This window comes from Phaethon aethereus (assembly GCF_964289735.1).
Source record: "Phaethon aethereus genome assembly, chromosome: 12".
Taxonomy (NCBI): Eukaryota; Metazoa; Chordata; class Aves; order Phaethontiformes; family Phaethontidae; genus Phaethon; species Phaethon aethereus.
The window spans coordinates 11752828-11824916 of record NC_138588.1 but is presented as its reverse complement, the minus strand read 5'-3'; the positions used below and the strand labels follow the sequence as shown (position 1 = coordinate 11824916).

The following is a 72089-nucleotide window of genomic DNA, read 5'->3' as shown; positions in this document are numbered from 1 at the left end:
CAGTGCTCAGCCACCCTCACACTAAAGAAGTGTTTCCTTGGTGCCCACTGCCTCTTGTCCTATCACTGGGCACCATTGGAAAGAGCCTGGCTAAGTCCTCTTTGCACCCTCCCTTCAGGTATTTATATACATTGATAAGATCGCCCCCGAGCCTTCTCTTCTCTAGGCTAAACAGTCCCAGCTTTCTCAGCCTTTCCTCATGGGAGAGATGCACCAGTCCTTTAATCATCTTCGTGGCCCTTCATTAGACTCTCTCCAGCATGTCCACATCTCTCTTGTACTAAGTAGCCCAGAACTGAACACAGTACTCCAGGTGTGGTGTCACCAGTGCTGAGTAGAGGGGATGAATCACCCCCGCTATTCTTCCAACTAAATCAGTAATATCTTTGTTACCACTAGAAATGTTTTTATAATAATAATGTTATCTGGTATAATTTTAGTCAGAATTCAGGACCAACTCCCCTTACAATTACAACCGGCCGTCTAAGCATAAACACAATTTACTATTACCTTGGACAGCACCAGATTTGATGGACAAGAATCAAGCCACCAGCTAGTGACTGCTGAGTTTTCATGGTTCATCTACTGGCCTTTGAAACCTGGTTCTGCTACAGATTTCTTATATAACTTTAAGCAAGCCACTTTCAAGGTCCTATTGGATAAGTAAGAAAAAGAAGTTCAAATCTGGTAGATGCTGCTAAAATACTACATATGCACCCACACTAGCTTTAAATTACCAGACTAATCACAACTGGGCACAGGTCAGCAGAGGACATGTAGCTGTTTCTACCTAGGACACCATACTGTCATAGTTAGTTATCTCTGTTCAAGCTAACTAACAAGGTCAGCTTGTCTATGTTTATATGAGTTACTGTGATATTATTGCACAGTACAGGAACACTGGATGAGACTTTTAGAGGAAACGGAACATTTGGAAACCATGGACACTTAATTCTCGTGTAAGACACAACACATTAATATGGCAGCTAACTTGCCTATATACCCTATTCCTATTGATTTCACCAAAAACTAGGCACCAAAGTGGAACATCAAGGTATCAATAGCTTCAGTGACTTCAGAAAGTACTGTCATTAAAACAGACTCACTTAGGTCCGCAGTGTTATTATAATCACAGCTGAGGTGATTTACTGAACCTGCTTCACAAATAATCACTTTCTACTCTGTTTCATATTCTTGTTTTCATATACTAGTAAAGTACTACAATGACCAAGATCCAAAGGGAAATATGATTATACTAGAACAAAACCATTGGAATTTACAAAAATCATGCAAATGTTTCCACTGGTTTTAGGTTTTGTAAAAGCATATTATTTTTTAAACCCAAATGTTCCTCTGTTCAAAAACATAGATACATTTCTGTTGCTAAAAACTGTACTGCAAACTGAGCAACACACATAAAACTTCTGTATTCTGTAAACAAGAATTTCCTTTCAAGACTGTAATTTGATGAGAGTAACACTGACTTTCAACTTTAAAGCAACCACATTTCTTTTTTTTTTTTTTAATTGTACTTGAGAAGAAATACTAAAGTAAAAAAGGAAAATTATTCAGGAAAGCTAACAGGCAATACATAATGACAGTACCATAGTTCACTTTATTAAGCGACAGATGTGCATAGCCAATCCATATAAAATTCTACAAAGCTGTATTCATTTGTAGAGACCAAATCCTTCAGCTAGGTCTCAAGAGTAACTATCCTCTTTGCTGAGATAGCCTGTTCCACTGGGAAAAACCCACGCAGTTCTCTTACACATACGTTACAAGAGAAAGCTTTGTGGGAATCATGGCACATGCCAGAACATTTCCCTTCCTCTGACATGTCTGCAGTACTTCACTAATTCAGGATTTCCTGAGTACAGTATGTTCCAGACCTTCTCTCCTTAACATTAACAGATAAAAGAGACAACCCTCTATTTTTTCCTAAGCATTTAACATAATGTAGAGAAAACTTGTCAGTGATATCACTGAAAATGGTAGGGGCTGGGGAGTGGGAAGACTGTTATCAACAGAGCAGCGTGAGTAGCCTTGAAAAGTTGAACAGAGATATCTTTTCCCATTCAGGTAGATTTGATCACTAAAGAATTTCTAGAATTATTCTTCAGCATATCTTTAAGACGGGCAATGAAATATCCCTATCTTTTATTGCAATCATACACTAGAGAATGGAAAATCAAAGAATCACAGACTTCACTGCCTTAACTGATACCTGTGATGCAAATTTATGAGTTTTCTCCCAGATATTTTCTTCTGAATTATTTTGCAACAAAAATAAGGTTTTCCTAACTTGGTGACTGGAGAATGATCTAAATCCAGAAAAAGCATATGAGTCCATGGAAAAAAGGATGGATGGATGGAAAAAAGGTGAGGGTGGGAAAAGTTGTTTGGTTATTGTTGGGGCACAAGGAATATAAAAAGGAGTAAGAAAAGATTGGTGGCATAAAATGATGGCTGTAGCTGTTAGAAGAACAGTAATTTCAGGCAGAGGGAAGACAGCAGCAGGCTAGCTGGAAGAAGCAAAATATTGGGTAACATTCTAGAAAGCTGGAAGCAACATCGGCACAAAAAGCTTCATAAAAGATGTTAAAATAGCAAAGAGAAAGAACAGCAGGCTAATATGAAAGAAAGAAAGTCAAAGATCTGATTCATCAGGACAGGGAAGAGAAAGGGGTAGAAGTTAGAGGCTAGAATGCAAGACATACTGAAAATGGGAGCCAGGTGACAGAGAAAGAAGTAGAAAAATGCGTAGCTGTCACTAGTAGAGGAATTGACAAATTGAAAGCATCAGATTTTACTAGATGGAGTATCAGCAGCTTCTTTAAATACACTGTGATATTGTTTACAGCTTAATCAAATGGAAGTACCAGTATATTGGGAGGATACATGTTTAGAGTTGATTAAAATCCACAAATCATTTTTAATTGCTATAACATTTTGATTTTGTGCAAAACAAACTGAAAACATTACTAATAATTTATGTTGACAATTAGATTTCGAAATGCACTCTATGTTTCATTCCCAAATGCATAAAGTAATGTGCATTATGTGTTTAAAAATATTTACAAGACTTACTGGCTGCTGTAGGTCTTGCAGACGTACTAGTTTGTATGTTAGCAGTAGCATCTTTACTAGTATGATTTACTGTGGCAGCCTTAAAGCTTTCAAGATTCCATTTCTTCCATACACATTTCTTTGGTTTTGTACCTGAAAATAAAAAAAAAAAATTAGAAAAATGTTTATTTTAATTTTTAAAATCACCTTATGAATCTTCCCAAATGAAATTATAATTGCTTTCTTTCCTGTCTCCAATGTGCAAATTTTTATGCCCATGGTCAACTTTAAGATTGGTATCCAAATGTATTAACTAAAGTAATTATATTCATACACCTAAAGTCAACCAGGGTAGTTTTTGCTATCTCCCTTCTGCTTCTGCTTGGTTTTGCACATGGGTGAATATCCTTACTTTGTGGTTGTTACAATTCTGGTAATGTAATATATTTGCATATTTTTTGCGGAATTTGTGAATTATTCTGGCAGCAATACACAGTTTACTTTATTCAGTGGTTTTCAATATTCATTCCAGCAGAATTTTGCACAGCTCCCACACCATAAGTTTCATGCAGATACGGAATCTATGCCATAGCAGTGGTCTCTTAGTTTCTCGGGATTTTTTTCTGGTCTGACTAAATTTCGGTTAATTCTATCCGTTATCTATTTAGAGTGGTTACACATTACAGAGTATACTGTGGGTTTACCCAGCTCTTTCAAGTTAAAGGACCGTTTGGAGTTTGGTGCATATATAACTTTAAAGTATGTATACCTTCTCTAGATTAAATTTTTCAGGGTGATCTTTTTCTACATAAAATTTTCTCTGTCTGTAACCAAAAAGAAAATTCTGCCCAACAAACAGTGACTGACATAGAGAAAGATTTTGAGAAAATATTTCTATGGTTTATATCTACTTCAAAAACATATTTCTATTGCATTTGTCAATCAGCTTCAACATACAAGATAATGAAATCCACATTGTCATGAAACCTAAATAAATGAGCACTAAAGATAGAAATCTGCTCTAAAGCTAAGTTTTGGAATGGATATTAAATGACATATACAATCTAAAAATCATAAACTGTTACTGCTGTTACTGTTAACACATGCAGATATTTAATGGTATACTACTACTACCAAAAGGAACTTCTAGGATAGGTACAGTCTGAATCCTGTAAGAATATTTATACGAAGTGATCATTTTTTATAGAGAGATACCTTCAAGGCCACCTACAAATAGTTACTGGGAAGATCTCCTAATCTTCTGTTTTAACAAAAAAAACCCAACTCACTATGTTCAGCAGCTTTTCCAGGAATTAGTATGGTTTTGCTTAGGGCTTGAATTTTAAGGCTTCCTTCCTGATTGCATTTATGTGCTCACGATAGCTTCCTCCAGAATATTTCTCCTACACAGTATCACAAAGAAAGCAGTGAAATGTAATCTGCATTCATCAGTTCAATTTTAAGTTACATCTCTGGGTATGATGTTATCCTTGCTGGCTCATTCTGCAATAGTTAAGTACTTTCACAGCTAAAAGAGCTTCTCCAGAGCAGAGTCACTGCAGTAAGGCAATGATTGGACTGGATTAGAGCCTATGTATAACCTGAAAAATACTCCTCCTTCAGTATCACCCTGATACCAACTCTAAAGAGATTATTAGTTCCCATCCATTCAAATTGCGAGGCATATAAGCTTTTAAACCTTTTAAACCAAGTGCCATCAGAGCTTAATTTAATGGGGAAAAATATGTAATTAAATCCAACTGAAAAATGACAGTCTAGCTTCATCCTCAGTCATCTTACATAGGAACAGTTCCAAAATTGTATATAACACGTATCATGACAGAAAGAGCAGCTTGTCAGAAATGTCTCATATTTCAAGTAAGCCTTTATCATTATTGAACGCTGGGAGGTCCAGTCCAGATAATCTTGCTACACAAATAAATAATTAGATTGCAGTATGTTTCCACTGTGTCAGCTGTAGGATACTGAACAGGTTTGTCAGGACAGATTTATACAGCATAGTTTAACAATTAAAGCAGGTTACACTCTTCATTTAACATGCTTTTGCCAAAAACATTTCGAAATGTTAGATCGTTTTATTTTCCTTAAAAAGAAACAATGACATGGATAGTCAGCTCAGATTCTGTCTCTCCTTTCCAGGTAAATATTTTGAACTATTTATCCATATTTATATATCAACAATCAGAACGGGTAATTCTATTTAATGGATAATTCTATTACTATTATTACACTTGAGCAGAGAAAGCCAACTTTGACAATAGTATGCCTAGTACTGAATTTTCTATGTATTTATATGTGTATATATATGTATATAATTACCCGGGGAAAACAATAGATTCTCACTGAAATGCAGACCTGGTGGTCTGCACAAAATATGCCTCAAGGAGAAGGAAAAAACCTACCAGTACCTGATATCCACCAAAAAATTAAGTCTGCTCCTCCATCCTTAAAATGGATTCAGGAAATGCTTCATAGAAAGCGACATAAATGACTTGCGACAATCAGGATATACCTACCAAAATAAGAAAAACACTATATCTAAAGAGGCTACAAAAGAGATTTCATATTACAATTTTATTATTTAATGTAAAAATATTCAAGTGAACTGTAGTAATTAGAAAAACATTCTGCTAAAAATAAATAGTACACCCTTTTATTATTTGTGTGAAACATTAGGCAACTGTATGAACAATAGGGGAATTCACTCCTCAAAAATTTGCTTAATGAATGTGTAAGTCAAAGTTCCTGGTTAAGCTTAAACTGGAAGATCTGCATTTGCTGGATACCTGTGACTCTCTCAACTTCTTACTGGTTTTTTTACTAAAAGTCTATATACATAAAGTTTAAAACACAAAAATGAAGGTATACAAAATTAGTAAGACAGCAAGTCACGCTTGTTACATTAAATTTATTACACAACTAAAAATAAGTAGGAACAGAAATATTGTAAATAACCACAACAACAAAGCAGATTAAGACGCTGGATTAATTTATTTTCTTTCCCATTAGGAGGCAACCATTGATTCTAAACTGTGCCAGAACTGTCTGCAGAAGTGCTAACAGCATTTCCATATTCCTTGCGTCTTGCTTATCTGGGTACATTTGCACATATTTAAGCACAGATAAACAACATTAAAAAAAAAAAAATTGGAGGACCGATTTTTTAAAACACAGATGTGGCATTTCAGAAAGCTCTATCAGGATCTGGCAATTTATTACAAGCACCTCTTATAGGAATGGCTGTAGCTTATAAACTCACATAAGATTTTTACCCCGTGCAAGCAGTAAGGTCTGCAGTCATTCTCTGAGTGCCAAGACATTAGATTTTATGCCAAAAAAAAGAAGAGATTTTATAATTTATAGGACTAGTGATTAGTTTTGTATATAGATATTGTACTGTGAATTTCAACAAGCATATTTCTGTTTGTATTTAAACACATTTTTCAAAAATGTTACATTTGTGCACACATATGTTTTGCAGCAAGTACTATCAACAGGTCACTATTCAGTCATGGAGTTTATCAAGGCTGCCCAACAATCTGAATTTTAAATCCATCCTCCACTCCGCACAACTTGTTTTTATCACCTTGACAGTATTTGGACTTGGACAAATGACAGGAATTAACAGTTTCCTTAATTTATAAACCTGAAGCAGTCAAAAGTCATTCAGAAAAATGCAGTATGTAAGTGACATAACATTTACAATATTCTTCAGTCTAATCAGTTACTAACTATTTCAATATAGATTGTGAAATTCAGTCTGTGTAATACTATTTAATGATAGGTTAATTTGCAAAAAAGTCCTAAAAATAATTTTTATTTTGATTAGTAATAACAACTTAAGAGGCAAAATGGAACAAAAGTTGGGATTTCAGAGTATCTGATACCAGTAACGAATTAATGATTGTTTTATGTTGGTGATAACTATGTTCACATGACTGTTAGGAATATGTTCCTCTTGCTTGTATATATTTCTGTACCAATGCAATCCTACTGATCCTACAGCATAAAGGAAGTAATTTTGGATAGCTACTTACCAAAATTTTAAGATGTTTCTATAGTGAGAATACAAATTTGTTTGTAATATAAATTACTTTTTTCTTTCTAGTCTATACTATGTATAAGTATGTATACTTATCTAATGTGTATCTTATTACATTAAGCATTTACTTTTTAAAGATAAATATTAATGAAAGCTTACACATTTCCACTTCGAGTGGAAGTTATAAAAAAGTCTAACATACTGTATCTTGGTCTTTCACCGTGCCATGAATTCTGACTCTGCTCCAAACTGACTTTCCCAGGGAGGAAGCTACCTTGACCCACCAGTCAACTAACTGGCCACAGGAACAGGGATCACTGCCTGAAGCAGATCACAAAGACAGGAGAGACATAGCTCTAAATCACCCCTGTTTTTAAAACTGTTACTTAAAACACTGAATTCACGAGGAAAGAATACAACCTCTCATTTGTCTGCTAGTGAAGTAACTAAAGTGTTTAAAGCCATAGCTAATTCTCACTGAAACAAGTAAAAAAAACAAAAGAGAAATAATAGTCTTGCAATTATACTCTTAATTGTCATTTACAATTTTTGTGGCTAATTCCGTCAAGGGGCAGGTGCAAAATCTTTGTCTTTACATATAATTAGTACCTCACATCAGTCACATAAAAGATGGGTGCATGCACACTGGGGGAATTAGCATATCATCAAATAAATCTTGCCTTGGCTGGAAAAAAAGAGCTGTTAACTAGCACTAATTAACACTGCACACAGAAGCAGCTGGACACTGTAAGGGCTTAATTTTGCCGCTGTTGATCATATGAAAGAAATAAGGAACGTCTTCACTTTTTACGCCCTCAGGTGGGAGGCATGAGTATGCACTTTATGCACATACTGCTGCTGACACTGCTGCTACAAGATGTTTCACAACTCTGATGTTCATGCCCACCAGCTGTGGAGTAAAAGTGAGTGATCACCCACAGAAGAAATTAATTTGAAATTCATTTGCATAATGGCATTCAAGTGTTTTACATACTTGCTGCAAACTCCTACTTTCCTGATCCTACAATTCCTGCAACAAATCAGATGTAGGTGTTACAGACAATCATCTCACTGCATAATCTTAAATCACTCCCTGAGCATTGTTAGATGTGTACTCAATGATACATTAAAAAAAAACTGATCATGTACTTTAAGATGATGTGTAACATGTATGCCAAAGGTGACTGCAATAAAATTACATATTCTACATTCTAATTCTGGGTTTACCTTACTTTTGAAATTCTTCTCAAGTTTAATACTAGTTTAACATTATTTATTTCAGTACTTTAATTATTGGTCAACTCTGGGACATAAGGACAGGGAGCAAGAAGAAACCTTCAACAATACTGGCTCCTAGTAATAAATGACTACTAGATTTCTCAATTTTGTAGCTTCACAAAGTGCTAATAATGATACTAAAAGGAGTATGAAAATGGAATGCAAAGACAAATGTGTCAAAATACTTGCAATACTCCACCTTAGCAACTTCTGTTTAGGATACTGGAAGAAAGAGTATGTACTTGGAAATGCTGAGCTTTCATAATTAAGTCCCTAAGTTTCAGAGCTTCCAAATGTCTTGCTAATTCAGAAAGTTGTTTTAGACTGAAACCAGGGTTATAGCTCTAAAAGGAAAAGAAAAACATTAGCAACTAAAGCTAATTATTATGTCCCCTTTGTACTAAATAGCTGCTCCAATGAAAAAATACTATTTTAAACATATAACCATTTTTTTTCTAACGTCAAATTTTAAAAATATTCTACAATACAGGTGTTCGCTTGCTCGTGACCCCATTTTATAAAAATACTTTCTTTAGTGGTTGCTTTTTTTTATTACCCTTAAGAGTCTGTCAAAGTACACGAACTGACCACTTCAATCTTTGATGAGGTGTGTTGGGTTTGTGTGGCAAGGTTTTGGTTGCAGGGAGGTTGCAGGGGTGGCTTCTGTGAGAAGCTGCTAGAAGCTTCCCCCAGCTCCAAGATGGACCTCCTGTGGGCCAAGGCTGGGCCCATCCCCGACAGTGGTAGCACCTCTGGCATAACATAGTTAAGAAAGGGGAAAAAAACGGCGCAACTGCAGCCAGAGAGAGGAGTGAGAATATGTGAGAGGAACAGCCCTGCAGACACCAAGGTCAATGAAGCAGGAAGGGCAGGAGGTGCTCCAGGCACCAAAGGAGAGGTTCCCCTGCAGCCCGTGGGGAAGCCCGTGGTGAGGCAGGCTGTCCCTCTGTAGCCAATGGAGCCCCACCATGGAGCAGATATCCACCTCGAGCAGATATCCACCTCCAGCCCGTGGAAGACCCCACATCAGAGTAGGTAGATGCCTGAAGGAGGCTGCGACCCCATAGGAAGCCTGTGCTGGAGCAGGCTCCTGGCAGGACCTGCAGACCCGTGGAGAGAGGAGTCTCTCTGGAGTCTATGCTGGAGCAGGCTTGCTGGCCGGACTTGTGACCCTGTGGGGGACCCACGCTGGAGCAGCCTGTTCCTGAAGGACAGGAACAGACCCATGGAAGGGACCCAGGCTGGAGCAGTTTGTGAAGAACTGCAGCCCGTGGGGAAGGACTCATGTTGGAGAAGTTCATGGCGAACTGTCTCCTGTGGGAGGGACCCCATGCTGGAGCAGGGCAGAGTGTGAGGAGTCCTGCCCCTGAGGAGGAAGGAGCGGTAGAGCCAATGTGTGATGAACTGACAACAACCCCCACTCCCCGTCCCCCTGTGCCACTTTGGGGGAGGACAGAGAGAAATCAGGAGTGAAGTAGAGCCCGGGAAGAAAGGAGAGGTGGGGGGAAGGTGTTTTAAGATTTAGGTCTTATTTTCTCATTATCCTACTCTGATTTGATTGGTAATAAATTAATTTTTTTTCCCCAAGTCGAGTCTGTTTTGCCCGTGGCAGTAATTGCTGAGTGATCTCCCTGTCCTTACCTCGACCCACGAGCCTTTCGGTTATTTTCTGTCCCCTGTCCAGCTGAGGAGGGGAACCTCCAGCTTTGGTGGGCACCTGGCATCCAGCCAGGGTCAACTCACCACATGCAGCTTGTTTCTTATGAGTTTCTTCTTTCTCAAATATTTCTTTTCTATCAGAAAATTACTAAACCTATGTCAAATTTCCAAGATGTCACAGAAAAATCTAACAAAGGATTTGTTGTTTTTACATATCTCAGTATTTTCTTGAATAGAAACTTGAATTGACCTCTAATAAGCCAAATTACAAATATGAAATGACCTTATGTTAAAAATTTTGAATCACTAAACATATTAACTCGATGGGTTAATAATAATTTAGGGCCCAGTTTTGTCAGTATTCACATTAATATTCCAAAAAAAACTGTTCATGCTTGGTTATGTCTGAAGTCTAACCAACATCCGAGAAATACCAGGATCGAGACATTCCAAACTACCAGAGACACGTTTGTTCTCATTCAAGTCCCTCATCTAACACATTGGAAAGTCCCAGGCACTAGGCTCTAAAGATTTTACCATAATATACCAAATTATATTTAGACTGTATTTGGGAATTTCCATTTACCAATATACCTAAATTCATGTAGTCACACAAAAATTGACTGACTCTTGAATGAGTGAATCTCAAAACTTTTCTTTCCCTTGGTTCAGTAGCAAAGGTATTTCTTTGAATTCCAATTCAAAGCATATTTGTAAGACAGAATGCTGTGTGCTTTTTTTACACTACATATAAAAAAAGCTCACCTCTACATTTCTACCCTTTGACTCCTCAAAAATGTATCTGGCAACCTGAAAAATGTTTAAATGCTTAATTCATAATTAATGCTATTTCACACATTGATACAGATAATATTTTCAGTTAAGACAATTCATACTATGAACTGTGAATATACTTCAGATAAGGAGCAATGGTCTAAAATTGAGACTTTAGGTGACTACAAAATACCTTGGGAGATATAAAGAAAAAAAAAGTACTTTTTCAAGTTGTTGGGGTTTTTTTCCCCCCCAAGAAACATACAGAGATAGGTATAATCCCACTTCCAGATCCAAGGAAAAAAACTGGAAATCTGGCCTGCCTTGTCTAATCCAACTTTTTCAAGTTGTTGGGGTTTTTTTCCCCCCAAGAAACATAGAGAGATAGGTATAATCCCACTTCCAGATCCAAGGAAAAAAACTGGAAATTTGGCCTGTCTTGTCTAATCCATAAAAAGAATTAAAAATATGTAATATGCCTTTGCTTTCCCCACCTCGCTTGTCTGAGTCCAAACTTCCTCTGCACCAATTTGCTCAGTAGCAATGTCTTTAAACAAAAAAGCAAGGTTTAGTTAGAAATAGAGCCTGGATTGATGATTATATTGATTAAATCTCTAATCAGGCAAAGACTTTTATCTATCTCGGTCTACATCTAAACATGTATGTGCACAAAACTTTACACACTGTCTGGTCCTACTGCCTCACTGGAATGGTGGGAAGGCTAAAAAAATCACCATTTTGGTCTTTCTATATGTCTCATCTTTCCTTTATAACACCAAGATCTGTAGAGAATATGTTTTCATAGACTTTTGCCTGCACTTTGTTTAGGCCTGAAACAAAATGTTCCTAAAACCCAGGCTGAACTGGGACTTCAGCTTATTAGGATTTTTTAAATTATAAACTCGACACTTCATACTTGCAAACCGAGGAAAAGCTGTGAAGACTTATCTGGGCCAATGCTTGTCAGTTACTCCGTTCAAGGGCAGAAGATGTTCCTGTAGATATGCTGGTCCACATTGCAATGAAAATATTTTTTCGGCACGTTTCTCTAGTTCAGTGGTACATGTGTTTATTCTCTTTTCCAAATCTGAGAGCGGACTGATGTTCAATGGAAGATGTTCATGTAGATATTTACATATAGCATAATATAGGAATAATCTTTTTGTAATTTATCCACCAGAGAATAAGGCTCATCGAGAGAGATAAAACTTGGCAACTCCTTCTGCAAACAGTACATAGTGAAAAAAGTTATTTCTGAAAATTATACAAATGCAAAGATTACATTAGGTGATCTGTGAACTTTATTTTGCATAAAGAATTACAATACCAGTATAATTGTATTTTACATATACCTTCTAAGAATCTCTAATTTTGGCAACATTGCTAATGTAGACTGCGGTTTCTTCCTCGCCTATGTACCACATTCAAAGGTGATTACATCATCTCAAAAAGACAGAAAAACAGAAATAGGCCAGGGAGGCCCATTATAGCATACACAGAGTAAGTAAAAAGACTATAACTTTTTAGTTGGAAAAAGAGATAACTCAAGAAAAAAAGGGTTATTATGTTTCTAAAGAGACAAATAAAATCATGTGCAATTTAAGTTCTGAGAAAGGACAGTAATGCCTTCCATCTGTTGAGAATAGCCTTGGAAGCATAGGAAGAAACTCTGTTCCTTGATCTAGCAAAGAATTTGAACTAGCAGCTTAAATATTTGAACAAATTGTTGAAGTCATTTGAAGTTAATCATCAAATTGGTCACTTTCCTGAAATAAATTAGGAAGTGTTAATAGAGTAATCAATGTGTTTTTAAACCCTCTAGCACAGCTGAAAGACAATGACATGTTCTATCTCAATAGTGGGACAGCAAGACCAATTATTTCTTTTTAAAAAATCAAATTAAATGCAAACTATTGATACACGTATGTTCATTTTAGGGTAGAAAGGGAAAAGGTGAGTAAGATGAATTAGAAAAGAAAATTAGATCATATTCACATTTTGTTTTAACATAATCCCAAATTAAAATGCTTCCATTTTTATGTCAGATTGCTTCTCTTAAAAATACACCTTTTAAGGAAAAAATCTAAATTTTATAACAAAATCTTCCACCCACCAAAATACTTTTAAACATTTTTTGTTCCTTGGTTCCTGTGAGAGGAAAAGTTCTGGTTCAAAGGAAAAGAGCAATTTTTCTCATAGCTCTGTAGTTAAAGGCTTTGAGTGAATCAATACGTGCAAATAACGTAGGCAGGTCTGAAGGACTATTTCCTCCAAAAAGAATGTAATTTCAACAAATCACTGGTAACCACATTATATTAAATTCTTTAACAAAATACAAAGGCATATTCAAAGATTTCCCTAGCAGTCTTATCAGTACAAGAAAAGAAAGCAAGCTCATTAAAAACCAAAACTAGCTATTCCCCTTTTCATATTCATCCGAACTTTTTGCCTCAGGGTTCAGGACTTTCTGTTATGTTAGTAATGCTGTGGACTGATCAAATATTTTAAAGAAAGGCTTGATTCAGTGTCATTGCTCAAGCATGCTTCCAACAATCGGAAATTGCTGTACAGGAGACAGAAATTTTCCTCCATGGTTTAGCTTTGAGAGAAAGGGAAGTTAATAACAGAGAGACGGCTCCTTTCAAGGTCTGCCATTTCTACAAACCTCTTAGTTTCCAGTGCCTGAGGGTCTTGGAAATACAATCTATGCTCAAACTCAATTCTTGATATTTACATTCACATGGCTTTGCTCAGGACCCGACTCCTGCATGTTCACTTTGCTACACACATGGGTAGTTAAAATAATAAGCAGTCGGACTCGCCGAATCCTGAGACAGTAAGAATTCTTCAAAACTAAAAGGAGGCTTTTGCATTGTCTGCCAACATACAGTAAGAATTGCTCTCACCAGAATGCCTTAAAAAAAAGGAGATAACATATATAAGCAAATATTTAAACTTTAGATAACTAAATCTGACAGTCAAAGCTATCCCTACAGCATATATAGAGTACGTTCATTGTAATTTCTTCCAATAAATGGAAGAATACTACACATTCTCAGATGTCGAGAAACGTGCTAAAAATGTTAAAGATATGTGAGGACACTTGATCATAAAGGCAAAGCTTCCATTTTCTTCTCAGTACCTCCATATAAAATATTTATACTATTATTATTTATGTACTTCTAAAATACATACTCAAGAAAAAGTGAATGTCCAATCACCTGGCAAATCTGCTCTGTTCTTACATATTCAGTTTTTGTTTAAAAGTTGGAAGAAATGTGAGGGTTGCAGATTAGCAGAAGCCTTACGGAAATCAATCAGCTGGTATCTTCTGAGTTCAGTATAATGAAAATCTCAGACTTTACACTGTCACACCTGAGCAGAAACAAAAGGTGAGAAATACCAGTTTGAAAAAAGAATTCTCTTTTTAGTAAATTGTGAAATTAAGAACTCCAAATAAAAATTATATAGGAACCATTCCTAAAAATGGTTTTGTTAATAGCACAGCTTTTGTGCAAATAACTGTATAGAATAAAAATATACAAAGGAGTAATTCAGATTTCAGAGCCGCTTTTAAATAACGAGCAGGCTCTGTTTGCTGCCAAACAAGAAGTTCTGGGTTGAGCACCCTGAGAAATCATTCAAACCAAGTAAGAGATGGTACACTTCATAAAACCTACTATAACTAAGTTTGGCAAGAAAGAATTTTTGAAACTATTACAGAAGTCTCTTTGTGTCCAATAAACATTTTGTTATTTCAACATAATTAACTACTGCACATCAAGATGTATTGTCACAGCATACAGAGATAAAAAAAGTGGATGATGAAATGTAGCCCATTTTTCTTGCTACTGCAATGTATTACACACGGCTAGCATGAAAAACTGATCAAGTCAAAACAAAACAAACAACTGAATGATGGTAAAAAACCTCTGCCATTGAATGTAATACCACTGAAGTCAGTGAGGTTTTTGGGGTGTAACTGTGATCAAAGTTTGGCACAAAATCTGCCTACAATGTCAACTTTTTTCCCTAAGGCTATTACAACTAATATATCACAGACTTTATTTCATGGAGTCGAGAGAAATATTCTCTATACCAAAATTACTGTTTTACTTTAGGCACTTCAACCTAAAAATGCAGTTACTGAATATTGGGTAAATGCTACTGTAGAGCAGCGTCCTCAACTAGGCCAAGGAATTCCACAGAAAAGATCCCATGTCCTATTTTGAGAGAGATGCAAATCGACAAGGGATACGGCAACACAATTCTTCCAGCCGTTTATGTCAACCATAACTATGCAGTAAGCATACTACTAGGTGGGGAGAAAAAATACGGGTTAAAGAAAAAACCTAACTGATCTAGCTTTCCTGGAGTTAAAAAGGGAGTGAAACAAAACCTTCAGCCTGCCATCAGCAGCCATGGTTCCCAGGTACTTCTGCCGGGCGGGCAGGCCCCGCAGCGCGGTACCACCTCCCACGGAGGAAACGCCTCAAGGAGGGTAAGACGGCGGGGAGGTTCCACATGGGCTGGGAAAACTGGAATGGAAACCTACTGGAAAGGACAGATCTCTCCTCTGCAAGTAACAGGATGTGGTTACCGTTCCGGCTTTTGTGACACAAAACGTGGAAAAGCCTGTTCGGAGCGGGAGGGCCCTCAAATAAACACAAACCCCAATGCTGGAGAGGGCCCGTTAGGAGCTACGCTCTGCCTCCGCGCTCGGGTTGCTCCGAGCCGTCGTCCTCTACCGAGGGGTAACCCTGAGCTGCAGCCAGCCAGCGGGCCGCGGAGGTGAGCGGAGAGGAGGCCATCCCGCCGCGGAGAAGGGCTCGCAGGCCGGTCCGCCCGCCCGCCCGCCCGCCCGTCCGTCCGTCCGTCCGTCCGTCCGTCAGTCAGTCAGTCAGTCAGTCAGTCGCGTGAGGCTGTCACGCGGTTCTTCAGCGGCCGCGGGCGGCACGCGCTGCCTCCAGGCCCGCGCGTGCCGTAACTAAGGGCCCCTAGCAACTGTTCTCCGCCGAAAAGCTCTCTCCCGCGCACGCTCTTCCGGCCCCATGCTCCCCACGGCGGCCGAGCCCGACACTTTCGTTCCGGGGCCTGTGAGTGCCGCAGGAGAGCCCGGCGGCCCTCTGCGGCGAGCGCAGGCCCGCGGAGGGGCTGAGCCGAGGGAGCGGGTGAGAAGCGGTGCGGAGCTCCGCGCCTCGCCGCGAGGGCGTCAAGGCCACGGAGGTGGGGAGGGAAGGAGAGAGGAGGGAGTACGGCGCGGAAGGAGCGCGCCTCTGGCAGCCCCGTGGCCCGTGAGGCGCAGGCGGCCCGCGACGGGGGTGGCGGGGCCTCGGGGGCCCTGGCAGCTCTCTCCGCCCTGGGGAGCGGCCCCAGGCCGCCCCTCGGTAGGAGGCGGCTTTCCGCGGGGACAAGGGCCGTTCAGTCATGCATAGACAGGAGAACTGCTTTTTTATTTTCCGTGAGACAGGACAGCAGCAAGCGCCTGTGCCCCTCAGAGTTCCGTTGCGTTTCCTGCAGTCTGCTTCGTGCTGCCCTGGGGCTTTCTCGCCGCAGAAGGTCCCAGCCCTGTCAGTTGGAGACGGCGCTCGCGGTTCAGGATATCTACCGCGTCGGCGGAAGCTGCTACCGCCGCAAGCTGGCACCTAACCGCGGTGCTCCCGCGCCGCCCAGCAGGCAGCAGTGACTGCGAAGAGTGTGCTTTCTGGCACTGCCTGCACTTCACGCAGAACGCCCATGTTCTGGCTGTTTGTCTTAGAACTGCACTTGGAACGTGGAGGGTACCCCGCAGCGGCAGTGATTTATCTGGGTTTTGGAGATCAGGTGTAGATGGAATTATTTAGTCTTAAAATTTTCTGTTTGAATCGAGATTTGGGTCTTGTGTAAAGCTGTGTAAACTCTATTGCTGTCTTTTTTTGAAAAGCATACTCCTGTAACTTTGTGAACAGCTATTATTTTGAGACCACAAATGTTTTCCTGTGCCGTTAGAGCAGTGTCTCTCTTGTCAGCATCAATAACGAAAGTGCTTCGGGGTGTCACAGTCGAAGATCACGCTGCCGTAAGACATTGTACTGAAAAGAATTAGTTTATGGGCTGGGAATGCATGTCAAATTACAGGGCCTCTCACCCCCTTTGCTTCTTGAGGAAACTTGATAATAGTATGGGTTAGGCTAAGATGGAGGGTATATTTGCTTTATCTCAGAGATATTTAAAAGAAAATTGCCCTATAAAGTTTGTATGCATATTAGATTTTGTGTTTATTCAAATGGATGTCCCTGACCTTTCAAAAGTTAGAGCTTGCTGGCGGGGGAGGGAAAGGGATCATAGCGTACACAAGTATTTAATTTTACCAGAAAATAACTAATAATTTTTCTGGGATTAATTTTAAATGTTTATTGGAATGTTAGCCAGGTGTTTTGCTTTTGTTATTTTTCAATTAAATTACACTTGGTTTTATTTAAACAATTTTGGATCACAGCTCAGCAATTATTGTTTGTTTGTTTTTGTTAAACATGACTGTGTTTTGTTACATCATTTCACAAGTGTGATCCCTGACATGAAAAAGTAAACCTAAATTAGCTGAAAGTAAATAATGAGAATGACTTTTTTAATTTTAAGTGATACAGCACAGCGTGCAAAAGGCAATTTTGTAACTATTGCTGCTTTGAAGACCAGAGAGAACCCTGAGTGATCTAATCAGAAGGATTTATCTAATCAGAAGGATTTCACTAAAACTGTGATTATGAACCTCTGCACACAGCAATACTAATTCTGTCTGGATGGGGTATGGGCATACAGTCATGTTTCTGATACATTACTCGGAGTACACAGTGAAAGTTTTATGCCAGCTGCGGAGGGTGAGACGACATCTGTCCTGAATAAATCCTAAAAAAAAAAATCTGTCAATATTATTAAATAAATACAAACTTGCAGAATGAGTCTAGACTGGGTCAGCACTTACTGCCTGGTATATGGAGCACCATTAGACTGTGTTTTAGCTCAAGACTTAATTTTTCAGCCTCAAGCCTTGCTCCTGGAAGATTTCTTTTATCTCACAAAGTTCTGTCAACAGGTATTTCACTGAAGTAGTTTGGTTTGCCCACACACAATAAATTTCAGGACAGAGATCTAAACTTACAGAATTAAATTTTCTCTTATGGCTTTCCATCCTGTAGACATTTAATTCATTGTCAGTAGTCATGCTGAAGACTAACAGGACTGCTCTTCCAGGTAAATAGTATCTACCAGTGTTTTCACAAGCTTTTAGACACTGATTCTACCAATAGGCAAAAACATAACTCTGCGCGAGTTCAGTGAGTGGGATCTTTTTCTTAGTAAAAGGATGAATATGCATATATGTGCATTAAGGACACAGATCTCAAGGTCTTTCTAGATGTTTACCTCATGCTTTACTGAAATCTCTTTGGAGTTCTTGGTGCTATAACAACTGAATCAGATAATTTTATCATTAAACAGATATTTTCTGTTACAGGAAATAGCTTCTTTGATGAGTATTTTTTGCTAAATAGGATCATACGGAATCATTTCCAATAAATTAGTTCATAGTGTATTGGATTTTCATTTAACAGCTACAATGTATTGTCTGTTTCAGCTAACCATGTCTTTAAATTCATCTACGCTTTTAAATGAAGAAAATTCTCAAGGACCAAAAAGAAATACTGAATGTTTGGAAAGTCTAGAATTGCAGACTCCATCATCGTTTCAAGATAACCCACTTCAACAATTACAGTTAGCCTCACAGGAAGTACTTGAAAAGGCAAAAAAGAGTGGGAGATCAAAATGCCCCCGTTGCAATAGTTCAAGGATGTTTTATTGTTATACATGCTTTGTTCCTGTTGAAACTGTCCCTACCAAAGAAATTCCGACTGTGAAGGTTAATATTTCTTACGGATTTTTTCATAATATTCTTGTGCATTTTAGTTACTGGGGACAGAGAACAAACAGTCTGTGGCCATTTCTTTTCTGATTCATTCTTCATGGACAGTCATCTTTAACACAGTTATAAGTATGAATAAACTACAGTTGGATAAAATTGTTATTATTTGAGGAATTACATCTACAAACACTAACAGCATACCAGTCCTCACAAACATTTATGTATTTATTAGATGAGAAAGTAAGCTGAACTCACACAGCTTCTCATGCAAATGACTGTTTTCACTTAGTTCTTAAAAGTTTCTTTACAGTGCTCTTACCTTCATTCTTCAGTTTCTAAGAACTCTGGCCAGAACACAGTATATTGTGAACAAAAAATACAATTTGTCTGTAACCAAGAGTAAATGTTACATAAAATGTAAGCCAAAAGGCATTCCTAAATGTCATGGTTGTATAATTCAGATAGCCACTCTTAAAATATATTCGAAGTATAAAAAGTGTAATGCCCTTCAGCTAAAATACTTGGAGAAACCATTAAAGAGGACTAAGACATTTTGCATAAACACCTAGGAACTAAAATGCATTTTGAAGACATGCTGCAGTTTGTTTGAAAGCATTGTAAAAATACTTCAGAAGTACTTTGGAAATTTGACCTAGTGGATTTAGGTGTATTTTCATTGATATAGCCATTTTTGCAATAGGGTGAATAGCCAATACAGGTTAAGTATTAATATTTAGGACCATTATATTGCTCAAATTAAGACTACATTGTATTTACCTTATTGGTACTATTTCTAGAGGTTTTACCACACTACTACTGCAGCGTTCCAAATAGCATTCATTGCATACTTCAGTATGTACATGAACTGGGAGAATACAACAGGTGCTACTTGTCACTTGTCTCTAGTTTAGTTCTAAACCTATTAAAAAAAAAATTGTCAAATACATCTTAATTACATGCCCATATGATTGCTCCTGGATTTTGCATAAATTTTTGTACCTGTATATATGATCATGAATACTGCTTTTTTTCTTTTTTCTCTTTCTTACTCTAGTTACCTTTGAAGATTGACATTATTAAACACCCAAATGAAACAGATGGCAAAAGCACCGCTGTGCATGCTAAGCTCCTGGCACCCGATGATGTTACGATTTATAAATACCCTTGCATTCCAGAATATGAAGAAAAAAGACATGAAGTAAGAAATTCTATAGAGAATACCCTAGCAGGGCTTTGTGCTAGGGACATGCAGAGTCATCTTCTGTACTTCCTTGTGCAGTGGTACTGGACCCTGCTGGGAGGGAGTGGGAAGAATTCTGTTAGTCCAGACCACTCCATCCTGCGCTCTCTCAAAGCTTGGGCCTGCAAATGTACAGTGGTTATGGACTGTCCTCCAAAGCTTAGAAAAACCTTATCACTATCTAACCACCTTGAATTTCCTATGTTCACCACCTTAGATAATGGATAATTTGATGCATCGTGTACCATGAGAAATATTTTGCCCAAAAATACGAAAGTATTCAACTTACAGGAAGTTAAACAGCAGTTAGGTGTTGTGCTCATCATATTCAGCAGCTGCAGTATTTAAACTTCCTTAAAATTTTTAGGTCTGTTACAGAGAAAACCTACTAAAATGCAACTATTGTCTATCACAGTCAGCACAGAGCCTGAAAAAAGTGAGCTATAACTTGGATTTATATGGTCATTTAAATGGTTTGATTAATCTGAAATCTAATATTTACATATTTGATATCATAATTAACACTTTCATTATTGACTACCTGAAGAGGATAATATACATAACTCATAGACATGTTATTTTCTTCAAGGAATAAGCCATCAAGGAAAGTATAGGTGGCAGAGAGGCAGGAAGGTGAAAAAAGGTAGAAGGAACAACGGGGAAGGCAGGCAAAAGTGGGAAGAGATGGCATTGACTTTGTGCTGTCCAGGATTTCCAAGTCACTCATTCTAAATGCTGCAGTATGGTACTGGAAAAATACTAGGTAAGGCCATCACTGGTCTTTTTCATGTAAGATATTTCTGGGACTTGCAATAGACACAGGGGCAGAACAGACTATTTCTTCTGCTCAAAAATTTGTGAATGAAATTAGAAACTATTCTTTATAGCCTTCCTGCCCCATATACTGGAATGACAAGTGGAATTTGAACTTCCCCAGGGCCAACACCATTGTCTTAACTGAAAAAACTTTTTTTTACAGAAGTATTACAGTTAGTAGTAGGGGCATGGAGGTAACATTTAATTAAAAGATCTCTAATAGGTATCTTTATTCATTATTTTAACATAGTCTTTTATCCTTTTAGACATTAGAATATTTTTTAATAGATAGTCTTTCATCTTTTCCTGACTTAAATATTTATGGGCAGGCATAGAAAATTTCTGTTCTTCAGTGAAACAATTCCTGGTATTTCACTAGATTTTGTTGACACTCAGATTTCTTTCTTTTCTTTATTTAGATAGCACTTATCTTTCCTGGCCCCAATTCAGTTTCAGTAAAAGATATTGCTTTCCATCTCCAAAAATACACTGAGAAGGGTGTTTGCAGTAATGATGACGACTGTTCCAGAGAGCCATTTCTTAAGCAGGCAAAAATAGAGCCTAAAGAAGAAGAAAAAAACCTAAATGAATGCATCTCAAGCAACGGGAGTGAAGGCAGTAGACTGAAGAAAATAATATTCATTGACAGTACCTGGAATCAAACTAACAAAATAATAACTGATGAACGACTTCAAGGTAAAAAAAAAAGTTGATATTGAGATGTTACTGCTACAGAAATGATTAAGGGAAATATATGTCTCTAACAGACCCGAGCATGATGGAAGTGTATACTTAACCCTATATCTGAGTGTACCTGAAAATATTCAGTAGTCTATTTCAGTGCTGTAGAAGACTTCCTTAGCCAAAGACTCCATTACTTTTCATGGCATATAATTTGTTTTGCAAAATAAGACTAGTATTAAGAAAGCATCTACATTTATTTCTCCCACTTCTCCATTAGAACAAATTTCCTCAATCTCACAGAATGGAAGCTGTCATGTTAGACAACAGAAGAATAGTAGTTTGAATGACCTCTGGAGGAAGCCAGAAAGATTTCCTTTGCAGGTGGCTATCTGCTTTTTCAGGAGACCCAGGGGTGCAGTTTTGTACATGCTAGTGGCAGACAGGCACTAGAAGGTGAACAAGGGATCTAAGAGATACAGCGCAAGTATGTCATGGCTTGGTTTCTTTTTCTAGTAAAATTCTTTGTTTTATCGTCATTTCAATGACCTCACTACTTTCCAGACAAAAGCAGAATGCCTGCTTGCCCTCCACACCCTCCCATCTTTGAAAGTAAAAACTTGTATTTCTGCAAAGGGTTTTTGTCTAAGGTTCATTACAAGAAGTTTACAGTTAAGTATTCCAAATAAAACCACAAAAGATAAAACAATTTATCAATAGCATTCCATTTCATTTGAGATAAATAGAGGTTTGAAAATACTTCAGAAAGGTGCACTTAGCTGGGAGGCAGGCTATCAAGGTTACCTATATCAATGTAATATTATGTAACTGCTTACTAGTGCCCACTTTGCACTGAATCCTACAAGGAATTTCACAGACTTCTTACATGCAAGATGAGTGTTGCCTTGCTGTCTAGTCAGTTTATTAGAGAGTCCCACATGTTAGTATAATGTATTGGCTAAATAAAGTCCTGTTACTAAGTATTTAATGTAACACAAAACATACTCTATGAAATAAATTGAAGTATTACTGTAAAGATTAGAGTAATTGCATGTTGCAAGTTACTGTAAAGCATTTGGAACTTATTTTAAAAGGATGAATTGAAGAAAGTAACAGGCAGCCAGGGGAACTGAAGATTTCCATGGAAGCTTATGCAGTATATTAGTCAAAAATTTGTGACTCAAGTTAGTTTGGAGCTCTTGAAGAATGGTTTCCAGTAACCCTATGTGAATGCTGATCTGGTGGACTCTTCCCTTCTTTCTAGAATTTCATCTCTGTTCCAGCTGTATTGCAGTCCTCTGTTTCCCTGAGCACCTTTCAGGATTGCTGTAAGGTGTAACTAGTGTCATGCAAGTGAGTCTCTTTTATCCACACCCAGGGGAGAATTTTACCCTTCATACAGCAGTTATAACAGTGTGCACAACCCATGCATTCATTGCTTTCCTTAGTGCCTGTCATGAAGGATGTTAAGTTGCATTAATACTCCTTTTAGAGATTGCAGTTTTGGCTTCCAAGACAAATGGGGCAGAGGCTCCTTAGGCATAAACGGATTAAATTTTTTATGTTCTACACACATGAAAAATAGACAACGGTTGTCATTTTTCAGTCCAACTACAAATGAAGTCATCATCCAACAAAATATTCCTCATATTAAATTTCAAAAAGGAGTGTTCATAATTCCACATGAAAAGTAATTGCCGTACTTATTCAGAAAGACAAAGTTACAAGAAATACTGGATGGAAACATCAATGAAGCCAAGAAAATGTAAAAAGCCGTGTGTTTTTTAAGGCTGCATGTATATATAGAGTAAATCTAGCTAGTTGTACTGCAAGAGAAAGCAAATGAGTCCATCAATCAAAAAAACCAGCCTAGAAAACTTGGACAAAAAAAATACTTCTGTATCTTGGCAAAGTGGTGTAATATATCTTTAGAAAGCAAAACTAATCCGTTGTGTTAAAGACAGGAAATATTTGAAAGTTGGTAATGTCTAGGATTGATTACTTCATTAAAGCTGATCACTAGATCAGAAAGGAAACAGTTACAACTAATGTTAATGATTACTTTCTCATATGAGTGATGAAGCTTATTGGCAACATCAGCATGGTTGTTAAAGAAACAGATTGCTTTGCTATTTTTTCCTGTAAGTTTGATCCACTTTGTATTAGCCAAACGTCTTATTTTACTAGCTTATACATTTCTTTTCTACAAGGCTGAATCATACATCTGCTTTAGTTGTTTGGGGTTTGTTTTTTTTTTTTAAGCTTCTGTGCTTGCTTTCATTTCCACAAGAAAAAAGTAGCCTTTTCCTATGCACAGCTAGGATATTTGAGAGCAGTAAGTTGATGTTCTCAGAGGCAAACTCATCCACTTTTTCTGACAAATCTCTTGTCCTTTTCTCACATTTTCATCTTTTTCTTCCCTCAAAAAAATCAGTCGGGGGTGTGATGCAAAGAAAAAGCAGGAGTTGTCATGAGTTTCCACATTCTTTCTAAAAATAACATATGCAGAAATGATTCAGGGGGCTGTAGCTGAGGCAAAGTGAATCTAAGATATGTAAACCCCTTCTTCCTCAACCTTAAGTTACTCATAATCCTTTGGAATCTAAAAGATTAGGAAAGGAACAAAATTCCTGCCTGAAATAGCATTTTCAAGCTGCTGCCTCTTTAGTGAATTAACAGTATAATTAACATAACAATAGGCACATTAGTAAGAGCTTAGACATACTAGCTACTACAGGTGCAAACCATAATTACTCATTAAAATTTTCAGCACTGGTATTTCCTGAAGTAGTGGCATCTCCCAGTTCACTATACAAACTATAGGGACAAAGAGGTGATGGAAGGCTCGGTAAGCAACAGGCTTCAGCATGTATGTAACTTTACAACTTGCATATGTCTTGTTGGTAAGAACTTAGAATCTCTCTTAGATGTAACATCAGCAACCAAACATGATTAATACAGGATCCTACAGGTTTGAGCATTTAATTGTGATAGTGGAGGGAGCACAGGGACTATGCTGTGATAACAGGATGTAGCATATTGGGAAAAAATGGAGGCTTAAGGAAAGATGGGAGATCTCTCTAAAAGGTATTGTCTGCCATAAGACACATATACAGGAGAATACTTTTTCTAAGGGAAATTTGGTTACATTACCCAAGTAGATTTAAAGGTAGCTGTATTTCCATTTAGCTCAGATTCATAGAAACATTTATTGCTAATGAGCTCAAAGTATGCGGATGCTAAAAAGCAGAACCAACATGTTGATTTCCTTAGTGTTGTAAGCTTTCGTATGAACAATCAGTATTTGCCTTTGGCTGTGTAGATACAAATACAGTACAGATGATAGAAACATGCTCAGTAAACTGTAACCCTTAACTCCCTCTAATTTTTTTACTTTTTTTTTGTTACAAAACTCCTAAAATTCTATGTTGGAAATTAACTGCATTTGTGGTAAGCTCAGTAGTGTCAGTGGTCTTTCCTTCAATGAACTTTTGCTTGTATTCAAACCACAAATAGGGTGGCGCTTTACATTGGAGGAATCGTCCCCTAAATTAGTTCATTGGTGTTAAGGTGGAAACATCACTGAATTTGATGGAACTTTTCACTTTGGTTAAGGCAGAGAATTCGAGTATTGAAACCTGTTGAGGGAAACAAGCTTAACGCAGTTTCCTATTAATATTTTAAATGCATATGTACAGGGTTATTAGAGGTAATAATTAGACTATGTTATTTTGAATTTTTAGTTCTGAAATGCCAACTATAACATTTAAATTCAGTGATGGATTCGCCTGTGGTTCTGTTTTTTTAAAAAACACTGTAGAAGAGATTTAGGCAAGATATCATACATTACTAACTGCCAAGCAAACAACTAAATCTATCTTGCATTTACACTATAAAGAATTAAACACAGTTTGAAGATAAAAAGTATAGAATTACAAGTGCTGGGCTATAGGCCAGTTGGCGGTCCTGAATTTGAACCTTACGGAAACTTCTCCATCCATAACTTCCAAGCAACTCTTAAACCATATTGTTGTTTATACTACTACTTGTATTAAACCATTCTCTGACACATGCTTAGTATCAGATTTTAACATTTGGAAAAAGATAATTTCAGAACCCCACCCTGGTATTGACAGGTATATACACTAGTCTTTATAATCCTACTGTCCATCCTGTTTACAAAGTGATTACAGATATGTAAGGTGTTTTTAATTGAGTAGTTTGTGCATCTTAAGGAGCATAAAAATCAAGATGCATGTTTAAAATTCATCTGAATAATAAAAGTTACAGAGACTATAGTAGATAAAAGATTTTCATATGCCATACAGAGACCAAGTTTCCTTCTGTCATCTCAAGTGGCATTGCTTTTAGTTACTAACAAAATTGACCAGATTCTGTCATACTTACTCTTGAGTAATCCCAGTGAGATTCCAGTTACTTAACAAGCATAAATGAAAAGTGTCTGCCTCTTAGCAAATATTCCTCTCTTCAGCAAAACAGTCTGAGGGATTCTGTTTTACACTTGAAAGGTATTAGCTTTGCAAAAGATGAAGTTTGACTAATCATTTTATGAACACTGATGAGTCTTTGTAGATGTGGGTTTCACTCTTCCCATCTGAAGAGACCCTGCAGTTTACTGAGGGCTGTGAGGCTGCATGAATGAAAGAGCAACCTATAAGTTTTAATTGCAAACATGAGGATTATAACCTAGAATTTACAGCACCTATTCATCGAATTTCAAAGTGATCCACAAAGGAGGGTAAAACTATTGCCTTCATTTTACAGATGGAAAATGGCACTACAGGAAAATAAATTATTTGCATGCAGGCATCTAGCAGGCTAGCAGCAAAGTCAGAAAACAAAACAACAGACTTTTTTGGCATCCCATACACATTGTCTAATCTATCAGCTTTTTTTCTTGACAGGGTTGCTGCAAATTGAGTTGAAGACAAGGAAAACTTGCTTTTGGCGTCATCAGAAGGGAAAGCCAGACACATACCTTTCCACCATAGAAGCAATTTATTATTTCCTTGTAGACTATCATCAGGAGATTTTGAGAGAGCGCTACAAAGGACAATATGATAATCTGCTTTTTTTCTTTTCATTTATGTACACATTGATTAAAAATGCCAAGTGTTGTGCAGGAAAAGACTAAGTGTCTGTAGGTGAGTAACACTACATTTTCTTTTGTTTCTTTTGTAAGGCTAAGCTGCACAGGTGTAACTATTTTTAGCTAACTAAAATCTGGAAATAGATTGTATTTTTATAATGGCAACAGTATTTGTCCATAAGTAAGCTGCAGACCTCATGTCCTAAACACTTGAGGTTGTAAAACTACTCAGATGAGCAGTCTGATTAGAATTACTTATTTGAAAACAGTTATGCACTGCTAAATATTGCTGTGTTTGAACCTACAGACCCGATATGCTCATCACAGTGAGATTATTTCCTGAGGTGGGATAGGAGGATTTGGCCCCTCTTGCCATAAGGAATGATCTCTCTCACTGTCAAAAGGAATTAGCATGCTAGCTTTTTATTATTATTATTAACACTTTGTTGTTTCATGTATTTTCTTTGTGTTTTACCCAGTAATAATGATTTTACTTCCATGACATCAAAAACTTACTGAAATTATTAGGATGTTATTTCATTTGGGGGGAGGGGGGCACCAATACAAAATTAAAGACCACATTAAGTGTATAGAATATAAATTATGTACTCTCAAGATTAATTCTGGAAAATTATCCTAGTAATAGAAAAGAGCGATCTCTTTAAACATTATTATGCAGTGCATGATTTCTATAGTACCATTCACATACTGTTATATTAAGATTATTCTCAACTTCTTGGATAATTTTAGACTTCTTCAAACTAATTTAGTGTTTATTATTATAATGATATCATTATTATTTTGGGGAACACTAACTTAACAAATGTCATTATGGCATATTAGACAGTCAAATTTTATAGATGCCACATACTTGTATTCTAAGCAGTAGAACAGGCTCATTGCACAGTAGGAGTTGTCTGAAAATGTAGATCTTTTTGCAGGACCTAAGACAAAGTAATTTGCAGAGACAAGAAATAGGGAAGATGGTGGTTCTGACCACAACATTTCTGATGAGACTTCCTTAAATTAGGCAGTTTTTCTTTTGCAGTAATAGTGCAAATTTGAACAGCATAAATAAGATTTTGTCTATGCTGATGAAATTTTTGCTGGTATGTGTAGCACTGCTGGCAGAGTCATCGCATGTGAATGTAATTATACAAGTGCAACTTTGCCAAGCTATACCAGTACAGCTAATGCTGTATTTTTTACAAGCAGAGTTATATGAACATATTTTTATCATATTAGGATGTCCTGCCAGAAAAATTTACATTTGTAAAAATTATAGTCTTAAGGGAGAAAAAAAAAATGTTTCATGAGGGGTGCAATATAAGATGGATAAATATTTCAGAATATTCTCAGAAGTGTGTTACTTAAGAAAAAACTTAATCTTGCCAAAGTGACACAGATTGAAAAATGATAACATTATTTTAAAAAAAAAAAAATCCAGTTTTTGTTGTCTATTTTCATTAAAAAACCTGCTTAAATGTTCACTTGTAGCATACTCTCCAGGAAGGTACTCTCAGACCCTGGTGAACATAGGAACAGTGCCTTGAAAAATACTTCAAGAAAATCTTTTTACGCTTACACAGGAACCCATGCAGGCTTAAACTGATTTGTACTATGTTTTTTTAATGCTTCAAGATACTGAAATCGAAGTTAATATTGCTTAAAACACAAGATATGAGTACACTCTCTCCGCAGGTCATACTTCTCTTCAGATCTGTATGCTTATTTGCACACGTGAATGCATATAAAAATGCATTTCAGTGGACAACCAAAACGTCTCCTCCATTTGTAAAAATGAATGCTAGTTAAGTTACATGAGTGTATGTGAAGCGTGCATGAACTTTAACAGCACCACAAGAAACATAGGCTTGAAGTTAGAATGAGAAAGATAATTTTAAAATATACATATATATTGAGTTCATGTCCCAGACAAGGAGAAAAATTAGCAGTCATGTCTCAGTACTACTGACATAGCACATTTCTTATTCATTTGGTTCTTAATGCTATTGAGAGGTTATTTTGACTTTTTACAATGATTAATGCTATTTCCTTTGGTATGAATTCCGATAGTATTTTGACATTTCCATCTGTTCTTGTATTTCTTAAACAAAGATTGTTGTAATATTTTTTAAAAATCACACAAGTATAATAGCTTGAGAAGGAAACTTTCACCCACTTTAAACGAACAAAAATAAAATGAACTCACTGACCTAATGTTTTACAAGAACCAGAGAAAAATGGGGGGGGGGGGGGGGGGAAGGGAGTTACTTCCAAGACACATTTCCCTGAAAACATGTTTTTTTATTTAAGCAACAGAGGTCAGATAAAAGCTTATATAAGCTGTTCTTTGTTACTTTTGGAAAATAGTTTCATAAGGTTAAAAATGGTTTCCAAATTTAAGTTCTGTGTACCTCATTATTTGAACAATGGCAATTAAGAATCTATTCCAGAAGTAAATTAATTGTAATTCTCAGGTGAAATCAATGTACAGAAAAGATTTTAAGTCTGGAACACTGTGTCCAGGAATTGGGTTCAGATTCTTTTTCTTCCAGTGCAATCTCTGTGTAACATAAGAGCCATTCTTATACCAAGTGACAGAGGCACGTCTAATATCTGTAATTAATTATGATCTGTTGATATTCCTGTGATAACCTTTTATGAGGGCAGGAAGGAGGTTATTGTCACTTCTGCAAATCTGTCTGAGCAGCAGATGTAGTTCCCCTTTCTCTCCCATCTCCCGCTGTCCCCTCTGCAAAAAATATTTAAATCCTCTATCTAATTTCAGTACTGGTATAAGAAGCCAAACCAAGTCATCCACCTCACACTGAAAATGTCTCAATACTGCTGATATGTTTTTCCAGCTTTGAGACTAAAGAATAATCTTGTTCCACCAAGTGAAAGCAATCAAGTGGTTAATCCTTTCAAGTACAATTAGCAGCACTGACCTCCCTGTTCTTTAAAATGAGGGTCATGGGGAGGTAAAGGCCAGTTCTGGGCATTTTCTTTCATACCAGAATACCCCTTCACTAACTATCTCTTCTGTTTCCAAAAATATCAGAGAGCAAGGGGGAAAAACAGGCTTCTACGTCCATTAGCAGTAACTTAAACAGACATAAGTTAAAGGGGGAGGAAAAGGAAGAGCATTTCTATCTCCATTCACAACAGAAGACATCTGGCCTCCTGTGGGGAGGCCCCAGATAACAAAGAACCTGTCATTATAAACCTCCGCGATGTGTTCAGAGAACCATTTTACCTGCAGTCTGGCTCATTCATTTCCTGCCACCGAAGCCATCTGCTTTTGCTTACTGTGGGTATTTTTGTTCTTTGTTTGGCCAGGAGCATGAAGTGGCTTCACTTCAGCATGCCTGTATGCTTGGTCAGAGGGAGTATTTAATCTTTTTCTCAAAATGAATAAGGGAAGGAGCTGCAAAAAACAATTCCTTTCCTGGAAGGTAGCACAAATGTCATCCAAGCCTAGGTTGACTAAAGGGTCATGTCAGAGCATGAGGTAAAGATACATTGAGATTGGAAAGAAATGGCAACTTGGAATCTACAGCAGAACCTTCCAAAGCACCTGTAATCTCACCTGATTTAAATCCTTTGCTGCTACTTGCAAGTTTTTTTTTCAGTTGGAGTCCATCTGGTTTTCCACATAAGCTTCTTCAGGCCCAGTTGCAGAGTAGTGTTGCTTTTCTCTTGCACTGAATCTCAGTATTTTGCCTGAATGCTTTAAAAATCAGTCTGTCTTCATAAATGATGGTCATAGCATACTTCTATAAGATGTCATGTGATGTGAAAAATCCACTCCACCTATCCCTATCTTTGAAAATACCAAAATAAAGAAGGGGGGAAACTTCCTATTAATTTCCCATCATTTACTATAATACAGTTGATATGCTCCCAGTTACCATTAACTTGTGTCTCAAAGTATTCCAAAAGGCTGCACATCAGATTAATTCATCAAACTTGTTTTGCGACACAAAACTTAATGGTGACTACAGCAGGAAATATCATGTGGCAACAAAACGCTGATCTACTGATACCAGAATATGAGATCACCCACTAAGGTACTAAACAACTCAACATAATTCCTGAACTGTTACCTCTTGTCTTGAGACATCATTTCAGTAGAATTCCAATGCTGCTATTAGCAAGAATGTTGATTTTGGGGACACTTAGCTAAGCGGTTACAATTAGCAATACCAACATTCGAAGTAAGTGTTTATATGAGAAATTCACAACATTCTTCCTGTTCACCTGTTGGGAAAGATAACACATTGCTGCCATTTTATGGCTTCTGAAGGGGAATCAGATGCTGTAGAATTCTGAAGGTAGTGTATCACATTAAACTTTAAAAACACTCATAGTGGTATAGATTCTTTACCACTACCTGCCAGAAAAAAAATCAAATAGTTCTTGAGTCCCACTGCAATAGGTGGGAACTACTTCTCTAGTGCAAAACAGACTTTGTCTTTTCACCTCACTGAAAATGGAGATTTTTGCCTAACTTTTGAATGTGATAACAGCACCAGTATTGCTTATTAACTATGATTTTACTACTGACTTTTCAGACCACTGGTGTTGCAATAGAATGTTTAGAAACATACCACAGAAAAGTGAACAGAAGAGAATGCTTCACACCAGTATACCCATGATTGAGTCCTACTCGACCTATGATCCTATGTGCTTCACTTCCCTTACCTGTGAAATTAATTTCTGCCTCTGAACCAAATGTGTCTACATATGAAGATGGGCCCATAAGACAGTTGAACTCAGCACAAAGTCTAAAGGCTGAATATTATTACTTCAAAGGTTCTGATAGTAAAATTTTCCAACAGGAATAGAAGTGCTATACAGGAGTACATCGATATGTGTAAATATCGGTAAATATATACCTCCCTTCTAGTGATAAATGCATTAGGACACAAGCCAAAGATTTTCTCCGATGCTGTTTCTGTCTTAGGGAACATAACGATAAAGAAAATCAAAGTGTGGTATCAGAGTTTACAAAATTAAGTAATAAACTGTTATATGTACAGAGCAAATGTATACTTTAATTAGATACAGGCATATAGCTGAGCCTGTTAATGTACACAGATGAGTAATTTGACTAGGAATTAATTTGTTAAGTTTGGACATACTATCCAGCAGAAGTGTTGTGTTATCCCTCCAAACAATACACTGGAAAAACAAACATTTCATACCTTTTCACCATTCTGCTTATCACTGCTAATAAGACTCTTCTCCTGTCTCGTATCATGTTTTCTTTGCATCTTCAAGTAGCACTGAAGTATTAGATTTGTAAAAAAAAAAAAGTTAAACACATCCATCCAGGCTTAACAGGCCATGTCAAAAGAGGTAAACAGGTTATTCCAAAACAATTAAAAGAGTAAAACTGCCAAGAAAAATTTAGAGAATGTTTGAAATTCTGATTCACCAGCACAGAGGAGATGCCACAGATCATGCTGTGCCATTTGTTTAGCAGAGAGGAGGAGAAAGAGCGCACCCACCCTAAGGAAAGGAAAGTACTAAGGAAAATGTGTTTGCCTCAAGTAATTGCATGCATGGAACACATACAGTGAACATGCACATATATGACCCTTGATGGAAAATTTATATGTAATGCAACGTGATGTTTTCTTTGCTGTCTTTTGATTACTTACTGGAGAATAAAATAATCAAATCAGAATTAAGAGTTTTTCTGATGTTTTGGGTTTTTACTAATACATAAATAGTTTATAAATTCCTTGGTTTATGCTAGTATTTACTCTATTTAAATGTAATTTTATTAGAAGGAACAGCATATAAACCTATTAATGTCACTGTAAATTTTATAATATACCTTCTGTCCTACCAAACTGAGATAAGACCTGGCCTTTACCCTGTGAGAACACATTTTTGTGCATCTGATCCGGAATAACACACAACTTTAATAAAACAAGATGTCTGAGGCAAATAACATGGGCTCTTCATTTTTTTGCAACTTTTATGTCTCTGTATCATCTTCAACAGACATGCTATCAACAATGATTAGATATAATCTCTACTCACATTAATGTCTATCTGTTAATGTTTTCAAGTCCTGGTTTTAAACATACTTTAGTACTCTTGAGGCTTTCATCATAATGAGCTAGGCTAGTTTCCATGTGGAAAACCTTACTTCTACTCAATTAAAAATTGAATTATGAAAAACATTCCTAGGATGCACTCCATTTTGAAGTGTCTCATATAATCAGTGAGTCTTTTTTAAACCACACTTGAATGCCATCCTCACAGCCTAAAGGTCTGCTTTAGTACAATTTCTGAAACTATTTGCTTTGGAGACAGATGCTAATGAATTGAACAATCAGACTCTTTGTAAGTCCCCAAAAGTATCCTTAGTTAAAAGTTATCCTTCTTCTATCCAGAAGAACAATGCTTTGGGTTCTGGCAAAAAAGTCTGTTCAAGCTGAAACTACAAACTTAATTTCAAATGTTGCTGCTAATGCTAAATAAAAAGTCTGTATTTCAACAACATCATAAATGTTTTATTTCCTTCAAAAATTCTTTTCGGGGCTTTAGTTTCATGATTAAATTTTTTGCCAAACACAGCGTGAATTCCAGCTGACCTGAACCTGTTCTACTGATTAGCCTATACAGCTGAAACATTCTATCTAGCTTTCTCTGTTCGCAGGCTTCCTTTGGGCCAAATTAATGCTGTAGAGTCAATTTTTCTCATATTTACAGCAGACAAGGAAGCAACTTAATACAGCTGCAATTTTCAGAAACATAATGTAAAGCACCTCAGTCTACTTGAAGCAGTTGGATCACACTACTTCCTCTTTTAACCTCACACATGTCTAAGTATTTAGAATATTGGCTTCAATCTGCATACCTATGTCAGTTAAAAGTACCAAAATGCTTGCGTTCTTTTATGTCATGACTGTGTTGTCAAAAAATACAACATAGAATCATTGAAAAAAATATAACAGAGTAAGAAACAAGAAAACTTGAATCTTTTGAAATGCATGAAAATTAACACAGTAGATTTAAGCAAGCAAGGTAACGTGCGATACTGTTGCTGTTCCAACATACAGATGGTCCTATGGAAATGGCCAGGATTTCTTTTTCTAAGAAACCCCTGCAAAGTTCTGCCCTCTCTGTATAGGCAGCAGCCATTTTCAGTTAAACATGTGCCTGTGTATGTATTCATCTTCCGAGACACTGATTTAGAAAAGACATTTCTTGTTTTTCTCTCTACATGTTGGCAATTTTCTTGTGAGAAATGAACGTACAACTAACACTGTACTGAACTCTGTCACTGTTTTTTAGTACCTTTTTTTGCTTTCCAGATTTCCAGTATTGGCATGCCAGTGATAATAGAATTGGGATCTTCCTGTGCTGCTGAGTTTACGGTGTCATTTGCACCAGCGACCAGAGCCAAGTCTGTATCTGAGACAAAAAGGAAATATATTACAAAATGTGTTATTATGAAAGGAAAAGCCACTGCTTCAAGTTATCAAGACAACACCAAAGCACATTAATCAAGCATACAATAAACGATGACAGTTTGTTGTTTCATCTGAATGAAAAAAATTAGGTTCCATCTGTTAGTGTTCAAACCTAGAATCGAATCTTGGCAGTTACACATGCTAATGAAAACTATTAAAAATATTTTGTGCCTTCTCTAAGATATCATGAAAATAAATACTCCTAAGATTTAAGAGGCAGTCTTATGCAAGGCCCTTGTGAGGTCACTAAATAGAGCACATATGTGGAATCTGAGGATGATGTCCATTATGTTATACTATGTCGTTCATTTCAGTACTACTCACAATCCAAATCTACACTCTCCATTCTGCTCAGTTCCTCAGTTCCGTGGCTCTGCATGCAAGAAGGACTCCATTTACACACAATCCATTGTAGGTCCAGGAATTAACATTTTAGCAGTCCAAGAGATTCCACAGCTTGGGTTAAGATGGTAGAACATAGCTCTGAAAATGGTTAATAAGTCCTAAAACCTCTAGCCACAGTGCTCACAAATGGTGTATTTCTGGAGTAACTCTACTGATAAAGAAATGGGGCTTACTTTAGAGCTGAAGCACCAGCAGTATCAACTAGATCACCCTTATCCTCATGCTCACTGAACCCCCCAAAGGAACTCTTAATGGGTTTGTGAAATGTGACATCTGCAAAAGCACCAGTGATTCCTCTGTCAAACATACCTATGTGCCTATCAATTCTTTTATTATTTTTTTTAAAGTTGTTCACAGTTTGCCCAGTAAAGTCAAGCTTATTGGTCTGTACATCTGTTCAGCCTCCTAGAGCCCTTATTAAAATCAGCATCACATTCCAGCTTCCATTCCTCTTAACCTTTTTAACCACAGGGCAGGCCATGCCTCCCAGGAGCCTGGCAACCAGAGAAGGCAAGGATGTTCTGGCTGTACCATTTTTATATCTTCTGCAACAGCCCTCCAAGTGACTCAGATGCATGAGCCAAAGGAATTTAGTGTACTGTTACATGGAGAACAGCCTCCAGGTGCAAGACAACCATAGGTCTACTTTGAGCAAAGAGGGGAATAAAAGCAGTCTAATACAGAAATGTGTTTCCCCTGCTGTTTCTAAGTTCCTAAAATGCATGCAAATATGTCGACAAACTTACAACTTCAGATATGACAATGCAAGCAGATCAGCCTCACTTACAGTAATGAAGCTACACCTATTTCAGACATTTATGAAAAGTAGACACATCATCTTGCCTTTCCAGACTGAGTTTATAGGATGGACAGCGAGTCAGAAACATTTTAAGATTGTCAGCTGAAGAAATTTGACATGGAATCTTCTCAGAGGCAGTAATTCAAGATCCCATTTAGCTTGCAAACCTTCCTTTATAAGCTATCACCTGCATATTTGCTTGGAACAAAATCATATAGTTTGACTCCCATCCATTAAGCTTGGTCCAGTGATGCAAAGCAGCTCTAAAACAGATAAAGCAGTGAAGAATTCTTATGTGAAGGAAATACGGCCAGCGCAAGGTGATACAAAGATCCGAAAAGGTGCTGTTGAAATTACCGGATCCCCACCTGTCAGTGGCCTACACAGTCTCTGGTTTAATAGTTGGCAACCTGAGAAGGAGGGAGAAGGCCTAGAGACAGTATAAAGGCATTTTTGCCTTTCCTTCTGATGCTACAGATCATATACAACTCCAAAGAAGTGATCACAGCTGTTATGGCCTTCCTTACTTATACAGTGTGGAATATATTAGGAAAGATTTGCTATCCTCACAAACTTAAGACTTATACAGATAAAAAATAATCCAAAAGAGACAACTAAGTGAATGAAGATTAAAACCACAAATCATTAACACCCTGAACATGGATTGCGTGTGTGTGTGCGCGCGCGTTTAACACTGCAGCATTCTATTTGGAATTCACTATTTCATTGCAAATAAAGCCTCTGACCCTTTTAAAAATAGTTTCTTTAATCTTCAGGGGAAGAGTATATAAACATCTTGACTAATAACAAATTTCTAGGACTTTGAGTGTTTGCTGTTGGATTTTTTAATGTGACTATACAAAAACAGCACTTAACATTACTCTTTACAGCAGCCTGCTCTGCTGGGGGAGGCACTTTGGCAGTTCCCTTCCTTTTTTTCCATATCCCTTTCCTTTCAGAGGCCCCTCATCATGATGACCCATCCATTTGGCTAAGCGCTGCATGCAGCTGCATTTGAAAGAAGCCAACTGTATTCTTGGGTCAGCTGGAGAAGTCTGCTTGATTACAACTGTAGGTATATACAGTGCTGCTAACACTCGTAACTTTGGGGAGAGAAGACCTAGGCCTCACCTCAGGTTTCAGCAGAGGTGCAAAACAGATCAGCTCAATAGCTTCAGGCAATCCAGTGCCTAAAAACTGTTTTATTTCAGGATTTTCTCCTACATATTTGGAACCATAGTCTTTTGTTCACATGCATTCGTAGAATACTGTAACTTTCTGCCATTTGTTATAACGAAAGAATGATTAGCTGGCACATTTCAACTCAGTGGCTCTGCTGTCCTCTAGATGAGATGTGTGCAAACTGAATGGTTCCTGATCTCTGTTAGTATTTTCCATGCATAGTTATCCTACAGAAATTAAACTCTTCTAAAATAATCATGACAAACTTTGTTATTGTTGCAAATTGAAAGTGAATGTTGGCCAAAGTTTGCGATTCTTATAGAAATCTCAGACCGAATAGCTGATTACCCTGCATAAATCTTGGCAGTGCCGTGTTACCCATTTTTAGGAAAAGCAAGAGAATTTTTATTTTATGAGAACTAACACAAAGAGGGAGGCCCAGTGAAGTAACTTCAGTAACTTCATCTCATATTTCTTTGCTATAAAGCAGTACTATTCAAAGGGTAAAAAAAAAAAATTCCATTTAATGTTTGTGCCCAAATTCTTTGTATTTCCACTACCCCAAACTCTACGCTAAAGGCTTTCATTATTTTTTAAGATGAGAAAAAAAACACCTCCCAGCGGACTTCACAGATATAAAGTGAGGCATTGTTCATTAAGGTCTAATCATAAAGAGCAGATCTGACTTACCTCATAGCTGGAATATTCATCAATAGTAAAACCTCAAAATTCCAGGATATGATAAATGGCATAAACCTGAGGAAATTAAGATTAGTGTAGTCTTAGGTCTAGGGCCTGATGAACCCTTTTGTCCTATGCTGTAGGGCAAAAGGGCATTCTTCTTACAAAAGAATGAGAACAGTAATACTGCCAAGATGTATGCTGTATTATCAAGTGTGATATTTCTAGTTAACCAATGTTTTTCATTAGAACTATAACATTAATTATGGTTGTAATTCACTACATCAGGAAGCATTCAGCTTTCATTAAGGTCACATACATGCAGGACACTGTATTAAACGGGTTTACTGGTGACAAGTAAGCACTGAGTCACAAAAATGTACTTTTTGAATACATCTGAACAAAAGGTTTCACTGCAAACATAGTTTGAAATACAAACAAAACTAAGAAGAAATACAGCCTTGTATTTTGTGACCAAACATTTATTATAACCCCCTTCTTAGCTTATATTGTATTTTTAATGTCTCTAACGCAAAATTTCAAGTCTTCTGCATATTTATACATCACTAAAGTAACAGTTACTACTCAGCACTAGTCTGCAGCAGACTAGCAAGCAAAATCTGTGCCCTAAAACACTTAAAAACAGGGATAAAAGCAAAGATAGAAGAGTAGACTTGTCAAGGTGAAGCTGGGCAATGTTTTGATAGTGTGCACTCAGGTAGTCTACAAGTAAATGACTCTTCAGGCTTAGAACAGCTTTCAAGGTAAAGAAAAATGGTACTCTGCTGGAGAGCTCAGAACACTCCGGCTTCGGAGAAAGCACAGCGTATACATAAGAACAGAGATGATTAGGCATGAAGTTCACTAATGATTGTAGAGGTCTGTATTTATGGGCAATGCCCAGGCAGGAATGACTGCCTACATCACATGAGACACAGGTGGCATATAAGGAGAGAAGAGGTATTTAACAATTTTAGTATTGGGATAACAAGCATGAATTGGATAGATTCAAAGGAAGTGGAAACCAGAGTTTGATTAAAGTGACAGCAAATAGTGAAATATGCAGATTATGCAAGACCCAAGGTAGCTTGAAAAGCCTACTGAGTAGTTGAACAACGAATATCTGAACTCTCACCCAGGGTAATAATAGAGTTAGACTCCTTTATTATTTCAATAGCTTGGCCTAATCCAGCTTCAGTGCAAGTTCCAACATTTTCCATAGGTTTCCTTCCTGTTACAGATGCTGTGCCATATCCACCCAAAAATGACATTTGGCAAAGATCCGATCATGGCCTAAATGTGAACATATTAAATGAGCATATTGGTCAAAACAACAGTTCCAAGTCCATTAAAAGAAACCCAAAATAAATAGTTCATCTGCTGTAAATTCCCATGTAGTTTGTTTGGGAAGGCAGACCACATTATTCTTCAGCTCATTAAAGTTTACTTTAACAAGCTGTGAAGCTGATACAGCAATGGTTCAACAGTTCAGTATTGCATTGCCTTTTTTTTTTTTAAAAAGCTTCAGCATCCCACTTGGCATAAAAATCCCACATTTCAAACAGTTTTTCAGATGCAACTTTGAGAAAACCTTGTTTTTCAGCCTTCTAAAACAATTTTTCTTCTCCTCCCTAAATTACCTTAACATTTTTCCCTAGCAAAACAAAGATGTTCTTTGTTTAAATAATATCTCCCATCTTGCTTGTTATGAAACAGCACATTTCCCATTTCCTCAAAGTCAGTTGCTGGGTGAGATCCTTCAGTGAAGGCTATTCAGTGTTTTATAAAATATTAACTTACATTGTTGGTTTTACAAGTAAATCACATTGCTGTTACTGCTTTTCCTAGTTGTTTTTAAAATTCAATTGCCAAATTTAGTGTACTAGGAACTGTTTACATACAGAATGGCTAGAACTCAGGCAAAGATATGCAAGTTCTCTCATGGTATACGACCACCACTCTGATCTGAAGGAATCAGCTGTCTCGAGGCCACTAATTTAACCTCCATGCTGACATGTGAGTGCCAGTCAATGCCCAGTCCACCATGCCTGTGACCAGCTGGAATTGAACTGTTAGCATGTTTACACTGTTCAGTGAAGTGCCACATGGAAGTGCTTGAGCTATGGGTTAAAAAGTGCTTGAGCCACTAAAAAGCAGGGTAAAAATGAGGAAGGGCTCTCCTAGCACTTAGATACTGCTTGCAATCCTTGAGTTAGCTGGATATCTCTATACAGCTCCACATCATGCAGCCCAGAGATATTTTGATTTTTTTGCTGTCTTTGGCATTTAAGGAGTTCATTTGCCAAATCTCAATTCTAAAAAAACCTACCAAACATCTATGCAGTTATCATAACTTTTTAATATTTAATACAAATATGAGCAAAATTCTTTCAGGGAGCCAGTCCAGTCATCCAGTCTCCTGCAATATCTTATTTCTAAAAGTTTCCAAAGTCTTATTTCACACAGAAAAGGGGACAAACTAGTGGTATTTCCTTACTACACGCACAATGCATGACAGGGTAGCTCCATCCAGAGGAGCCAATCAAGGCACCCACAATTGTCACGACTGTTGTCGGTAAGAAATCCTTCTGCATACAAGGCTCATCCAGAATATTTGGTATTTTAGTAACAGGCATATCTGCTTCACCTACAGCTGTCAGTGTCAGCCCCTGCAATTTAGTAAACACATAAGGAAAAGAAAAATTAAATTAATATTTCAAGAAATGATCTAATTCCTGAAATATTAAATAAGTTTAAAAAAAGCAAATAAAAGTTCATTCAAGCCACCCAGTTAGGAGAAAATTGTTACCTATGATCATTATGATAGGCCTTTAGAATTTTTGCTAAAAGATTATACAGGCATAATAGCAGCTGAAATCATTTGTTATTTTGCAGGACAAGACCCTTACTCTCTTATTTCTTTCCAAAACTAGTCCACAGTTACAGCAATGGCTAGGATTACATATACATCTGACTAGATAAACATCCACAGCTTATTTTACAAGTACTGCTGTTGGCTAAAAAGTTTTGGATCTCTACAGTGTGGTTTGTGGGATCCTGCAGGGTCTTGCAGACTTGTTACAGAATTTCTATAAGGCTAGATAAACATTCTGCAGAGTGCTTTGTTGATTCCTCATAATTTATGCCAAATTTTTCATCTGACATGTAAGATTGCATTGTGGCTAGCATTCAGCAAATGCTGGATGTGTGTGCAAAAACCTTACATTTATTTGCAATGAGGAGGTTGAAGAATTGCTCTCTTGATACTATTACCAGAATTGAGGAGTCCTGTGACACCAAGACCGCACACTAATCCAGGGGCGTAGCTTGGATCCTGTGTAAAAATTATCATACTAGCCACGGATGCTGTCAGCAAGCCAGCATTCAGCTGGTGGTGCCCAAGTAGAAATGGTGCTGAGTTCAGCAAATCTGGAAGTGAGCATGGCTGCTCTAACACTGTATTCACTTTAGCACTTAAATATTTTTAATGCTAAGGCAATAGAAATTAAGACAGGCTGCAGATACAGAATAAAAACACCAAAGACGCTGGACTCCTTGGAAATCAGTTTAGTTGGAAGAAAGATCCACCTATTGCAGATACAAGACAAAAAAACTTGGTAATTTTTTTGAAAAGAATTCTCAGAAATAGAAGTGCTTCAGCTCCTGTTATATTCCGTGACTTCTTCTATTTCAGCCTTGTTAATTAGGGGAAAACAAAAAGCGGGTTGATCTGATTGCTTTGTAGTAGCAAATAGGACACAGTAATTATTCAGAACACAAAGCTTCAACAGTGGTATATCATCACAGTAGGAAATAATTTATATATAAGGACCTAAAAGATCTCTTACTATAATTCCTCTAGCTAGTCATTCACATCAGAATCTTAGCAGTAATGCTGTATGGAATTTAAGTCAGACTGTAAACAAACACATACTCTCTAGCAAATCCAGCAAAAGAAATCCTTGAGACCAACATCAGCATCTCTCTTAATCAACACAAAAGACAAAGTCATTAACCTCCTCCTCCTTGTGTTCTAGTCCTATCAGATTTGTTAAGCTAAGTTGTATAAGGCTAATTCCCTTCCCTCACAAAGGATCTAAAAGAATTAGCTCCCAACTCCTAGGATTCAACTGTATTTTGAGAAAAACAAAAAAGGGCCTCTAGTGAACTTCATCCTAAATTTCATAAGACAGACTAAAGTAAAAAGCACCCAACAGTTTTCCATAAGTCACTAAAGAATCACTGAAAGCTACACCCCAATATAGTGCCCAAATACGCCACAATTTTGAGAACCTTGGCAGAAGGATGAACATCAAGGTGTGGATATTCAATCATGTACTTGGCAATACATGTAAGAGCTGCTGCTGCCAAACCAACTGGACTGAAATTGTAGCTACAAGCTGAGGAATGTCAGAGATTTCAATTCATTTTGCAATGGTAAGACCTGCAAAATTAAATGATTTAGATCCAAAATAAAATACTACATTGTGTTTCATACTCAAAGCATAAACAGACCATTGAGCAAGAAAGGACTATTTACTTTTTAATGCTGTTCTCCTTTTCATACAATGAAATAGAAATATAATAGTTATAGGAAATTTTAACCTAATTTAAGTCTTTTCCAAAAATACATTGCTAGAACATTTTGGGACCACAACTTGTAAGAAACAATGCCAGAACAGCTCTTTTGAAGCCACTGTTTCTTAAATATGTGAGAGAGTTGTGTGGATGCACCCGCCAGAACTTCCAAACACATTTTGCCTGCAGAGAATCAAGGCAGGCAAAATGCCTCTTGATGCATTAGAAGACTGCCACAATCTAAGTGACAAACTGGCAAAGTAGTACCTTCCCCCTCTTCTCTCTTACCAAGTTTCAGCCTCAATCTTTGAGAATTTCTATTGGCCTCCATAGTATCAGATACAAAATTCTCCTTAGAGAATCAGCATTAAAATGAAATTAATTTTTTCAAATATTTCTTTTCCTGCAAATTAATATATTCTAATTCAGATCAACTGAGGCAGTTGGTAGATTCATAGCAAAATTGTTTCAGTTGAGAAAATAAATGGGAAGTGCCAAAAATGTTTAATGATTTCAGTGCTTTTTGAAACATTGATTTTTCATTGCAAAGCAACATTTTCAACTTTGACAAAACTTGAGCTTTTTATCAGCAATTATGATCTTCCACCCCAGCTTATACTCCCCCCTTAGTTAAGAGTACCACCTTTAGGAATTCATATACTTTCATAATATATTTTCCTATGCATTCAAAGAATAGTAAATTAGTTAATAAGACTTAACAAGGATGCTGCGAATTGAGCACATATACTCTATAATAAGAGTACACACCCATCATGCCACCCAGAGCCAGGGCTATAAACATCTGTTGCAAGCACTTCTGGTGAGGATTTGGCGCTCCGGCTGCTGCTTGCTCCTAAACCTCTGACACCCAAATCATACCGGGGCATTCCCAAATCCTGAAGTGTTCTCACTAGTACTCCTGCACAGCACACAACTGAGCTGAAATACATCAGCTGAAAAAATAAAGAAAAAAATGAACATGTAGTATTGCTGTACTTCAAGCCTTACTGTTTGTAAAGGAATATAAAGGCACCGAAAGGCTTTTAAAATCTCCAAGAGGACTGAGAATCAAGAGTTTATCTTTAAAGATGGGAAAGATTTCTTCTTTATCAATGCAAGCGAATATTCATTTCTGATTACACGATTTCTGAACATTCCTCCCTTCCCATTTTCTGGTTTCTGTATTTCTTTTTGACACCAATCCACCAAGCAACCATGAACATAATTGTCATCCCAGCAACTTAGCTCCAGGATCCATTGACATATATTTGAGTACATGTTTTCAATTATCATCAACACTGATGTATTGTTTTCTAATATTAGTCTACAATGCCACAATTACTGCCTTATTCTTTATTGTTTTCAGGCTTATTTTTTAATACACTATCCCAAGAGAAAAATACTTATCGCATTAGTTCAAGCTGAAAGATATTATGCCTTTGCTACATTTGCCCTGTACTAGACAAATTTAAAACTGTTTTAGCCATTGTATTCTTTATGGGTGAAAGTATATTTTGTCAAGCTAAATATGAGGTCCTGATTCTCTCATTTTTATTTTAGATGTTTTGATATAAAAAATACTTTGAAATTCCTATATGACCTCATTTCCTTCAGATATTTAAAGAGCATATGGTGACTTAATTTCAAATAAATTTTCTTTTAACCTGTATCACTGAATAACTTGAAAGTATGATCCAAAATAACATAGTCAGAAAAACCATAATGCTCAAATCATAACTAACAGACAAACATAGCCATTCGACAGCATTCTTACAGTATTTGAAAAGGCCAAAGACCATGCATTGGCTGGTATCTTAAGGAAATATTTAGGGGCTTTTCAGAAGTCCAAGTCCAAAGATTTAAGTCTGACAGAAGGGAAACTGTCATACAAGGATATTAACAATGCTAAGATGGAGCAAGTTTATAGGTACGGTATCCTGAGGAGATCTGGGGTTAAACAGTATAGCTGTACGATTGTATTGATGTGGCTTGCACTATGGCCTGTGGAAAAGATGCAACATAACAAGAAGCAACAAAACAAACTTCCCAGAACACATCTCAAGTACTCACTGGTAAGACAACTGGAAAAAAAATAATATTAGCTTCAGTGATTTTACACCTTATCTTTAAGAAGCAACAGTGCAGCCTAGAATGTCGGTGCAGTGTTTAGCTAATTATTAATCTGGTCCTTCCTCATAATGAAACAGGTAAAAATCTAAGTGCAGGAATTAGTCTCCTTTATTCATATGCAGAATATAAACTGAAAATATCTGCTACTGCATCCAGTTCAGTCTGAGTTCTGTCAGACTTTAACATTTATTACTTTTAAGATTTTACTGATCTATTCCTTCTGTGTATTATAGCACAGAGGAAAATGTTTTACTTTATTCTTTTAATACACATATGAGCTATTCTAGTATAGTAATACAATATCATTTCAAAGAATGGGGTTCCAATGTAAAACTAACTGTGAAACAACCATTTGGAAAATAAGCTGTTACTATGTATTGACTGCCATGTAACCTTCTGATAAGTTCCAGGACATCCATCAGATTTCTCTCCAGTGATGGTATTGTTTAAAAAACTTTAAAGAATTAATGAAATCCAACACCTCATTTCTTCCAGATTTAGTGCTGAACATTTTTCTGGGATGTAGGAAGCCTTAAGGGCAGGTAAGAGAACCAGTTCAGGTCTGATTACTATCAGATTTTTTCTTCCCAAAATACTTCCTTTCTCTGTCTTTACTAAAGATAATTGCCAATTAGATTCTACCTCTAATAAGAATAGCTCAGTTTTAATAAGTTTTGAACAACACATGCATCTGGAGGTGGAATGCAGAATAGCAAATACAAGTAAATATGGTCTCTCTCCTGACATACTTACAATCTAAACTAGATACAGATTGCTACTTGCAAATGAATTAAGCTTTAATGAATGTGTTGCTGCTTTGTAATCGACTGTTGCGGAACTGGAAATGCAAACTGTTTTCTCCTGAATGAAACACAGCACAGTCAAAGGAATATGCTCAAATAAGGGCAGTAGAAAACAAAAAGGCTATAAAATTGTTTCCCTGGCCCTAGGGATAACAGATTCCATAATCTAATAAAGAGGGATGGCAAATATTTGCCCATATAAGTGAATGGTTTTCCTGGAGGGTCTGATCCTGAACATACTCCTCATTCCTCGCTGTTTCTAGCATTAATGTTGCAGGCAGAGTCAGGCTCTTTGCTTGCTCATATGACTAGCTTTGCTAGCCAAGACCACCCTCCTAGTTTTGGATTACTTAACTATTGAACAGAAGAAAACATTGAGTAACCTGTTTAATGCTATGTCCAATGCCATAGAGAGGTACCATATCCTCCTATAAACACTGCTTTAGGGAAAAGGCAGAGATAATCATATTCTGGAACAGGTCATTTGAACATATCCAGCATTCGGTGTAATTAAGAAACCACCTGTTCAGAAATATAAGATTTTCCCTGTAAGAATTAGCAAGTAAAATCTCCCATGACTACGCTTTCTTTCTCTGCACATCCCCTTGTGTTAAAACCTAGTGTAACTGTCATCTTGTATTCTGCAGCTTGTTCCAGTTGCAAATTCAGTTGCCATACAGCGTCGGACTTTACCTTGTTTTCCTTTGAGTGGGAACATTTTAAATTTTATTAACTATTTGTGCTCTTTTTAAATGGATTCCTTATTCTCTCTCAAACTCAGGCCTTCCTTATCCATCTTGTTTCCTAAACTTCTAGCATGGCTATGGTACTATATATGGTATGTTCACTTACTTTTTTCATTTTCTACTTAGAAGGGACTTTATGTTGACTGTTTATGCTAGTTTTTAGGACTAATTCTATCAAATTCTACCTTTGTTTTTCCTCGAGAGTTACAGAACTTCATTCTAGATTGTTAACTAATCTATCTGCTTTTCCTGGTCTTGAGTTTTAAAAGCTACCTTATAATCTTTTCAGTAAGTGCCAAAAGCCTTTCATCGTCCATTAGATAGAGCTTAACAACAGAAGGATGGGTTCTAACTGGAGTACTGCATCCAGCTCTGGGGGTCCTCAGCACAGGACAGACGTGGACGTGTTGGAGAGGGTCCAGAGGAGGGCCACAAAAAAAAAAAGTGATCGGAGGGATGGAACACCTCTCCTATGGAAAAAGATTGAGTTGGGGCTGTTCAGCCTGGGAAAGAGAAGGCTCCAGGGAGACCTTCTTGCAGCCTTTCAACTACTTAAAGGGGGCTTATGAGAAAGACGGGGACAGACTTTTTAGCAGGGCCTGTCGCAATAGGACAAGGGGTGATAAACTAAAATAGGGTACATTTAGACTAGATGTAAGGAAGAAATTTTTGACAATGAGGGTGGTGAAACACTGGTTGCCCGGAGAGGTGGTAGATGGAAACATTCAAGGTCTGGTTGAATGGGTCTCCGAGCAACCTGATCTCGTTGAGGGTGTCCCTGCTCATTGCAGGGGGTTGGACTAGATGACCTTTAAACATCCCTTCCAACCCAAACCATTCTATGATTCTAAGAGAGGTTTCCATCAGGAAACCCTGTCTGTGGAGGGATAGTCTCAGTGCAAGTGTGATCAAAATAAAATATGACAGTATGCTTTGATTGTGGCCATTTACAATGAGCCCTTTGAATCAATTTCTCTTAACAATCTATCCTTCTCCACTGTGCACATCTGTGCAAACATTTTTGTTACAGGTTTGCTTCTGGACATCAAGTTGCTGACACAGATACTTTTGTAATCTGAAGTTTTCCACATCTGAGTACTCAACCTCATGGACCAAAAGTCAATAATTATTTTTCACCTCTTTCACAGAACTGATCAGCATGAAGAGATTTTGGGAGCTGTTGTAGCAGTTTAATACTTTAAAAAATCAGGTTACTGATTTTGACACCCAATTAGTAACATAGAAAGCTAACATTAAACATATTGAACATCAGAGATAGGTATATGGGAAAAAATTAGTCAATTGTACTAGGAAATGCTTTTTCAGAGCAAAGGTCTTGAATAAGTGGCAACTGACTTCTACTACCAAAACAGCTAGACTACTCACACAATACTGTACATAAGCAGTTGTATTAAAAGAGCAGGTTCTTCTGTCTAAAGTTCTATAAAAAGATAAATTAGAATTAAAATGCTTTTAAAGCCAAACTGAGTTCCACTTGCATTCTGCTTTGCTTAGAACAGAACACAATTTTTAAATGATTTTTCCATCATAAATGGAAATTTAAAGCTGAAAACATCAGGAAAATCTGCTCTGCAAAATGCTCTACTCCAAGAAATTGACTGTTAACTCAGGAAGGATGCTGCTTAGATTGTAAATTCCCACATGCAGCTTTGTATTTCGACATTGTGGAAAATGCATGTAGTATCTCAGTCAGGCAAAGTAACCTAGCTACCCTTGAATCAATGATCTTTGGAAAATATAACCTAGTAGTTTCATCAACTGAAGAAACATTCTCCTTTTTTTGGAGACATCTTCCTTTTTGGACAAGACCATGCAGAAAGAAGCTTGCCCTATGCAGATGAAAAAGCAAAGGATATAGACACACATACCTGAGGTGACATCAAAGGTTTCTCATCACATCTTCTCACTATTCCCATTAATTCTGTTAAAGATTTTATTCTTCAGTCATCTTATCACGCACAGAAACATATATATGCACTGTAGAGAAAACAGTTATAAACATAAAGCCAATGCTTATGTTGGCATTCCTATATTTACAAGCAGCGATCATTATATAAACCTTTGGTTGCCAGTAAAATTTCTGTGTGTGAACATGCATCATGGATTTAAGTAAGATGAAAAAGGCATTGTTTAGTGCCTGGAGTAAAAGTTTTGAGGCAGGAACTCATAAATTCTAATCTCATTTGTAACTCACTTTGGGTAAGTCATTAACCTTGTTTTGACTTCCTGTAGGTCCCACCTAATGAAATTGCACTCAAATTTGACATAATGAAGCACACAAGACAAAAAATCAGCAGACTTCGCAATACTAAATACAATTTCTGGTATGAGAGGCAAATGGAGGCCAGGTGTGACTCCCTGGGTAGTGTGATAACCACTATTCCAAGCAAGAACAAATCTGGTCACCATTTGAGTAAAAGAAGGATTAGGAGAAAGAAGCATCAGTCCTAAAGTACCTGCCAAACCTATAAAGAAAAAAGTATGCACTCAGAAGAATAAAAAAAGCACTTTTGTTTATTAATCAAAACAAAAACAGGCGTAGAACCCAAACCCTACTTCCACTGAAGTTGTGTCACTGACACCATGGCAGTGGAAGGCATTTCCTGCACATGCTTTTACATGCATAACTTGTATACATTGTTTTTGCCAGAAAACTAATTTTGGAATAATAGAATCTTTGTCAACCTAAGGATGAAGCGGGGACCCCAGGATCTGGCACATATATATGGAACTGCCGAATTAAATTTCTTAAATAAAAAAAAATATTCCACTTGGGCAAATATGGATAAATAGTTTGTCAAAAAAACAAAATTAAATGTCATAAATTCCCCAGTGACTTCTCACAACCTTTGCTGCTTTAGTACGAATACAGACCACAGTGTAGCATCTGAACATTGTTAAAAGATGCAGACCACACAAAGAGTTCAACAATACTTCCTTGGGAGAAAACATTATTGCTCCCAGTACTAGTCTCTTTGACCATATGTGTTGGTGGTTTAAGGAAATGTTTTTCCCTCTTTAGGAAAAGACTAGATCATTTCATTAATCCAAGGTAATGATATTTTACTTGGAGACTTATTTTGTCATCACTTGCACAATATTTTGTTAAATATACCCAAGTAAGCTCTGAGCAAATCATTGTACAGTATGAATTTCTCCAATCAAGACAAAGCCCAATGTAGAAAGATATCACAATCTTACTGTTGGAGATCACAGGATTTTAATTTTCAGTTGGATTATCATTTTAGGAATTTTTTAATAAAAACTCTTAAACTTGTATACGAATTGCCTAACATTAATCAAAGAAAATACATCTTCAAACAAGGATGATACTTTGGACAAAACATTTTAAGTCAGTGACTCTGGGAGGAGGCAGTACGATAGGTCTTTCAGGTGCTGTACAAAGCTTGGTTATGGAATAGTTCACCAAGTGAAAGAGACTTCCTTCTCTTTTTCTTCCTTTAAAATCAACTTTCTGTACCACCAAAAATTGCTTTCCTTGAACTAATAGATATTTCTACTGTTACTCATTTACCTTGAATGAAGGTAGTGAACACTTGAAAAGGTATACTATATGTATCCTTTTCTGTTATCATTGGCATTACTCTTTTTTAACTCTATTATTATTTTTAGAAGACAGTTAATGCAAAGAGCGTAACAATCTTGTTTATGAGGAAAATATTATTCAACATAATCAAAACCTTGCTATATGATTCATTTTCCATTTCATACATATATTTCAACACAGATAATGACATCTGGAGTTTTGCAGTATATACAGGCCCTGATCCAAAAGCTTTTGAGAACAGTCTATGTTAATTTCAATTGGCCCTGGATTGGGTCCCTAACCTATACCATATTGGCTCTTTATTTCATACATAATTAATATCAGAAGAAGTTTCTTGTTACCAAGAGGTATACAATGATTCACCAAGGATCCTGAAAAGCTGAATTTTTAGCCTTTCATTCAATCGGAAAGTAACATGATATGTTAGCAACCCTGACTCACCACTGCCTGTTGCTTTTCAATGTTAATCCACACTACCTTTCAGGAGCTCATTTTATTTTTACATAATTATTCCTAGCATGGCTTATCATTTAAATGCCAAACTGGCAACAAGAAATATAAATTAATTCTCTTGTACCTTTTATATAATCTCCAGCTGTAGTCATAATTTTCCTAGATTGTAAGAGTATGGCTCTTCCTGTTCTTGTGCCTTTTTTAATAGAAAGGGGTGCTGTTCTTGGGTCATTGAAATAACCCTTTGCACCTTCCTGTTGCAGAACAAAACAATCATTATGATGGATTCCTACTGTATCTTGCCTTTCATTATATTATGGTCTGACCCTTCATGCAAAGTTCTGTCATGGTTACCCATTTGTCCTTCTGAAATTAGTGGGATTATTCTCATGAGTAAATAGACTAAGATTTAGCTTTTACCTCAGACTGATTATGATAACCCTCGGTGTGTAAAATAGCACCGGCCATTGAATTTAGTCAGTTGTAAAAAAACATCTTTGTGTTCTTACTGCACCTAATTTAGCCTGATATATTGCAGTTGTAATACACTTGACACTGGAGGAGAAAAAGACATACAAAAAACTCAAACACACACAAAAGGCCAGAAAACAAACATTAAACGAGAAAACCTACCTAAGTCTTAGACTACATTTCTTAAAAGCTCAACATGAATATGCTTCCCTTTACAAACGCTTTCTTAGCCAAACAGTAATTCCAGTCTGCCAATATTTAAATGTTTAGCATGACTGTACTTTGGTTCAATGCTACCTGCAGGCAAATATGGATTCCTGTCAATCTTCAACTCACCATGACTACAGAAATTAAGCCTTCCGCTTCACTACATCCAAAATAAACTTAACTGAAAAAGAATCAGTCTATCTCGAGAAATGTCTTGCACACAGAATATTGCAGTCAACATACAAGTAATACCAGTTTTCGCAGATCTTAAGGCTGCCTCCTGATTTAACTGTATATCTAGTTCCTTTTCTCCTCACAGAATAAGGGGCCAAAGGATGTAGGAAGGTATGAGGACTACTGCTATTACAGCAGAGACTACACAGGATATAGCCTAATGATGTCATATCAGGGTTGAAATACGTTTCATATTGTGAGGCTAAACCCCTGCTTGTTTCAATAGAAAACCAATGTATCTTTATAAGCAACAATGCTCTACCTCTCCTGACCTTGACACAAAGACATAGTAAGTGTCAAACCACTTCGTCTTTGAAGTACTTGCACTACTCAAAGTCCTTTTGAGTATCACACACAGCTCACCTATTCCTACTTGTCAGCACCTTTGTTCAATACATACTGATTTGAGTCCATAAACTATCTAGCACTTGAAATCATATTGCTTAAGGCACAGTTCAGTAGCTCAGGAGATGGGCTTATTTGCAGTAACACTTTCTTATAAAACACAAGTTTCAAGTACACCAGTAATTTTACAGTACCAAAGTTTTTATAAAATTTTTGACCCATATTTTAGTGCTTGAAACATGTAAAAAATTTTCTTCACCACATTATCATGTAGACATTGAATGATAATGTTTCCTTGAATGACTAAACTCACTTTAAAAAAAATCACTGCTTTCATACAACACATTTTATATGTTTTTATCAAAAATGTTTAAGCAGTGTTGAAACTCACCTACATTACCAAAATTCTTCTAATGACATGATCAATAACCCCATAATCTAAATTATCCTCTTGTTCAAAGTGAAAATATTCTTTCTCAGGAGAAACAGCTTTAATAATTTCAAGATGTTATTGGAATAAAGGCTACTGGCTTGAGTAGCCATTCTACTTGGCAAGTCCTTGTAACCAGTGTTCACCACACCCTGATGAGAAAGGAAAATAAACAGTTGCAAAGCTTTAATGTGTTGGAAACTTTCACATGTTCTCCACAGATCTGATGTCTGTTTTATACATGCTAGTAAATCAAATTTGCATATTACTGCAGACATGAGTTACTAAAGGTTTCTTTTACAAGTTAAGGGTTCTGTTTAAAAGTAATAGCTTACTCTGATGCATGACCAAAGGGAGTCAGCAATTTTGTCAGGAAGCCAGAGACTAAATGAGCTGGGAGGCCAGTCAGGGAACTGGTAACAAAACCATATGGTGCTTATTTTTGAGAATAAGAAATCAACTACTTCTTCAACTTTGAAAACACCTCATGATTGTCTGATAAGAATCACATTGCACAATGTGTTTCACAGATTAATTGCACTCCAGTCAATCCCAAGGAAGAAGACAGAGATACCTTCAAAACTTAAATTCTTTGCAAGTACATCTGGATTAAGATCATGTTTCTTTAACATCCCTTCATATTATTATGAACGCAGAACATCAAAACACCACAAAAGAATTCTAATGCCATGCTCTGAAAACAACTTATATTGAATTCTGATCTTGAACACTGTACCCTAAATTATTGTTTCTTTCTTTCATTGCATCATTCCAAGATAGCCATCTGGACATTGCAGTTGCCAGTTCATCCCATATGCAGCCACACATGTTGGCTTCAATACACACTGGAGCAAGTCATGACATGACAGTTAAGTATGGCAACCACAGAAGTAGTCAATACAAGGTAAAATTGAAACATTTTTAGCCAGGCTGTTCTTTTCACCTAGCTTTCCAGAGCAGACCAACGTGTGTATCTATTACCTGCAGGACAGTGAAAGCTGCAAATATTCTGCTATTGCTTTATAGCCCAGTTCCCAAGTTGGTTCCTGATGAGAGACTTTTCCTCCTCAGGTAAATTCCTGCATGCTGAAATGACAGCATTATTAATTGCTTCAAATTATGTGTCTTCACAAAAAAAAAACAAATGACAGTACTAGAAAGAGGGGGAAAATGCAGCATTGTAGTTATTACTGAAGAGAGTAAGGTAGAGAATAGTAGGTGCATAGAGGATTTCTCTCACACACAATAGTATTTGAAGTGTTTTCACACTACAGAACTCTCACAACTTGGATAAGTTTTTCATTATATGAGTCAGGTATTTAAATTAATAGATTGAACAAACCTTTGAGCCCCATGGCATACATGCAGACATCCTCTGTGCTTAAAGCCCACTGTTACACTGACACAAGCATAGTGCAACATGGGACATGTAGTCTACGTAGCACACATGAGGAGAAGCAGCAACCAATATCCAAACTGTTGATTATATGTGACAGTAGATCTGCTCAGGTACATACAACCTGATCCTGAACAAAATACTTGGAAACTGTTCAATAAGGAGAGTATTTAAATTTGCAAGGTCTACATAAAAATCTAAGTATTTCAATTCAAATTTTCAACACAAAATTAGCAGAAATATTTCTTCCCCCAAAGAAAAAGGCATAACTGGACTTTTCTCATTAACTGGACATCTCATTAAGAGATTATTATGATAGCAAATTTCTTCTCAGCTCTGCTAAATGTAGAGTTGGGAATCATGCAAACTTAGCTGTCTTTAATCAGGCTCCAACATTACACATATAAAATAGTTTGGACAATCAATTTAGCACATAGTTGAAGATGCAAAAATCAAGAGACTATGTTAGGCCCTCCTAGAAGAACATCAGTGTAGGCCAGCAAGTCTATGAACACTTGGTATCAGTTTTATGATGTCTCTCATTGAGTTTTAACTGCTAGAACCAGTTCATTACACAAAAATAATTTTTCTTTTTGAATGGAAGATATCCATTTAACTAAAGAAATAAGTTGGAGATTTGACCCCTGACAAGGTAATGAAAGGAAAAGTTCAAGATTGATTACATCTTCACACATTTTGAAAATGGCTTCCCATCTTCTTCGGTATATCACTACTTAGGACTGCACTGTTCAAAAAAAAAAACACACTCAAAAAAATCTTAGACATACGACAACTGGTAAAACTTGAACTGTTCAGACAATACTCTAACATATGATCTGATGGCAGACAAATAATTGCACTTTTATATCATCTTACTATTATACACTGCATGACTAGACTTTTCCAGATCACACCTGAACAGAGTCTTCATCTAAAAATGGTAATCCTCTTAATGGTTATCTGTTAAAATCTACCATTCATACTGTAAAACAGTGACACAAAACACTTTTTAATATTGAAATCAAATCTCTAAACTGATTTTTTTCTCTTTTTCTATCTTTGGAATTGGACACTCAGTTCTTGGTAAAGCAGCTCTAGGGATGAATTAAAAAGCATTTATGAATATCATTGTTAAAAATTATGTTACCATGCCTATAAAAGTCACAACACATAAAACATTAAAAGATGGAATGGTGTCTGGATAACATTCCAATTTTTGTTTTCATTACTTATGAAAGACTCTGCTTTATTACTCCACAAGACATTGGTAAAAATTCCAAAAGCCATTTGCAGTGGCTTCAAGGAAAGACAGTCTCTATTACTATAACGTCTATTACTTTTTCATTTGTTAGAGCAACACTGACATTATTTGTATTTTCTCTGCACATCAGTTGTTTCTAAATGCTGATGTATAATCTACATGTAAATGTAAAGTTCTGCAGGATGAGTCATTTCTACTTTACCTCCAGCCTCAGCTCCATAATTACTCATCATTCCTTCATTGACTCCATCATCACACCACTTGGCGATTAGAATTGGAGCTTTCTTCCCCAATTACATGTTTAAGAAAGCAAACCAAACAAGTTTAATAATTCCTACCAGAAACAAAGAGGGTAAATGGGGAGATATGTAATATACATAGGTGCTTTCAGAAGTAACTATAAAATATTAATCACAATGAGTCTGAATTGAAAATTACTGGGAAATCATTAGCAAAGAGAAGGAAATGCTCTAAGCCATTGGAAAAAAAAAAAGCAGTAAAACCTAATCTTGAAGCCTTTACTCATTAATAGTGTTTAGTACATGTAAACACATGCATATTTCATTAAGCATGTTATACTAATAGGGGCACATGTTTAGGCTCTCCAATAGTTACAAGCACTATCTTACCTGGAACAAGAGCTGTACTAATATCGGTATCCACTTCTTTACACTGTTTGGCAAATAATACCAGGTTTGCTTCAATATATTCTTGGTACATTTCTTTTGTATAGCCTCCAACACCCTTTCCTGTTTCAGCAGTTATCTTCTTCTAGAGGTTCTGCTCCAAGGAATTTCAGCTGTTCCAGTGCTGGAGGCCCAAGCACAAATAATGGAGATGCCAGATATAGGATTATATTTTTTTCTATTTTTATAAAAACAATTATTGCAACATTAACAGAGGCAAGACAACAGTAGTTAACAGACTCTCTCATTGTAACTAGATCCATTAAAAAACAGGACAACAATCAGTTTTTCATAAGCACTGGGCAAATCAGGCTATGCCAACATATCACATTTACCTCAGCAGCTTCTAAACTTTTTATTTCAGACACAAATTTCAAAAATAAATTGATCACTAAAATGAATTTCATACATGTGAAAATACTTACCTGAATGTTTATTTTACTAAAGAAAAACTGAAGTTAGTCTAAACTAAAAAAGGCTGGTTTTGCTAAGTAGTCACTGCTCAAAGAGTCTGTCCCTAACACATGTCTAAGCATACAATTTAATAACTTAATTGGAAAAACCTACCTGCCTTCTTAAGTAATGAGAGTTGCTGTTCCCTTGGATAAACCACTTATGATAAATTCTGTAGCAATTAAATGGCACATTTTCTCTGCTGTGGGTTAACATATATTATAATCTATATGGATCACTAAAGAATTTTTGTAGTGTTTTCATTTTTTGCTGTAGATACTGCAGTAGTTAATCCATAATTCTATTATATTCATTAACGACGTATGTTAGGATTGCAATACTACTCATCACTGCTCCAATATCAAGGTCCCAACTCAATCTCATATACACAGAGAAACAGCTGTTCTTGTGCACAATCCCATTTTATTTTGATGGGGGCCAGGTGAACAGTCCCCAGACTTTGATATAGAATCAGAGCCCAATCACCTGTACATAACTGTCTGAATAAAAAGGAAAAGGCATTTCCTGACTACAGGTGAATAGAATCCCAAAGGATGCGAGACAAACCACAAAAGTTCAGTTGCTTGAGGCACAAACTTGACTAGCCAAACAAAATAAAAAGGCACTGTAGTTATTGGATTACACTGGTAAAGGAATGGACTGAATGATATAAGTGTTTTCTGTCCAAAACTATTATGATTTGTTTTCCAGTTTTTGAAACTTGAAATATGAAGCAATTTGGCTAGCAGGAATACAGGATCTGTAGCAGAATGCCAGCTAGAAATCTGTTTACCAGTATCTCCTTACCTGCAACTGGGAAGGAGTAACACCACATACCAGTACAGGCTTAGAACCAATGACTGAAAATTAGCTTTGTAGAAAAAAACCTGGGGTCATTGTGCATACCACACGGACCATGAGCTAGCAACGTGCCCTTGTGGCAAAGGCAGCCACCAGCATCCTGGACAAACTGCAGTGTTAACCCATGAGCACACAATCAATTTACCCATGAACACACAATTAGTACACACACGAGTGCCTAAGCAGTTCATGTGTGAGTATAAATTACAAGGTTTGGTGGCAGGGGCTGCAGAGGTGACCTGAGCAGCAGAAGGCCATGAACTGCCCTGTGCCATCCAGTCCCAGCTAGCTCTGAAACCCGTGTGAACACCCTCACACGCCAAAAGCTGCCAGAGCAGCACGTGGCACCCCTGCTCACATACGTGAGCAGTAGCTGCTAGGGGAGGAGATGTGAAGAGATATATAAAGAGACACATGGAGTGCTGAGGGGACAGGCACCTGGTGAGGCACTCTTGGAAGCAGGCATTCCATGCCAAAGGGAATTCCGTATCTGAGGGACAGCAGCCCAGGGATGACCCACATTGGGGCAGGGGCAGCCGTGAGGCGTGGGTCAGAAACAGTTGCACACGACCCTGTACTCAAAGGGATTGGGATGGACTGAATGTAACATGCAGGGAAAACAAGGGACGTTGCCACTAGGAAGGGAGGAAGAAGATGATGTTTGGCTTAACATGGGCCTGAGGAATAGAGAAAAAGCATATCCAAGTGTTTTTGTTTTGTTTTTTTTAATTATGTTCTCTTTTCCTGAATAGCTAAATCAGTAATTTGATATTTGTGGTAATTAGCAATAGATTAAGTAAAAATTCTGCAAGTTAAGACTCCTTTTCCTGTGGTACAAACCTGGCAGATTGTTTTTGATGGACACCCTTCAGTGCGAAGCAGAGCAGAATTTTGACCAGAATACTTTATAAAGTCTTAAGCAGCGTTCTAGATTCTAAGCCATATTTTTGTACTCTACCTGGTATCAAATCCCCTGACAATAACTCCCATTGCTTTGGCAGCTCCTGCTGCAGCCAGCCCAGCAATGCCACCACCAATTATCAGCATCTAGAGAGATCAAACAGATAGTAAAGCGCATTCGATGTTCACTTATTCCATCACATGCTGCATCTGCAATATGCCTTATCTTCAAAAGCACTTGAACTTTAAAGAGCATCAGAGGCTAAAACCTATAAGTACTTGAGAGAAGTAAAAAAAAAAATCTTATCTCAGCAATGCAACATAGTTAAACAGCTGGTTTAGGCTATAAGAGCAGGTGGTCATCTGTACAAAAGGTGCCATATGTAGAAAATAAGACTGAAATATGTTAGAGAAAAATTAAGTTAAACAAAACATGACTAGAGCCACTTTTTCTGTTCCACAGAACATAGACCTTAACTCAAACTTTGAGAACAAAGGATACTAACCCTCTTTGTCCAGCTATGCAAATGTTTTCCTTTACTATAGCTCTTCTCAGATGTGAGTTCTGACACATATACTGAAATTGGTATCAGAAGGCAGAGTTCAGTCTTAGAATGAAAAACCAGCCTGTTCTAAGATCCTTTAAAAAATAGTGAGTGTCCTTCTGAGGGATGATGTGATTTAATGTATTTTTTACACTTAAAATAATTGCAATCAATTGAGCATTTGCCAAAAATGAATGAAAAACCCAAGGCAGAACTAAAACATACATATTACATTCACCTACAAACTTCAGTTGCCCTTGGCTACACTGCATTAAGGCAGGTGAGAACAGACAGGAAGATTCCTTGATGTTGGCGTCCTGCCAAGCAGAAGCAGATCTAGTACAGCATCCTTTTTGGGACCATCCTGTGAACAACCCAATCCTGACCCCTTGGGGAAATCTTAACAGGTTCTGTTCAAGAAAATTCTGCATTCAAAAATGCTCAAGTGTTGTTAAATCAACTTTTACAGGATGGCTCAAATGTCTAAAGCCAGTTCAATCCAGCAAACCCAAATAAAACAACAAGGAATCAAACCCTGTTAGTTATCTCTTCGAAAGGTCACATGGGAGAGCTGAACTGCCTTGTTACACTAGTAGTCCAGCTTTCCGGTACAAAATTTTACTCTGTAAATATCAGTTGTAGCAACTGTTCCTTCACAGGAGAAACTTGCCCTGTTGCCGTTATCTGACCAGTAAAATCCCTGCCAAAATGATTAGATGCCAGCACTACTGATCTGTACCTATAACATGTAAACAGGTAACATTGTAGACAAGTAGTGACACCCTCAGATGAGAAAACATTCAAGTATCTATGCCAAATATATGCCATGAAATATCACACTCCCTAGAGTTCAGATGTCAGTATTCAAATTACAGAAACAGAGACAAAACCTCGAGACAAATACATAAATGAAATCAATTAGATAATTCATAGAAGCCTTATAACAACAATAGGATAATGGACACTTTAAAGCAATAAATTTTGAAAAAAATACATTCACATGTCATTCCAATTTATGCCAATGGCTTGAAAATTAAATATTCGATGGAGGACGAATGCTGGGAAAAGAACGCATACCAAAGGTGGTGATTCACAGCATAGAGTGCTTCTTGCAACTGCAGTATTTGAATTATTTGTTTTTAATTCTGTGGAGCAGCTGACATGCCTATACTTGACTGTCATCCCACTTGCACAGAATGTGCACAGTGCACAGGGCTGCTCATAGCTATTCCAGCAATTTACGGATTCCCTTGCTAAAGTAACAAGTTGATGATTATATAAACTTTACATGAACTGAAAAATAGGGCAAACCTTTCCGTTACCTCCAAGAGGAAGTATGTTTGAAACATAAGCTGCATTCGTAGTTATATTCCTGTACAACTCATCCCTCTCAATAAGCTATTGCTCAAAAATCTTTTCAATTTATTCTTTGTTCAGAGAACAGGAGGTGGCCCAGAAAACATTCACTAAAATGCTGTCTTGTGTCAACATTTTGTAGCTATATGGACCACACTAGAATACATCTTTTTACAGCAGGCTTTTTTGTTAGCAACTTGTAATACTTGTGGGTTTTCTGGTGGGTGGAGTTTTTAGTTTGATTTCAGTTTTTTACTTATTGGGGAATTAAGGAAAGAATTAATGATTTCTTCAAAAGCTCTACAGGTATGTGGTAATTTGAAGTGGGGTTGCTGCTGTTTTGGGCTTGTTTTTTTAAAGAAAGATTTTTCAGGACAGTTAGCTATGGGTTTCTCAGTGCTTTAGAGTATTTGGCCAAAAGGCCAAGCAACTTCAAGATATTGCTTAGCTAAATTTCACAATTGGAAAACTCTTTTTCCATCTTTATAGTTTTCTTGTTTAAAACCTTTTTCTCATTCTTTCAAATCTTAAAATAAAACTAATCTGGGAATAGGAGTAAAATCCTCTTTATCCTAAAATGGCAACAGGTATAAAATCAATTTAACATCAGTGATCTAAACGCTGAAGCACAGGGCATCCAGTGCAGTTCTCCCGATTCCTTGGATATGGATGGCAGAGAAGTTGGCCCATTGTCAGTCCTGCAGGGTAAGATAAGCAGTCCTTCCGGGACTTCCTATACAACTCTACAAAATTAGTATTTAACAGTGAGTGATAATTTTTCTCTACTGAAGTTAACGGCAAAATGTCTACTGGCTTTGCTGGAGCAAAATTTCACCCAGTGGAAGGAAATGAAAGACTGGCAGAAATGAGAATTGCTAATACCCAAGTTGAGCCAGGGCAAGACAGTCATTGTATATACACATGCTTTCTGTATTAGTCAAAAAACTGTTTTTCTTTTGTGGGTACCATCTGCTTCAGTATCATAGCCACACAATCCTGAGGTAATAATTTATTTTGGTATACAGGCAAATAAAAGGATAAATGTTAAAAACAAATACTTTCAGAGAAGTCAGTATGAAAAAAAAAATCAACATTGTTTAGGGCCCTGTGTTGGAACATTGGAGGGAAATCAGAGAATTTGACACTAGGTTAATTAGATTCAAATAGCTTCAGAGAGAGAGAGAATGTGCAACAGGAAAATACCATTCATCTTTGTAGCCAGATTGCTTAAATTTACCAGAGCTGTCATCAAGACCTTTTAGAGACCAGTTTCATGATTTTGTTTATGGTTCTGTGAAGAGAAACAATATTGACTGCTGACATTATCATGCCTTGTAATTTTTTCCCCCTTAACTTCACTGTGGCTGACTACACGAAAAGTGATTTGTTTAGCTTCATCTCTTTCTGCCACAAAAGAGAAGGATACCCCTTTTAATAAGATAAGAAGATGCAAAGATGCTTTTCCAAAGCCAAATTATGTTTAAGTAGGAAATGTTTCCTATTAAAGGCAATTTGAAGTGTGAGGTTATAGTCATAATTTCACATAATTACACAAACCAAGGAGCAAATCTACTGAACTAAACTCTTATGCTGTGGATGAAGGCCTTTCTTCATATCTGATCTTGAAGTTAGATGAAAAACTGCACCAAGTTGGAAAGAAGAGCAGACCATTTTTCACAGGTACAGGACAAGGTCTTGTTCCGTGTCCTTAGAGTTGTGGGAAGGTTATATATGTATAGTCAATCACAAGAAAGCTTGCCTGTTAAGTTACTGTTTGCACAGAGATGCATCAGACATCTATTAGTTCTCTAGAAGTTTCACTTTCTTCTTCAGCCCAGACGTGATACAGTTGAAGGAGTTTTCTAGCTCTAATACTGTTACTCCTGATGGCACTGAACTAACATCACTTTCCTCTGTCAGCCAACTCCCAGCTTGTCTTCATCAACACACCTTACCGCTCACCAGCTTACCTCATCTCACTTGTTTCATTCTCAAATATGGACAGAAAGTGAAAACATAATTTCTGGCTCATATAACATGCTTCAGTTTAGTCTGACTACAAAAGTCTGGTTTGAAAAAAACTAGTGAATGAAAATGCCACAACAAAGCTCTCTAAATACCAGCATATACAAGTTTTTAGTTCTCTTTTCCTTCTTCAGCAGTTATTACTGAATCCTATTCTGTGGATTCTTTGCTATTAAGGGAGTTACAGGGCCATAAGCTTACTCTTTTCCTATATTATAATGTTTGTTAATGGATAGTTTACTCATCTCCAACTATCTCAGTTTAGCTAGCCAGACATTAATTCAGATCATACTGAGATTAACTGCTTGCTTCTGCACAGTTTTGTTCATTAGCCACTTCTTTGTGTTTTCTCTGAAAGACATAAAAGACCCTGATAATTTAGGTTTTGCAAGGAAGAAGAATAAAAAGGTTTTATTCCAAAGGGTCTGGAAGGACTACCGCAGTAGCACAAATCCCCTTTTTTTAAAATCATAAACAGGGGCTTCTCACTTATTTAGCTTTCACTTGCTCCCACCATACTGATCAGTTAACTCATCTTAGATACGCTCACTGCCAGAAGGGAAGACATGAAGAAATTTGAACACTGGTATTTTATAAGATATTTAATAGATGTATTAAAAGGTCCATAGATAGACTGTGTGGATTCAGAAAGTACAGAAATAAGAAATACTAGGAGACTGACCTCTCTCCTGGGTCAATCTTATTTCAAGAGGGAAAAATTACTGGTAGATGATTTCCTAAAAGTGTGGAGAGCCAAAACAGGTAGGATATATAATAAAGCAACCTCTTTCCATCCACCTGCAAGTAGACATGAATCACAGAAAGCAACTGCTTCGCATCATTGTGCTGAGCCTGCCAGCGTCAGAGTTGGTACTTGCACAAAGGTGTCACTGTCACCATTTGTCTAGAGCTGGTTCCATCAGAACCCGACTGAAGTTTCTCGTTGGATGTTGTAAGAAACCCTGACATCAGAAAACCTAAAACACAAGATATTAAGCCTGTCTCTTCTTAGTTACTATATTCTTAACACAGCATCCCAATATAGTTCCAGCTCCCTCAGTGCAGGACGTGAGGCTAAGGGTCAAGAGAAACACTGGCAACTGAACTTCATTAGAAACCAGTGGTGACAGCACTGTGGCAGTAAAGGGGGAAACAAGAGAATATGGTGAAGAGGATTAGAATTTCTCTTATCTCCTTTCTCCTTGGCAAATCAAAGCCTGCATATGCATGGCATAGAACATAAACATGCACATGATGACACAGAGCTATAATGGAATTGAGGCAGGGTTTGGGTGAAAGCTGATGGGACCTCAAGCATTTACAGGGCACTCCAAAGAGTAACAGCATGAGAACACAGGTATCAGAGAGGGTGAACCAGTTCTGTCCCTTCAATAGCAGCTTAGTGTTAACCTCTAGTGGGGAAAAGAAGGGAGGACAAATTGCTGCTCTGCAGACTGCACTAAGTGCCAAGTCTTTTTGCTCAATACATCTCCTTTAAAGCAACATGAGATCTTGGTTTGAATTGTTGTTCAAATTCAAAGAAAGCAAACTCCTTACAGTTTGATTCAGCTTAATTCCCTACACGTCCCATTGCTCTTTTGCTAGACATACTATGATAAAAGGCATTAGCCTCTGAGTACATCGGGCCATCTGTACCTTGTTCTTAAAATTAATAAAGATTTAAAGAAAGCCTTGCATAAAAATAATTTTTGTTTTGTTTTTACAATTTAACACCAAAAGTTAAGCTTTTTTTTTTATTGATTCTCAGGACCTTAGATATCTGAGTCCTGGAGAGGTTTTGCAGAAATAAAAGTCCCAGGAAGAGTTGTTTCTCTTTTGCATATATGATGTTAACATTAAGCAGGAGTGGCCCAGGGATGGGCCCAAGCATCCTTCTTGCAATGAAAGAGCACTTAAGCATTTCTTTTCTGCTCTCTGTATATCCAGAAAAATTAAATTTAAATTAAAATTACTTTGCTACAGCACTTTATGCATGATGTGGAAAACAGAGGACTGCATTCACTCTGTACCTCCACAGTGGAATGCTACAATATCATAAGCAGCGATATGAAAAACTGTTTTCAGACGATTTCTGAATAAAACATCAGTGGCAAGGCAGCAAGTGGCAGGGAAAATTCCTTGTTCAATGAAGCACTTATGTGTTTGGTATCTTTACCAAATTGATTCTGCTTGAGATGAACTGGTTCAAATTTTAAACCATTTCAATATGTAGCCTATGTACATAAATAATTGGTTCAGTATTTAAACTAGTTGTTTGTGGGGTTTTTTTAATGAATTCCTTATAGAAATCTAAATGGCTTTGAAATCAATTCCAATTCTGAATTGTTTCAAAATGTGTCTTATACTGAATGACGACTGGTCTTGACTGTTTGGCCACTAATGCAATGTGATACTACGTGGGGAGCCAGAGTTCAAAACTAGCAGGGAGAATTTTGCACCCTTAGTTGTCAGAGGCTGCAGGTTTAGGAAGGGTAACAGATTCTTTTACCCCAGTTCATACTATCCTCAGGGCCAGACCTCAAAATAAACACAGCAGCTTCAAAGATAGTATTATAGGTTCCACTCCAAGCTGAAGACAATCCTGTTTGCATGTTGTGATCAGTTCACACTTTCCTTCACAAACAATCTTATATTACACTTCTACTTATGTGAGAGATTATCATGGAAAAATAATAAAAAGTGGTATGTTAAAGCTATGCCAAATATAAGATGCATTTATCATGCTGTCAATGGAATTTCTTACCATATGTCTCAATGGATTTACTAAAATTAGTTTTGTTTTATACCTATAATAGCTATCGTTGTTAGAAAGGGCAGGTATAGTGTATCTTACAAAAAGAAAGACTGATGCTTAAACAGCACAAAAAAAAGCATGATACATGAGCCCTAGAAAAAGTTCAACCTTTTGGTAAAGCAGTCAAAACCATTTCTTTAGGACTGCTTGTGAAAAGCAGAAGCCAAAAACCAGGGAAGTATTCTTAGAGCTCAAATTGCTCTAGTTTCTACACTGACAATCACATTTAGCTGACACAGATTAGGTTCAGTTCTTTTTTCACTCCCTCCTTTGGGTTATGCTGGGTGCCCCAACTCATGAGGAAACCCATCTTTGCAAGCTCTGTTTTTGCTTCATGTAGACAATGTTTCAGCTGGCTCTTCCTCTCCCAGTCCCAGTCTGGAAAGCAAGTTCTAGAAACTGCCAGCACTGCTCTAGTCTCCCTTCCGAGATAATTCTACCTGTGTGGTAAAGCCCACAGCAGAAGAAACAATAACCCAGTATGATCCAGCATGCAAGAATAATAGTAGTGCAATAATGTTATTGTCTGGTAGTACTCTGCAGATATTGGCCATCATGCTAAGAGCATCATATCCTTAAGCAACTTAGTACATTGCTAGAACTGTAGCTTTGCATTCAGTAAATTTGTCAGGAGGACTGGGTTCTGAGTGGGATAAGATAAGGCTGACAAGTGTTGCATTTTTTCTTAAGCAAAGTTGCTTCCTGCACTCCTAGATCCTCATTTAAGCTTGGACACAAAACCTATCATGCTTGTTTAATTTAACATACCAATAATAGTAATTTAAGATAGTATTAAGTCTAATTTAAGATTCAGCTTTAAATAATCGTATGGAATCTTGTCCCTTGTGCTGCCCTCTGCTATGGTCTCAATATGTTCCCTACACTAAATACAGATGTAACAGATCCTGCTACAGGATTGAGGCTCTAGAACCAGCCATAGTAAACAGAAGTTGACTAAATTAATTTGCATTGTGACCAGAATTCCACTAGCTGGGCAGGTGACTTATCTGGCTAAAGGTTACACCAGTTAAGAGATCACTAACAGAATGGTCTGGGACATACATAAAACAAGATATTTAATGTGAAAGAAATTTAATAGAAGTCTACAGTGCTGGCATACAAAATATCCATTTCTTTACTGCAAATATATAAAGCTACATCTGCTTGCTGAATGATTTCATACTATAGGTAATTCAACAAATTTGGTACAAATATGAAAATAAACTGTGCGTCTTCAGAATAAATATGGTTACATTATTCACATCAAATTACAAACTTACCTTTAAAACAATATCTGAACCAAATATAGTTTTCACATTAATTACTGCTCTGGCTTGTTTGTATCTCAGAGAACTTTGCTGCTTTGTCAGCTTTATGTTCCACTTGCACTTCTAATCCTTGTTTTACCAAGGACTGGACACGCGGAGAGTCTGCAACCTTCTCACCTCTACATTTCTTTGGTAAGTCCTACAACCAGATCCTTACAGCAAACACCTGTAAAATAATAGATACAATTAAATACAAAAACTTTTCCTCCCCTAGTTCATATCAACTTAGTTTTTATTTAATTCCAAAGGCATAGATTGCATTTCACCATCCAATGGATGTCAGCAGACACAACTTATCTAATTCCCTTATGAAGTTTGAAAATTCCTTCCATATATCAAATCCAGTAAAGTTTTATGTGCATAAGTCATCCTTAAAGAAGTATAATCGCTGGCTGACCTTAGTAGGATGGTTAGCGTGAGAGAAGGTGGCAGGATTGGGCCCCAAGTTTTCATAAATAACACAGAACATCTCCAGATGAACATTCCACTGCTAGTTTTTATAGCACATCTTCCACAGCCAGCCCACATGGTCTCACACACATTCATAGATGCCAAAACAATAACAAATTAAAGTTTGGTTTATAAAAGGCCCTTGGCTCAGATGCTGCTTGTACAAGTTTGCATGCTGTTTACCCTGAAAAAGGTGTGGAACTGACCACAATGAGGTGACAACCTCAATTCCACTCACACATGAGGTGGGAAAACAAATAACAAAACTGCAAGATTAGAAAAGGACACTTTTTCCTGGCTTGTGTATGAAGAAACCATGATTTGTTATTAAAAAAATTAAAGTAATTTTGTGAAGCAGACTAAGGAACATCTCGCTTCCCCCTTAGCACATATATGCATGTAAACATTTTTATGTATTTCTTTTATATAAAAATATATATGCCTGACTGTAAACTTATATCCATACTAAATATGATGATCCACAGAAGGATGAAGTCCTAGATTATTACTCTCCTAGCTTACTATCCCTTGCAGGTAGTAGTAGATTTTCATTGACTTCAAGGAAACTAGGTTTTTAAGCATTACACTCCTGCTGTGCTGAGCACTGGTTCAAGGACTACATTATCACCCAAAACCTGCCTGTGCTTTCAAACCAGAGTTTAAGTGATAGAAGGGCTACATAAATAGTTTCCCCAAACTATTTAGATTTACCTTATGGCTTGATCCTCCAGAATACTATCAAAACCCAATGCTGCCTGTTAAAGTAGTATGCACAGGGAGATGTCTTGAAAGATGAATCAGTTTCATCCAAGCAGTGTTCCGCTCCCATTCAACAGGAATGTTCTCACAAACATTGGGTAGACCTGATATTTAGCCCCAAAATAAACCAATTAAAAAAGGGAATCAGATGTTTCACCATACCCACATAATTTCACAAAAGTTTTTCGGTAAATAACATTTCTCTTACGTATTATACGCAATCAAATGCCTGATCACATACATCTCATTAAAACTCAGTTGTGCCCATGATTAACTGGGGATACCCTAAGCTATACATTAATTACTAGCAGAGATGCAAAAACTAAAGCATGCTTGCTTAAACTGTCAGTCCAATGCCAGAAAACATTCTACAAGAGATTACACAGACCAAGCAGATACATGTGGCAAGGACATTTCTATTAGAAACACTCTAAACAAAGCCATTTAGTACAGAGCACATTTTGCTTAAAAGATATACACATGGCAATAGAGCAAAGCTGGGAGCAACTATAAGCACTTTAATTGACACTAAGGAAATAACTGCCAATATTTATAATTCTACAAAGAAAAGTGTCATAAGGAGCTCACTGGAAAAATCTTAGTTCCATCTTGCACATATGCACATGATATTTTCAGGCCATTAAGATAATAAAAAGTAAAAGTAAATACTTCTTTTGTATTAAAAAGGAAAACCTTTATATGTAAAGTGCTACAGAAAATAGAAGCTTTTCGTTACAATGCTGGGAAGATACACAACCAACTCTTTTAAAGAAAGAAAATAAGCTTCAGATACATTCAAATTAATAGCTCTTCCCTGTCCTTTGGGAAGAAGACAGTAATTCATCACTATCAGCAATTACTATGCACAATGCACTTGCAGTGTCTCAGCTGCTTTGTTAATGAGGAGCAGGTAAAGTAAAGCAAAATCTCCCTCTAATCCCTGCCCATTAACTCTAGGAAGGAAGGAAATAAGCACAGAATACCTCTGATGCAAGATCTAAGTAATCCAAAGGAGAAACAAAAATGGGTTCTGGAAATGCTTAACCTATATCCTGTTCTACCCCATATGGCTAATGGAATTATACAAATATATGAAACAAAAGATTTAACCCACAGTAATTTTTTTATCCTAGATTCTTCTAAGGTCAAACAGAAAAACACTGTTCTCATTTTAATTTTTTTTTTTTTTAATCCATAAGAACATTCTAATACTTTGCAAATCGGTTGCACAATATAGAAAGAATTGGTTTTCAGCACTAGCCTTCAATCTGTAGTCAATTCTATAAGTCATCTATATCAACTTCCATTCTTTGATGTTATGACAGCACTACAGACCACCATCTGGTCTTTGAGATTTAGATTCAAGTTTTATATTGAAAATGGTATTTTCATTTATATACCAGATTTGAAAAGGCTGAATCCTCAAATCTCTTGCATGACCTATCACTGCTTCAGTATTATGCAACTAGAGGTTTGTGCAGTATAGACTGCATTAATAAAAAGCATTCTAAACCTGCTATTTCTGTAAACAGAACTCTTCCCATAGCCACTTTTGAAGGAAAGAAGAAGTAATCTTTTTATTACCTCTTCATATTGAAAAGCAGTAAAAGTCCTGGCAGCCCTAGAATCAACAGGATCCAAGTTTCCATAAGATTTTTCTGAAAATTGACAGAGTTTAGCTTGAGAGCAAGCCTGTGAAGCAGATATGTTCAGACTCATACTTCTCCCCTCTAGTAAACTAGTCATTGAATACCTGTATTCTCAGCCTAAACTTTTATACATTTCAAAAGCTCACTACTGTAGCAGTCCCCCAAATAGGAAAAAAAAATTCTTCAGCACCATGAACCAACAACAACAACAACAACAAAAAACCAACAACATAGTTCTAATCCTAAAGACAGGCTGTAATCAAGCTAGAATGGGATCTGGAGCTGAGTATTATTCCTTTCTCTCATACACCTTTTCATTTGATTTGTCAAGCTGGTGACTAATTTCAGATTTGCATTAGTGAAACACAGCACTGCTAAATCTGGAGCTGCATGAGCTCCCATGAATGTCTTCACTTGCAAACCATACCTAATTCAGGCCTGACCCTCATTTGAGCACATTTTACCAAATGGTCCAAGGTACTTTGTGTATTACTACATACAATACAATAGACTACAGAAAGGAAATCAGTGAATGAGCTTATAGGAAATAAGACACTCAAATGTTGAATGCTTGCCTACGAATGATTAACATTAGCATAGGGTAACTTTAAGTCCTCCACTTGTACAGCAGAAAGAATAATTACAGGAAACTTTACCACTGTGTTTGAAGAATTCAGATAACTTATTTTATGGTTTTAACTAGGATGCATATGAAATAGGTTAATTACACTTTTAGGTGCCATGAGCAAAACCAGAGGAATATTTCTGAATTTCATGCTCCTGGAACCTTCTAGTAATGTAAATAGTTTTGAATAATAACACATCATGCCCTAAAGCAAATTTATAACCTCATTAAGACTATAAGCCAGTGTACATGAATAAGATTAGTTACAATCATGCTCCTTCCTGCAGGTCAGTAAATTCGTTAGTTATGAACCTAATAACACAAGTGTTGTGTTCTTCCATCAGGAAAGAAAAGACAGATAATTGTAAATTACTGAAAATTATTTGTACAATTCTTTTGTTTTAGAATCTCCTTTACCAGTCTCTCATATGTAGCAGGCCTCCCATATAATGTAACATACTGTTGAACTTGGACATTTGCTTTTAGTAGATTTTGCTTTCTACATTTACCTTCATTCTCCTAGTAATAAGATCACTAGTTTTACTATTTCATTCCACACAGATCATGCATTCATTCTAATCATTTACAGTTCTTCCTTTCTGACTTAATTTATCAGTCAGACACTTACAGGTTTAAGATCCCTTTGCAACAAGCAGTTGGTGCATCCAAGTCAAACCTCCTCCAGAAAATTAAAATTTTCCACAGCTCTTCTCAGTCTGGATGTAGTTGGCAGCAACCTAAACTACATCCTTATGTCATCTTACACTCTAAAGAAACTCCAACAGCTTGGGGGGCCAGGGGGGCGGAATATGTAATACACACATACCCCACTACAGGCCCAAGATCACTGGGTAAAGCAATGTTTTTTGCAATATGCCTTAAGATCTATTAAAAAACAGCGGCTATTCAGGGTTAGCCATTTATTGTGTTATATGTCCATAGACGTTAACAGAACATACCAAGTTTTCTAGGAACTCATTGAAACATAGCCCTCCATTGAGAAGTTCATAGTAAAAGCAGGAAAGTCAATGAAAGATTTGTGAAGGAAAAAAATAGGCGTTTTTAAAACATTTTCATTCTAGCTGAACAGTGACACCCAACAATTTATCAAGACAGTCTTTGGGGTTTTGCCATTGCTTTCAGTGGGAAGGCAAATATATTTGAGGTATATGTAGTGAGGCACAGAACATTTATAACTCAATTACATCCAGGTAGAGTATCCAGCAAGAGAAAGCACCGTCTTTTCATCCATGACTTAATCTGTGAGATCTATTCTCAACACAGAAGCATTAAAAGAATTAAATGCTTTTTGCAGTCTGCTTTTAAGAAGAATTAACATATCTCTTGCTGGTGGTGTTTTTTTAATTTGGTTTGGGGGGTAGTTGTCATTATTTGTATGGTAAGAGATTTAAAGGCCTCATTTAGGAACAGAAATGAACACGATAGACATTATGAAAAATGTTTAGAAATCTCATTTCAGCTACTCACACAATTGGCTTTAAAGTGACTATCTCGAGATCAGCTGGTAGTGTGTATCTATCCATGGTAGTAAGCCTTGTTGCAGCCATATTGTTCATATATTTACTCTGCGTTTCAAAAGACTATCACTGACTAGAGTAAACAAATGCTGCTGTTACGCTGTTTGTGGTACACTTGCTAGGTTAATCTAATTTAACTATGTCTACAGTAGAATGAATAAAAAAGTTGCACACACGCATACATGTACAGAAAAGAACACACCCTTAATACCACAATTTTGTAAAGGTCTAGCTCATTTGATTTTAAGAACAAGAACTGCACTTGAGCAATATTCCTCACATGATTTGTTACACTTTTGCCTTAAAGGCTTCCTGCCATAGGAAATCTTTTAGATTTTACATTTTATTTGATTCTTTAACATTCTCTAAGCATTTTGAATTAAATATACCATTCAAATACTCCTTTATGGTGACATAATTTCCATATTCTATTGATTTCTCATGTTTTCTCAACTTTTTCATTGAAAAGTTCAAAGAATGTCCTTAAGGAAACAATGGCATTATTAATTATTGTTTGGTTTATTCTTACAAGAACAGTAGTTTAGATTATTTTATTATGTTCCAGACAATGATTGCCTAACCAGATAATGTAAGCAAAGTAAAATAAACTGGAAACAGTGTTTAATTACAAAAAGCATTGCTTGGAACTTCATAACAATGCATTTAGAGTTGAGAAATACCCAATAATTCGGCCCACAGTGGAGGCAAGAATATCGCAATATCACAGTGATAACCAAGAAATGCAGAAAAAAGCTTTAGCCAAGGAGTAAACAATGCCATTGAAGAAAGGATACAAAAAGTTAGTGTAATATCACTGTAGAGGACTCCTAATCTTGGTCTTATTATGCACAAGATTGTTTCCCAGATATAACTATTACAGTGGCCAAATGGCTGTTTTAGCTTATAGCAGGTACATTATTCCTCTGGATGTAATGTGACATTTGGGAAACAGACATACATGCTCTTACCTCATTAGCATCACAGTGATAAAAAAGCGTCAGAGTCATTATTACAGCCCAACATACCTTAAGACAATCTTCCGGAACCACATACACAAGTCTTAAAAGCAGCCTGCGTTACTATTAATGTACGAAGTAGGCATTACTCATTTTAGAATTCAGACCCCTACATTCATAGAATTAGATACAGGTAAATCAGTCTCAGACCACTAGAAAAATGCATCCCAGGAGCTATAAGTTCTATCAGCATCACATAAAGTAAATCCTTGCAGTCACAGGTAGATTTGAGGGAGAGATTGTGGGGTTTGTTTCCTTGCAAAATTTCAAGAACAGTATATTTATTAGCATTCTTATTTACACATACTGAAAGACTCCACATGAAACCAAAAGGAAGGCAAGAAGATGGGACTGATGAAGACAGGTTGAGAAGGGATATCTTCTAAAATGTTTGTTCTATATACAACTGCATGAATGACCATGCATCTCCATTCAGGTGACAATTTCATCACATAAAGTCTATCAGACCTGATGAGATGCATCCCAGGGTCCTGAGGGAATTGGGTGATGTAGTTGCCAAGCCATTCTCCATCATATTTGCCAGTCAGGCAAAGTCCCCAGTAAAAATGGGGGAAAAAAGTCCTGGAAAAATGTGAATAATCACACCCACTTTTAAAAAGGATGATGAAGACCCTGAGAATGACCAACCAGTCAGTCTCAGCACAGTGCCCAGTAAGATCATGGAATAGATCCTCCTGGAAGTTATATCTAAGCATATGGAACACAGGGAGGTGATTAGAGACAGCCAACGTGGCTTCACCAAGGGCAAATCATGCCTGACAAATCTAGTGACCTTCCACAATGGAGTGACTGCATCAGTGGGCAAGGCAAGAACAACTGATATCATCTCCCTGGACTCCAACATTCTTGCCTCTAAGCTGGAGATATGGACTTGATGGATGGACTGTCAGATAAAGAATTGCCTCAATGGCCGTATCCAAAGAGTTACATGCAACAGGTCAATGTCCAAACGGAAACAAGTAATGAATGGTGTCCCTCAAGGGTCCATACTGGGACCAATACTATTTAATATCTTCACCAATCCCAGACAATGACACTGAGTGCACCCTCAGCAAGTTTGCACATGACACCAAGTTAAATGGTATAGCTGATACACTTGAGAGAAGGAATGCCATCCAGAGGGACCTTGACAGGCTTGAGGAGTGGGCCCATGTGAAATTCAACAAGGCCAAGCACAAGGTCCTGCACCAGGTTGGTGCAAAACCCAGTATCAATACAGGGTGGGGGATGAACTGGTTGAGAGCACCGCTGTGGAAAAGGATTTGGGGA

The 72089-nt window shown here is 37.0% G+C and overlaps 2 protein-coding genes across 2 annotated transcripts; one reads left to right on the top strand and one right to left on the bottom strand.

The window, feature by feature from the left end:
- Positions 1-18461: 18461 nt before the first annotated feature.
- Positions 18462-26632, top strand: DTWD1 (DTW domain containing 1; the record flags this gene model as incomplete). Its single annotated transcript, XM_082005413.1, has 4 exons — positions 18462-18737; positions 19795-19938; positions 21216-21492; positions 26403-26632. The coding sequence occupies 4 exons, from the start codon at positions 18462-18464 to the stop codon at positions 26630-26632; spliced, it is 927 nt and encodes a 308-aa protein (XP_081861539.1).
- Positions 26633-33890: 7258 nt separating this feature from the next.
- Positions 33891-57187, bottom strand: LOC309409027 (NAD(P) transhydrogenase, mitochondrial-like; the record flags this gene model as incomplete). The annotated part of the gene is given in 9 exon segments (XM_082005067.1): positions 33891-34024; positions 39648-39819; positions 51107-51201; positions 51204-51288; positions 53953-53954; positions 53957-54077; positions 54418-54555; positions 54557-54611; positions 56752-57187. Coding segments are annotated over 9 exon segments (891 nt in total). The 5' UTR covers positions 56841-57187.
- Between the last annotated feature and the right edge of the window lie 14902 nt (positions 57188-72089).